Consider the following 67016-nt stretch of genomic DNA (forward strand, 5'->3'; position numbering starts at 1 on the left):
TATGCCTGTGCATAAGTATCTCGCGAGGTATCCGCCTATAAGGTGCATCCTCGAGCCAAACACGAAACAGCTAACGAAGGATCGCGATGTATTCAGCTAATGAACTGCAGAACTATTGAAAGATATTTGTCTTGTGATGATGTTTCCTTGGATAAGCATGTGTCAATGGTGAAACGAAATTATGGGAAAGTGAAATGTTGATCAAACTTTGCGTTAGGGAAAATAGTGTTGGAATATGGAGTTCAGATGAAATGATGGTACAGTTTACTACATTGTGCTGTGTTGAAATTATTATAAAGAAATAACTAATAGAAAAGGATGGCCAAATTGCAGTGGAACTTCGATTGTTTCGTGAAAGTGAGGAAAATGGCTCGATACACATTATTGGTCAGGTCTTGGTCCAATTTTGATTTGATTGTGACATTTTGCCCCATGTCACCATGTTACAGCTTCCTCTACTTCTTTTTTTCAGTGCATAAAATTTCAAAATGGGTTTATATGGATTAATATACCTTCGTAAATCTTTAAAAGACCTTGAAATGAATAAAATGGAAGATATTTATTAATGAGTTATTGAAGGAATGGAAACTTTGAAATTTTTGTAATTTCCAACCGTTTCTATCAGTTCGCTGAGATTGTTGTATGAAGTTAAGGACTACTCAAATATTTTTCAAGTCTCGTCATCCTTTAAAATTTTAGGAAGCTCAATGAAATTTATAAATATTTTAGAAACACTGCAAGTGATAAAACTCGCTGCCTACAAGAACTTGTTAACATAATTTCAATAGAGGAAAATAAATTTTAAAGGAGAGACAAATAAATTATAAAATTATTGAAATATTTGAAATTATATAAATACATGTCTGATAAAATTATTTATCACCGCAATAATTTTATCTACTTATTTACTTACCTACTTCAAATGCCTCTAACACTTTGAACCATTTTTTGAAACTTTGTTAATATTTCAAGATACCAAAAAATGCATAGCATTATGTAACCGTTCCATGCAATGATTAAACATTTCATTTATTTTTACGCGTGAGATGTTCAAAAGTAAACACACTCCGATGTATTTTGTTAATTGTTCTCGGGGCCACGGTAACGTCGAAATCAATGGTCCATGAAATGATTGATCTTCAGGAAAAGAAATCGGTACAATAAAAGAACAGTTTAGATAGCGGACGCCCGTGATACATTCTCACCTGTAAAAGCACAGGTCGTTTAGTCATGAAACGGGAATGTCATAGGTTTTCTTAGTGCATTCTCGTAGGTGTCAGGTTAGGATGCATTCCTATAATGTTTGTTTAACTCCGGTGATTTTCTTAGAATCGCTGTAGTTATTTTTTATAAACCTCGATGAAAGTTGAAACTTCGATGAAACAAAGTTCCCTGTTTAACACTAAAGCTACCAAACGGGTCAAAATCATCCGTTCCTAATTTCTTCTTTTTGCGGTTATTAAAAAGATAACAGATATTTCTCTAAGCAATTATTAAAGAAATTGATTTAGCAATATGCAAACTGAATTGCAAACCAACTCAATAGATGCATGCGATTTCTGTAGACGAATTTCAAAAAGTCAATTCAACTACTCGGTAATTTTAGTGTTAATTAAAAAAAGTGTAGTCTATAATCATGATAATGTCATATTGTTGTATAATATAAAAAAACATATGTAATCTCGAAAATAATTGAAAAGAATGTTATTGTTACTAGAAAAAACGAATAGGTAGCCATAAAAATTGTTTTTGTGTAAAGAAAATATGATCATACAGTAATTATTAGTGACTACAGTGTTTTAAACCATTTACATCATATGACAAAACGAAAAATGCACCCATATCATCCTTTCGAGATCACCATTATTTACTACATAACAATATGAATGCTCACGTACGGACATGCACTCTGATAATAATTCTACACAAATATGCGCTAACGATGCAAATGGGTTCAGTAACGTTTTCAATGCTTGATAAAACTTGAAAGGCCGTCATGCGAAAGTTAAATCCATAATGTATTTATCTTTAAAAACCTATTATTTATAATTCTTTTTCAAACGTTTCACTGATTCCATGCATCTCTTTGGTTACGTGCCCTTACGCGTGACTCTAAAGTAAAATTGAAAATAAAAATATAACTCCATTCATATAATTTTATATACAATACCTTTTATATAATAAAAATGCAACTAATTTCCCAACTTGCTGTAATCTTACTCAAAATTCCTTATTTTTATAAAAACAAATAAGTCCTTCAAGTAATTTGTTAATTGTCGGTAAAAACAAATTTGGCTGTCCCCTCTTAAAAGTTAATACTAAAACTACCATATGGGTCAAAATGATCCATCTTTCAGTCTGATCCGAAATTCCAGACTTTTTAAAAAAATTAATTATTAAAAAAGTATTAAAAAAACTGATTTAGCAATACGCAAACTGAATTATAAATCAATTAAAGTCTCTATAGATGCACTCTTTGAGTTTCTACAGAGAAATTTTAAAAAGTCAATTTAACTGCTCGGTAGGTTTAGTGTTAACCGACCCCCGACCTAAAGTTTCCATTTCGCGTTACCTTATTCCATCGGTCGATTACGTGGTCGCAAAAGGCTAGGCACCGTCCTGCGCTGAAAGGAGATCATCGCTAATCCGTGGAGCAGCCTGCGTCGAATGCGACCACAGGCGTAAGCTTGTTACACGTAGCGCACACGTATCTCATTTCGAATTCGTGAGATCTGTAGGATTATACGTCTCGAGTTTAGACGCATGCATATACATGGGCACGTCTCCTATTCGCATGGAGCGGCACCGCGCCACGGGAAGAGGTCGTTTCCGCTGGGAGGTCAGGTGCAGTGCGAGAAACGCATTCCCTACGATGATTCAGCTCGATCGAATGACACGGTGATAATGTTTCGCGATAATTAGTCAGGGTAGGCCGATAATATCTGACCGCGGGATGCCGTTATCCGTGGACGACTCTTTCCTCGAGGTCGGCGGATTGACGCTCTGTACGACACACGATCGGGTCACACATCGCGCGGTGTTAAGGGTTGGCAAAACACGACGGAAAAATTAATGTCCGATTGTCGGTTTCTTTGTTGTTTGCCACATGAATAAGAACCTGATTGTCAGGGATTAATTAAGAACCAAGCGCCTCGATAGATAGTAATGTTTCGGAGACAATGAGGACTCTGCACGCTGCATAATGGATAGGTGGGATACGGGCAAGTCAAATGTAGACAAATGTAGTTTGGTTTGTTATGTATAAGAAGTTCTATCGAAAGTTAATAGATTCTTACGAAGACAAGTAGACTCCATGCTGGGTTTAGCTGAATCAGGTTTAAAGACTTTAACGCTAAACCTAAGTACAAGCAGATTTTCTGAATGTTTCTATAGAAACTGTAAAATCTATTGCAACTTCGAGTAACTTGCCATATAGTTTTCTCACATCTAAATCAATTTCCTTAGCAATTCCTCAGAGAAGCACCTGTCATCTCAATTATAGTAACAGAATTCCGAATTTTGTGTTCAACTCAAGTTCTAGTGTTAAATCCTCCTTATTTTATTATTATCATTTATGTTTCATATCCTTGTCTATTATTACTTATCTATTGCATTACAATAACAAGAGTGACAAAACAACAAGGATGATACTAAAACTTCAGAATCATCACTGCAGAGCACTAAGTTCGCAAGAAACGATTCTCCCGCTCCCCAGCGGTCCAGCAAAAAAGCCGTAACCACATCTACCACGTTAATAGTCTGGATCCGACGATGATCATCGATACCGTCACACTCGACGAGATCGCGTGGGACCGCGATTCGACGCGTTAATCGCAGAGGAAAATCGCAGTCACAGTGGGTAGTAGGTTACGGGACACTGGCCCTCGTACGGGACACGTTCTAATAAGAGGGTGTGAGGGGGTGTAGGTCTAACATTATCTAATAGGGGCCACGTGGCGGGCACGCAGTCCACCGGAATTGAATTCGGCGAGGCCTCGAACAGGCTCGGTCGCGATTGTTCAAGAAAGAAGGACCGTACCACGTTGCAACGTGGATTTCATCCCTCTCGAGTCAACGTTCACAATGAACTACACCCCGCGTGGCAGTATTCAGCTTTAATCCGATTATTCCTTTCGAATCAACGGGCACCGCGCTTCATTCCGGTCCGCGTGTGCCCACTTTACAACGTCGACCCATGTAATACGGGTACGTGCCACTGGAAAACTCCGTGTAATCGGTTACATCTCGATGAGAACGGAGCTTCTGGTATTTACATTTCGCCGAGCTGTTTGCCGTTCGTTTGCTAAGTGCGCAACTGTTTTCCGGTTGGAGAAAAATCTCCGGTTGTACGTCGATCTTTGAAACTGAACTTATTCGGTTGGTATAATGAGAATTAATCTTAACACGTTCGCTACCAGCGTTTATTTTGATGAAGATCTCCTCAATTGTAATATTTTATTCAATCCACTAGATCTTGTAAACAGAATATTGAAAAAGTGAAAGTTGAATGAGTTATTGAGTTTCTAAATATAACGCCGCAGCTTATAACTTAAAATAATAATATCTATAGAAATAATTTAATTCTCTTTATGTAAAATATAACATTGCGGTCGTTAACCCCAGTTAACCCCTTGCCTTACAATGACGTGTAAGACTCGTGGTGAACATTTCAAATAAAATTTACTCAGTTCCTTTGAAGTTAAATTATATTCTTCTGCCATCAATTATTATATTGTAAGACAGACTTAGGCGTAGAATATGCATAAAATTTGTCTCCTTTTTCGATAAACTATTACTGACGAAATTTTTGCGTCGATCACAGTTGAAAAATAAATCATAGGGCCAGGGGTAAACTGCGTTTGACGAGTATACACGTCATCTTAAAGCTTGAAATGGTACTAATTCTTATAACGATGAATTATTTATTTCTCAGATGAATGTGTAATTCTTCTTTGTTGGCTTTGGTTTTTCATTAAAATATACCCTAGGTAAATTCATTTTGATTTCATTGTGCACCAAACGAGAGATTTTTTAAACTAAATCCCGTAATTAACAGGCTAAAACATTTTTGTTGTTCGATCTAAGCTGTTGAAATACTGAATTGAACTAAATTAAACCGATATAAAATAATCACATTTATATAATATATGATTAATGTAATATTTAACTATGTTGCAATTATTATTAATAACATTTTTCCGGCACCTATAGGCCAATAGTAACGTAACGGTTATGACACTTTTGTTGAATGATCTAAACTATCTAACGTTTGATGTTATTTATCTCCATCGTGTTATTTGATTTTAGAAAACATAAAATACGAAGTTCACATTTTTCACAAGGAACTCTGAATCTCAGATTCCTTCATTTTACATTGAGTTTTTAAAGTCATTTATTACCATGTTCCTTTTTAAACAACTTAGACATTGAAATAGAGATTTTTCGTGAAATATAACACAAGCATATTAAAAACTAATTGAACCTTTCCTTCACTGAGAAAGTAAAGTTCTCAGTAGAAACCAATGACAATATGGATCACGAAAGATTAATGCTCCAATTCTCTCGTAGAACGATCTCCGCAAGCAAAATTAAATCAGTCTAGACGATTAGCGTATCCGGCGAGCCGATTGAGTTGTCCGCAAAGACAGAATTTTCTTTCCCTTCCCTTTCCTCGTGGTTTGTCCCCATAAGTCCAGACGAGTGCACGCTCCGCGAAATAAATATCGGAGCCGAATGTATCGGGATCGGTGCAGCGTTCAAGAAGAAAGAAATCGCGTCCGACCGGGTGCTCGGTGAATTGGTATTTAAAAATATGCATGCCGACAGATGCGGTTTCCATGTCGCACGCTTGCAGCGACTCCCATAAATATGATAAGGCCCTATAAAGAGATATACGAGCCTATAAGCCGGTTTCGCGTACCCACCGAACCGATTCAGCTCCCGCCGACGAATGCGCGACCGACCAGAAAAAGGAGCAGGCGAAAGAGGAAACCAGCGAATCAAAGATTACGCGTTAACGTTCATTAATTAGAAGGTTAATCGGCAGCTCTTGCGATTGTACAATTAACCCTTTGACTCACAGTATTGCACTGGTGCAACATTGATTTATTTGAAAATTTAGTTAAATTCTGTGGCCATTTTATCATCTAGGAATTCATAGTTTCATTGATGATGAAATGGATACCAACGTTTCCGATTGAGAAATGAAAGTATTTCTTTGAAATATTTATTCTCCGACGTTGTCTAATGTTAGTACGTTTCTTTGCATTATTTAAGTAAATTATTGGTAGATAGAAGTATTTTCTGCTATTAAAATTGTCGTCATTTAATTGAAAGTTGAATTAAGTATTTTAAGGTATTGTCGAGTAGTTTCGAGTTTGATAAGTGGATATTTAACTATGTGCAAATAGTTTATAATACGACGTAAAATGAAATTCATTTTCATTCTTTCAGACAATTTCCTCTTTAAAAAAGAGTCTCATAAAGGGGAATATGCAAATTACATAGGTACCAGGGAAATTAAATGTGCTATTTCTGTAAAATATAACTACTATCAATTATTAACTTAATAAATATGAAACCTACATAAAATTTCTACTGCAATTAACATATAATAATGCAGAAAGATGTAACTGATTAAGAATCTAAATAAAAAATAAACAAATTAATTAAATAAGTTCAGCATTTATCTGATCCTCTAAATTTATGAATATAACTTAAAAGGAAAATAAATAAATCAAATAGTACGTACAGGGTACGATGCAACCGAAAGTCTTATTTTTCCGATAAATTTATATAAAATTCAGTAATAACAATCCAAAAATATCTTTTTCTATTTTACGCAAACCACAAAAATTTTGTTATACTTCTATCCTGTTTTTTTGTCGATATCCTAAAAACCGTTTGTCAACTGAAAATCATCTTTTCGCCACATACACGGTGCATCCAAATGACAATGTCACTCGAACGTACCATTGGTAAGTACTTAACCCTTGTTACTTCAACCGGCAGTCTCGCTGCCAAGTACTGAAACATTAAACACAATTACATGATTAAAATATGTACCAATTAATTTCCTATTTTCTGATATTATACCATGGTTATTCAACATTCATATTTTAATTTCCTTTTTAAAATCAACCCAATTGATATATTTGAAGCAACTGGAAATCATTCTATGATATTCTTGGAGTGATAAGGGTTAACTATTTATAGTCGAAAGTTTTTCACCAGATATATTCATCTTTTTCCAACGAGATACAGACGACATTCTTTGAAACCATATGAGAAAACATACATAAGCCAATAAAAAAGCTATTTCGTTTCAATACCTTGCATTATATAAAATGTAATATCACATAAGTTTTTATAATTTTATTATATCAAAATGGTAAGTGAGAGTCAGCTCTCAAGTGTAAAGGGTTAATACCTTCCGCGTTCGGGTGCGTCAGCGTGACAAAACGTTTATATCGAAGAGATTCTCCAACAACGAAAGCCGGCCGGTGAATTTTCACGTATATATCCACCGGCGGAAAAGTAAAATGGCCGTTTCCATACGTGCGGTCGTTGATCGATAAAAGCGTCGCGACGCTGGGCGTGTCCGCTGCTGCAAGCCGCCTCCGCAACGCCCCGCGAATCGCCGCGAAACTACGGGGAAGTTTACCCGCGTCGTCGACAAACGGCGCGGCGCGGCGCAGGGACAAAAAGACGAGAGCTGCAAACTTCCCTCCGTTTCCCCCTGTTCTCCTTCGTTCTGTCTCTTCTTTTCCCTCCGTTTCGTCGGAATAATCGAACCCTCAGCTACCACCACCCCCAGCACTGCCTTTCCTTTTCGTCTACCTCCCTTCCCGACTACGAAACTTGAGAAAAACTTATTAAAGAGGAACGTTATTCCGGTTCACGAAGGAACTGATTTCCTGTATCATCTTTCCCTACTGAAGTTTCTACAATGTTTTCGGGGATTTCAACACCCTTTTTAACACCCCTTAACACCCCAAAAAGTAATTTGTTTGCCTGTTTTAAACAAATTTAAAATGTGACATTTTTGGTCTAGGTTTGTTGGTATTTAGCACTAACACTACCAGACAGGTCGAAACGACCTATTCCTGAGCTCTCCTTTTTGCAATTATTGAAAAGATAACAGATGTTTCTCTGAGAAATTATTGATAGAAAAAATCTGAAATCTCAATAGATACACTCTTGGAGTTTTTATAGAGAAATTTCAAGAAGTCAATTTAACTGCTCCGTAGTTTTAGTGTCAGATAGTAACTCTTAGTATCTGGGAGGTAATTCACAGTTGCTATTTGGGTTGATGTAGTTATTGCTTAAGACAAATATTTATTTGTATAGTTGACTAATGTTTTAAGTAATAATGTCTACATTACCTAAAATTTGACATTGCCGTGAGTTGCCTCCAAAATACAAAGGGTTAATGCTTAGATAACAGGAATCTCCAACAAAAATGACAAATTTTAAGGGCGTTCAGAATAAACAGACAATTTACCTTCTTCCTTTTCCTTATTTAGCTACTACTGATTGAAAAAGTGCACCCTACATGTGGGCAATAAGCTAATTTTTTGGTAGTATTTTGGCGCATGGGAAGATGTCATCCAGCGATGATGCTCCTGGACAAATTACTTAACACTAAAAGTACCAGACGGGTCAAAGTGACTCATTCCTGGTCTCTTCTTTTTGCTATTATTAAAAAGATAACAAATGTTTCTCTCAGAACTTATCAAGGAAATTGATTTACCACCATTCAAACTGAACTGTAGCTAAATCAATTAAAGTCTAAATAAATACACTCTTGGAGCTGCTATAGAGAAATTTCAAAAACTCAATTTAACTGTTCGATAGTTTTAGTGTTAATAGGTAGAATTACTTTTTCAATATTTCAAGAAATTTACTTGTCATTTACTATAGAAGCTATTAGTTAAAATCTTTCAATGAATACCATCAGCTCAAATTTCAGTTCAAATTTGTCTCCATCATTATCTATAGAATTGAAAACGTACTTCTCTCATTGCAAAAGTGAAATTCTCCGAAAGACATTCAGAGGTCCGGCCTTCCAGTGTTAAGCAAGAATTTCCACCTTTGTGATTCTCGCACTGTCCTTCACTCTTTGAATTTCATGCAGCGAAAGTTAAATGGAAACTAGCACGGCTCCCAGTCCCAGGATCGGACGTAACTTCTTTTTGTCCATTCTGTTCGTTGCACGGGCAATGTAGGCGCGGAGACGACGGCAACCAGGACGAAGGAGCATAAATGGATTAGGAGGGTCTTGCCGGATGACTAAGTTTTAGACGGGGCAGCGTCGACGCCAAATCCAATTTGATCTTAACGTTAACTCGATCCCGCGTACGGTTACACGGTGAATTAAGCGTCGTTGACAACAGCGAGGTAAGCGAGGCCTCAAAAATACCCCCTGTGGACATCGTCGATACGTGTCAACAAGTGGCGCGCCGACTACTTTTTAGCCTGATACCTGGACATTCTTATTCTATGTATAGTGTAACTGTGCCTAATACGGTTATCATTGGAAACACTTCGTTAGTAATGGAAACAATTATTAACGCCAATATAAAGTTCACTCGAAAGCCATCAATTTTTAGAAGCTAAAGATCAATTTTTTTTAGAAGCCATTTAAAATTGTTTAGAATATTTATAGAAGTTAATAGATTTAGCAATCAAATTGATATATTTTCCGGAAATTCAACACTAAAACTACCGAGCATTTAAATTGATTTTTTGAAATTCCTTTACAAGAACTCCCAGAGTGCATCTATAGAGACTTTAGTTGATTTACAATTCAGTTTGCGTATTCGTAAATCAATTTCTTTAATAATTTCTCAGAGAAACATCTGTTATCTTTTTTATAATTGCAAAAAGAAGTAATCAGGAATGGGTCATTTTGACCCGTCTGTAGTTTCAGTGTTACATAGCTTTAAAAGCCCTGCTTTGCTCATCAAATGAATAAATAAATAAATAAGTTATGCAGGTTGTTTCAAAAGTTTCTTTCGTTTTATTCGTGTGTAATGCCTGGATTTTACTAAATGTGGTGGATATAGAGTGAACAGAACTTTTAGAACTTAATACAATCATATCTAGGTATCAATTGGAAATCTGACGTTGCAATTGCAATTTTATGTAAATTAATTTTTATCTTAGTATAGACATTATTTTTGTATTAAAATACGTGTCTATTTAATATGGAACACCTTCCATATTGAGTCCATATTCCTGAGTAATATTACATAGTTTATATTATATTTTTATTTTATTATAATGGTTATGACAATAATAATTATAGAGAAAAATGGGTCCAATGTATTGCGTTCACGAATAATGTGGTACTTTGGTGTATCGTTTCTAGTATAAAAAAAAGAAAGGAAGAATTAATAATTAATAACATAAATTTTAAAAAATTGGAAATTTTATTAATTTACGACTTTGAAGTCCTATTGATAAGCCATCATCTAAAAAGACTTAAAAGAAAAATTATTTATTGAACATGAAAAGAAGAGGTGTGACAGTCTATAGAGTGATTCTGAAAAATTCTGTCAAAATTTGCACTGAGAAGCTAACCCCTTTCAACACACAAAAGCGTTTTATATAAAACGTCAACTCTTTGAACAGCTCGCGACTGGTTGATTATTGACATTACGCGGACAGAACGTATCACAGAAACGCAGGCGAGCATTGCTCGCTAAAAACAGACCGCCCATTTGGCCCTATGGTCTTCGCTCATACACATGTTCGAGTCATAATAATCGACCGATAATATTTCGTAACAGAATCAAGACTCGTTGGCCCTTTGAGCGTAGCCGTAACGCGATTCGCAAATCGACCACTGTGTCGATGAGTGAAATTATTGCTTTCGAAATTAGGGGTTTGCAGGCCCTACCTCTCCATCCACTATAACCATCCACGGTATGTAGAATCGACCAATGAGGGACCGCGGTCAGGGGGTGCATAACATTTAGCTACCGTTCCCTGTAGATACTCTCTAGAGCGATAGTATTTATTCACATATCAAAGAAATGTCGAAAATGTAAATTCCGTACGAAGCGAATCGATAAGTCGTGAAATAAGGGGTAACAATTGTGAACAAGTATATTTTAGGACGACATTATTATTAACTCTTTGGAGACTTGGAGAATTTTTTAAACTTTTGTTAACTTTTTGTATAAAAAATTGAATTATACTTTGAAAAAATATTCAATATTAGAATAAAGGAAACCATGTACCAATTTCTCATTATTTGAATAGATAAGGTAAAAGCACCGGTTTTTGAAATAGCTGTAGTATACAAATTTGATAGACATTTTTGAAAGTTCAGTGCTCACATCAAAAGTTGACCATCCTTGAAAACAAGAAAACTAGTAATTAACCATATGTTAGTTAGTAATTGATTAAAGTCAATGAAATAAATCATTACTTTTTAATAACAAATTTAATTCAGGTAAAAAGTGTTTCGGAGTTGGTAGATGCTGTAGCATATCTATCGCGCCTTTATCGAAAAAGTATTACTTTTGAAAACCTTATTTTTCACGTTTCCCTGAAAAATGGTTAACTACTGATACCAGGTCGATTACTGGTGCCTTTACCTTAATTAAATTATTCATTTCCAGCTTTCAATTTTAGATACGGCAGCTCGAAGTCGTCAGTACGACATTCAACCGTAAAGGGTTAATAATATTAATTTGAATTAGAACAAGAATTTAAAAAAGAAATATTTCATGAAAATACAAATGTTACTTTAATATGTGAGAAGGTATTTTAAAAATATTAAACTTCGAATGTTGCTTAATTATTGATTTAATGGTTTATCGTATTTATTGAACAAATGTTTATGCTTCAATTGTAGAATTTAGTATTTATATTAGCTCAGCGATAGAATGGAAATTCATTGTTTATCGAGGTTGGATTTTCGATATAGAAAATATATTCCAAACACGTGCAGGTTGGAGCCATATAGTCGGATTACCGAGGAACTGTTTGGAATTTTAGGATTCGCGATTTCACCGAGATAAAACAGAGGGTGAGATTCTGTGAAGCTGGCTTACAGAATCGTCAACGTCGCCTCGGCTTTATTTATAGGTGCTGTATAAGTGTACAGTGTGATTCAAAGTTTTATTGAACAGTATAACGATATTACTAATTTTGTGCACTTATAGTATTCAGAAATGTGTATAAATTTGATTTAAATCGAACAATATATGAGTTGCTCATCACTTTTTGAATTTTTAAAGATTTTATCCTTAAAACGCTTCATTGGTTTTTGACTTTTCATATTTAAAATAAATTACCTTATTATTGGGTATAATACCACGAAATAACAAAAATTCTATTGCCAATGCAAAATTTGCAGTAATATTAAAAATTATTTCAAAGTTATACTATTTTATACATTTTACATATTCTTTAGATTAAAGCTACACCTGTAATAATGAAGTAAAATACGTTCTGTAATGATTATTTAAGTTTCTATTAAAGAGAAATTTTGAAAATCAATGTATAGCTATTGCATCATTTTCCTCTACTTTTTGTTTTATGGAATTAACCGGTTTGACTAATGAATGGTTCATATGTAAATCAAAAGTAGAATGATTTTATCCAGTTAACCCTATACAACCCAAATTTTCTCTCGAGACTATAAAAAAATGTATGCAATATGAAATTAATAAATACCAACCTCTAAATACAAAATGATGCTTTACAAAAATAATAAACAACTAAATGACAGCACTAAAAATGGCGGATCCCCAAAGCTTCCACAGCAACCTACGTTTGAACATTAACCATACCAAAAACCGGTCAAATGATCGAATTTAAAATTCTGCGTTTTCTTTCGTTCATCCAACTTTACATCAATTCCTATATTGTCTGTTTGACAGTTTTTCAATTTCTATCTTTCCTTTCGTTTCTCTTCCAACTAAACAAAACTTGTCATCCACCTTGTTTACATTTATTTTGTAGCCAATTTGACTGGTAAAAGTGCAGTGCGGTTGGAAAAGTGCAAGTACGGTTAGTATTAAATACTTTCAAGGACCATTGTACTAGTAGGTGGTCTCCTTCAGCTGAGACACCCTGTATTGCAAGTACGTCGGAGGGCAGCGGGCACGGAAGGGCCAGGAAGACTCGAGGGTGGAGCACGGACGTAGAAGAATGAAATGATCGAGTTATGCCTGATTGCCGCTTGTTGTTCCAGCTCGATAAACCGGACCCGAGCGAGCCGAATTTCACCTTGTTCCCCCCAATTTCACGAGTCCATCCGCCCGGCGTCGTAATCATCTCCCTCAAGAAGATTTCTTTCTCCACGGAGATCGAAATCGAAGGGAGCGGCGAGTTCTTTAAATCGCCACCAAGCCGCGTCGAGCGTTGCGGAACGTCTTCGTTACCGCGGAGTCGCGAAATCGCGAAGTCAGCGGCCCAGATGTCTAATCTAATCGGATTTCTAGCGATCCCAGCCACCCGGTACACGCGTAAGCCTTCCTACGACCCTTTGAAGATAATCAACGATACGCCGAGCGATCTCTTTGATGTTTCCTGGATGGTCGCGAGAGTCGGAGTTTGTTCTGTATCAACGGAAATAGTGATACATACTACATATTTGAGACTGATTAAAGTTGTGAGCGGATGAAATAAAGATGTATGTAAGTATATTGGGAAATACCGAAATATTTCAATGATAGAAAGATTATGCTTTGTTTTAGGTGAGATATGATCATTATGAGTGTCTGCAATCGGCAAAGATGGATGTAAATTCATTGTTCATTTTTTATTATTAGTTTAGGTTAATTTAATTTGATTAATGGTTTTGTGTTTATTTAAATATTTTACTTGTATTAATAAATGTACACTCTGACTAAAAAATGGCATGTACGTAAAGAGTACTTAAGAAACTTTACTACAAACTTTAATATCATTTTTTCTTGGCAGCGGCTAAACGTCCGTCTTTTTCTTAACTCCTTACCGTACGATTTAATTTCGCAGGTGCATTTGTTAGAACTATTTATCGTTAATAATGCACTAGTAAGAGAAAACATTCCATGCTCTTTCTATGTCTAGATTTAGTAGAAACCATACAAATTGCTAACAACAACAATAATGTTTCATTTAAATTTAATACAACTCAATAACATTTTGTTAAACCATATTAGAAATCTTCGCCTCAAGTCTATGACAGTATTTATAAAACTGGTTAATATTTTTATTAGCAAATTTTATTAGCGGCTTAAAAGTGAAGAGAGGTAAGGGAAGGCATCTACTCCCGGCGCTCGGCCCGATAGTAATGGCGGAATTAGTTTAGGCACGTCTTTGTTACTGGTCGAGCCACGAGCTGCAAACTCTCAAAGTTTTTCATTTAATCAATTATAAAATCATTTTAAATTTAAACATTTCCCCGCTTCCAAAGTCATCGAAAGCAATGGCAAATATTTTGACAGTTGAAAAATGTGATTTTATTTTCTATTTTATTTGATATAAATAGAGAGTAAATCTATTTTAAGAAGATATTTATTTATTTTCTTGTATCTAATATAGTAATTGGGTGTATTAATATATAAATGTCATCTTACGCCCCCAGTAAAGTGTTTTATTATACCTAAGTGTTTTAAAATAGATGTGTTTATGTGCATTCTTCATTGAAAATTTATTGAACAGTGAAGACATGCGAATATTTCAGAATGTTAGATTGAAAATGCACCCTAGCTTTGCACCTCCCTGTATCTTGCTGCATTATTCGGTCCACTTGTCGGCACCCCTTGGCGTGGCAGCCCCTACACAGTCACCCTTCCGTAATCCCGTTACAGAGCACGACGCTTCTACGCACCTACGCACTCGCGTACCACCTACCTCCTTTGTTCCCGCAGTGTAGAAAAAAACAATGGGCGACTTGGATCACGATTCTGCAACTGTTGAAGAAAAATTCATTGCGATTCTCGTCTTTTCAAGGACTTCAAAGGGAAATCGTCCAAATGCTCCATAAAAATTCTATAAGTCATTTATTTGTAATTACACAGAATGCTGCAAAATTAGTGTCACCATTATAACATACAATTGACATTACAATTATTAGTTTTACCAAAAATTATTTAAGTCCAAGAAACACGTTTTATAAAATTTGAAAAGTTCTGCTTTCATTGTGATACTTACAGTGAAAACATTTAACAACAATTGATTTGGCCTAGTAAAATGGTATACTTATATTGGAATAATTAAAAATTAGAACCACTTATTTTATTAGAATGGATTACATTGAATAACTTCTGTACGACTTAACCAGAATTTTAACATAGAAATCTAATTAATAAGTTTAAATTGTTAACAGTTTAAACTGTTAACAGTTTCAATTGTTAAAGTTCTACTGTTTATACAACCGCTCGAGTTGATTTTTGACATCAATGACATATACCTGTTTGTTTGTTGAAACGGCAGACAAACAAAATCAATTTTTGAGGCGATAGTGTACCTTTTTAGAAACCACTTTTTCAAAAAAAGGAACGCTTGAATGAGCAAATATGTACACAAAATGTTGTCAAACAATTTTCAAGTGTTTGAGCAGAAAAAGAGGATTAAAACTCCTAAATTCATGCAAATCATCGCTGGGACAATAATTACCATGGCAGAAAAATGCCAGCCGATACGGTTGGTCGATCACGAATTTTTCGAGCGAAACTGCTCGAGAAAGAGACGATCGTCGATCAGGAAAACGTGGAAGGAAGAGGTTGCAAATGGAAATGGCCGAGTCTGGCAACCCTCTTTTCAATTTCTTTTAGCCGCTGCGGCTAATTTGCGGCTACGAGCTCGGTTTGACAGGAAGGAAGGAAGTGATCAGGAATGAAGGGAGGTTCGCGAAGATAAAGGGAGAAATAAACTTTTTCTTTCTTTGTGATTTGCATGAAATTCCCCATTCTGTCGGCCGCTCTTTGACGTCTCTTGCTGATCGTTCCTTGATTAATGTTATATTATGTGCCAGTGAAACCCTTTTCTTCATTCGTTCGTTCACAGATAATTCTATTCTTCATCATTCTTGCCTTTAGCATAATGGAATTACATACTAAATAATATGGAGCGCGACAAAGTTCTCTTGTATTATTAATTCTTTAATACAGTTTTTGGAATTTTCAAGTTACATACATATATTTGTTTCAGAATAGTGTATGATGTACGATAATTGATCTAAAAATATATCTACATATTAATTTTTAAATATTCTAAGTAGACGTCTATCTAGAAAATAATTGCAGATTCTATCTCTTTTCTCTTTTACCATTCCCATTTGTAACGTGTTACGCGAAAAGTTATTCGCCAATTTAAAATATAATTATATCACCACCCACAAAAATCTTACAGAATTCAAATAATCTGTTTAATGAAATAGAAACTGAAATACTGAGAGATCTTTTTCATCATCGTACGTTTTGTAGTGCTCAAGGAAACTCAGTGTGTTCATAGTTTTTACTGAAAATTCTTTTTTTCAATCTGGAACAAGAATTTCGTTATGTATAGTACATACCCAACCTATCTGTTGTATCTGACGCGACAGTCACTGGATTAAATAAACCCGAAAAGTTCGAGTTCCCTTTGTCGAAACCCGGAAAACGTAACGTAGCCACGCGACGATCATTACAATTGTAAGCGTAACGCTTAATTCTCCCGTGGGGAGGTTACAGAACCACCCCGGTGGGACAGTAATCCTGTAAAAATGTAAATTTCGCGTCCCCCCGGAGCGTCGCGCGGAATCCTCCCAACGAAAACAGTGTTTGCTACGAAGTCGCCGCCGGTTCGATACCGATTCGTACACACGGGACTATAGTTAGAGCGCATTACAACGTGCATGTAATACACTACCCACGAGTAAATATTCACAGATGCGAGCCGGGAAAATTTGGCTTTGCGCCGGTCGTGCTACGGCTAACAGGATTTATTTGTATCCGCGTGTATGTGCACGGCGTTCCGCGTTTCCCTCTTCCACCTCCGCACACCAGTGAAACATCGGTGTATGTACATACGTAGGTATGTACACGCGCATATGTGGTACACCCGGTATATGGTTAACTGGCCGGGAGCAACAGAGACGAACAAAGTTAGACTAACTAACGGACTACCAGTTCATTAGAGATCACTAAACTTTAGGGTGCACCAAAAAGGGTGAGGATTTCGTTATCGCCGTCCATGTACATTTTATACCAGTCCGTGTCCCGATGTCAATAAAAATTAACTCTACCTGTTCGAAACAGAAAACTGAAAACACCTTTCGCGGAAGGGTGGAAATATTACTTTCTTTGGGGAAATAAATGAATTTTTGCTTTGAAGAAGACATAATAGTTTTGAAGCAATGGCACGGTTGATAGGGGCGCTGGTTACTTGAAATGAGCAGAAATTATAGGAAAATATGATTTTTCTATGAATTGAATTTCAAGGATCGAAACCTTTGATGTTTATTGTTTTGGAATCAAAAGAGTTAATATTGTATGATCTCTAAGACGTATAAGAATGAACACTTGCTTTTTAGGAATAATAAAATAAAGTGTACAATAAATGTGTTTAATATTATCCTTTTTTTATTGCATATGTACTGGACCTAATGTAACGAATATAAAGTTACAGCGAACCGAAATAGCCCGTGACAAAATCAAATGATATTGCTCACAGCTCCATCTGTTACAAGAGAAGGTAACGGTTATCGATGTAAATGTTTACCGATTGACGATAACATAGGATTAAGAAGTCTAATACGATGATAAAACAGTTATTGTTATTAGATAATCGAAGGAAAAATATAAAATAAAATTATCTTGTAATATCGCGAAATATTTAATCGCGATTTTAATGTTACACCTAATGCTCGAAATTTTATTTCAAGATTTAAAGTAACATTACAGTAGATCATTAAATATATTTTAAGATCAGTTGCGACATTATAATATCAAAACTATTTATTTTTGCCAGAAAATGCTATAAAAATGTGTACACTTTGGACATTTTATATACTTTTTCCTATTAAGCGCATATTTTGCATTTTTGCATTTCCATTGCAATGTGTTAAAATTATTTCTTACACAAAGATAAATTTTCAAAAGTTTGAAACATAATTTTCATTGATTCATATTTTTCTCTCCTTCCTTTACAAAACAGTTGGACTGAAATCTCTTCAATGCAGCAATTTGATTTCCGGTGACGTAACGCCAAAAATGTTTAGTTTCTAATATTTACTAAAGAGATGCATAGAATTTTGACGAAATATTTAAAACCTTTCTGTTGCAGATACCTTTTCAGTGCATTTTTCTATGGAAAATGACTCTTTTCATTCAAAACTATTCATCGTATGATATACAGATAATGCATAAGAAAAGTTGCTCTGCTTCTTTCAGAAGAACACGCTTACGCTGTTCACTCAGTTTTTCATTCAGTGAACAGGATCCATTTAATAGTACAGGTGGAAATTTCTGTGTCGCGGTTGATGAGCTCAACGTCCACGGCACCAGGGGCAGCCATATTGGCGATATCCCTTTAACGATCACATCGACGGTCGTAAAATCCGCGATCTCTGATTAGCCGAAAGCACGGAGTATAGGGGTAGAAAAGAGGCAGTCTGAGCGGTGAAGTAAATTTCAAGGTCCTGCCTTAACGACGGGGGCGTGTTTACGGTAAGCAATGTCCCCTAGTTTTTGTTCGCAGTTGGGCCCCGAGTATGGCAGTGCTCTTAATCAAACTTTGATCGTTGTGAGCAGCGCCCTTCACCCTTCCCGTGCCCGCGCAAAAATCCACGGATATTAGCGAGCGAGCTCCGCGATCCTTTATGATTGCCGAGGAGCCCAGCTGAGATTATAAATCAAGCAATCAACCGCCATAAAAGTCCGCCCACGCGATCGCACGATCTTCCCCTTCTTTTCATGATCATTACACGATCTTCTTTTTTTGTTTTCTCCTGTTTAGTGGAGACCAAGAGAACTATGAGGTCCGACAATCCTGTCTTTTTTCTAACTTTAATACTTGAAACCTAGCAGTCTTCGAATTATTGAAAAATGCAGCACCGATACTGCTGGTCCGAATATTTCGGATCAAATCGATCTGACTCATGACTTTTATATTTACAGTCTCGATTAATGATTTTTCACAGATTTTTTCGTGAGCTGACGAAATGCTATAAAGTCCTTAAAACGTCCTCGAATTTCAAGAAGTTCGATTGCCAATCGAAGAAATATTAAAGCGGCCTGAATCCGATCATCAAAGACCAGTAATAGGACAACCGGATTTCAAATTCCTTAATGTACGCTCATCTCGAAAATTGTTGGCCCGCGTTGCGAGTTATCGCCGTCTCCACAGTAGGATGACTTTAACCCCACAGAACATGGTGTCGCGATTCCGATTCGCCATGCCAGAACCGGCGGACCGACTGGCAAAGACGATTGTTGCGCCAACAAAATACGCGGGCCACGGTCGGGACAAAAAAGGAATCAGGACCAGCCCAAGCCTCGAGCATTGTCGCGACTAGGACTGCCTCGTATATATAACCAAGGAGTTTAAGAACACAATGCACTATAAATCAGCGATCATCGCGTCCCTGCGCGCGGACGATTCCACGCGGAACGCGTAGGCGAGTCGCACGCGCGTCCCAAATCTCCCAAATCGCGTATCTTATCGCCGATTTTCCATTCTTTACGAGCAACGATAAGTAAGTCAGAAGACTGTCCGGTGCACAACGAAAATGTGATTAATAGAGTTTCCGTGGAGGACTTTCTTTCAGAATTTCTGTATATTCGGAATTCACTATGCCGATTACAACCTTGATTAGTTGATTTAATTGGGCCAGTCCAGATAAATGAAGACTCGAGGAGAAATATCTTAAAACATGTTTGCAACATTTGGTTGTATATATCTTGAGATGTAAGTTAAGAATTTGAATTATTACGTTTAAGAATAACTAAAAAACTTAATGATCTAGATCGCAAAAGATAGTGACTTGATTAACCGAGGTTCTACTGTGCTATCGTAATCTTTGAACCCCAGAAAAACTAAGGTTTCCTCGCATCGAGAATTTGGAAAAATTATATTTTCTTAACTGAGTTTGTTTTACGGTATTTCATGTATGATAATATTCTTCGTCTCGCTTAATAATATATTCTTTACACTTTCACTTCTATTCACCACTATTGTAAAGTCACTAAAACCTCTAATAATTTCTGAATTAATAAGTAGTAAATATATAATGATTTGACTCGTTTAAATGTGAGCCTTATAGAACATTTGAACAAAACTGAGAATAAAGAATAGCCGACTATGAAATGTACTTGAGAAATTTATTTCAGATATTTCTCGAATTATTAGTTTTATTAAGCTACACGACTTTTAGCAACTAATGATTTTGATACCTTACGTTCAAATTTGTTTATTTTCAAATGGCACATTTAGTTTACAGTTTTAATATATCAAATCGAAGTAGATTAATTTATGTATATTCAAATTATTTTAATCTGAATTACACAATAAATTGAATGTGTAAACGAAAATCTTACGAGTTGTAAAGTGTACGATTTCCTATGACAGCCACTATACGTAAGTATTATGAACGTGCATGTAGTTCACAAATAATCGAAATGTATTCTGATTTGTATTCGCTCGCCGCGCAAACCTAATCATTCTATTTGCTGGTGGGTGAGACGAAATGAAATGAAATCGAGAAATTCGGATTATTCTACTCGCGAACACGTCAGCTTTATTACTTTCATAATAACCATCCACTTCCTCTTTGGACAGTACGATGAATGAATATTTGATTACGTTGTCATAGGTTCACGTGTGGTTCTCCTGCGAAAATAAGCTTACGTTTTTTTCAGTTTAAAACGAAATTCTAGCTTTTCCAGTTTGAAAATACTTTACACGAGTTCCCATTACAACAGAAAGTAAATGAAGACTCAAAAAACTTTTTGGTTACAAACAGATTAAATACTTTAACAATAGTTTTTTTATTGTATTTGTGGAATTGCATATTTCTTAATGAGTTCGTATTGTATGCTCCTATTTTTCAATAAAGAGTGTAATGTAAATATTCTGCATTGCATAATTGTGTATAAGTTTTGAAGAATTGTCTGCATCAATTCAAGAAACCTTCTTTATGGGTTCGTGATATCTACTTTCACTTTAAGAAATTATGTTTTGAAAAAAAAAGTTTGTAACTTATCGTGCTAGTTTTAATAAATACGTAAAGAAAGTACTGCAATATGTGGAAAAATTACGTTCGACATTTTATAATACCTAAGAACAATACATTTATTATTACATACAAACAAATGTTTTATCATTTTAGTGTCACTCCCTGTAATTATATTAACTTTTATTCTCTAATTAGACTGTGATTTTGCATGTAACCTTATTTTTCCCAAGGAAAATGTTTACGAGAAGGATTTTTAACAACTTGATAGTTAAAATATAGGATTTTGAGAAAAAACTTTTCACCAATACACCGTCACTTCCTACTATACCATTGTAGCATAGGACCATTGACGAGAGACATTACCAACAAGACTTATCTCTCGTCGATGATTTAGTGTGTCCTATCTCTTGTCGATGAATCTACATTATTTCTTGTCGATAGTTGTAATTTTATTCTACATCAGTCAACAACGTAGGGAATGAGATTACAATGGTGAAACACTTTTTCATAAAATTCCGTGTGTTATCTCTCAAATTGGCAAAAGTTTTTCTCGAAATATTTCATTTATACAAAATGAAAATCTATGCATGAAATATTAATCCACACAGAGTATAAAGTTTTTCAAAATTACAGGGAGTGACACTAAAATGGTAAAACACTTTATTGTAAAACCTTGTATCTTAACCATCGAATTGTTAAAAATCCTTCTCGTAAATATCGTTTCTAACTAAAAAGAAGCTGTATGCCAAATTACAGTCCAACTGAATTTAATAAGTTTTCGAAAGTTTCGTTCAACTATATTTAATTCAAATAATTAATTTTATTCACTTGATTAATCAGTTACAGTAGACATTAATTGATTCCTACCCAATACTGTTATAGGCTAACATGATTTGGATCAAACTGCTTTACCAACCTAGAAATTCAAGACTGATTGTAGCGTCCTCTTCTCATGGAGGACGGTCAGTTCAGGAAGGCCCTCCGTGCACGAGACGTCGCGTCGTCACGACAAAATACGCTTAATGTACGCTCGATGTACGCTCCGTGTAGATACGCTCAGCGACAAAGGCCCTCTGTACCGAGTCTTCGTTTCATAAACGCATATTCGCTTACGTACACTGTCTTTCAACAAATAATTGCGGACAATTAAACCAATAGATGACTGCCACGAATCGATAATTTCATGATTTCGTTGCTACCTTCATTCGTTATTACGCTCACCGTACGACAGCGTCAGTAGCGAGGCGTCATTGCAGCTAGCAGGAAAATGGCAGGCGTCACGACTTTCGTTCGGACAATTGAAAAATACCCATGTTTGTATGACAACACTAGTTCAGAGTATGCCAGAAAAGACATAACTGAGAACGCTTGGAGTGATGTGGCGAACAAAATGAATTGGTCAGGTGAATACCATAAAAATTCAAATTTAAAAAATTTCGTTTTACTTAATTATTTACACAATATTTTTATTACCACGTGAAAGCAGTATTTGGATTTAAAAAATAATAGGCCAGATAATCGCATAAAGCTTTCATGATTATTATATTTTGTGGGCTCGGCTAAATGTACTTTGCTAAGCTTCTAGAAATTTTGTAATTTCAGTGGCTACCTATGCTAGTATAGGGAATTCCATTATTGCAACGTACCTATGTAATTATAAAATATACGGGTGCATCTTACGATTGAAACTACAATTTCACATCCGTGTCATTTAATTGACGTTAAAGATACTTGAAATCTTTCACATAACATTCTAAAAACGCATTCAATACTCGTTTTCCGACTTACAAGAAAAGGCCGCGAACGGTACGGCTCCGATTTGAATAAATCTAAGTTGAAAGGATGAAACCATCTTGCAAAATTTTGCCCCTTAAGAGTTATCTTGGAAATGATAAAAAAACACTTTTTTAACAAAAATTGAATGGTCTCTAACACTTTGGAAGAAAATACAATTATATAATTTTGAAAAATAATTTAACCCTTAGCACTCCACATAGTTTTGTGATATGTCAGCAACTCCTACCAATTTTGATAGTAGTCCTACTGAAAATTAACAATGTTATAACATTTCTTAGACTTTTAATTCTCTTCTCAGTACAAAATTTGTATATTTGGAAGATCTTAAGGTAGTTTTCTTAAAATTCATTAAAATATTTAATATTAGAACTGATGCAATATTGGAGCCTACAGAGTTCAAAGGGTTAAAAAATTACGTCCGTCATGTTCATTTTAATAAATACAAAAGCTATGTACATAACAAAAAATATTATATTTTCTGTTATAAAAGCAACAAAATATATACATTTATAGTTATTTTATTAATTAACACAAGTAAGCGTGTGTGTTCAATTTTTGTTAAATAAATATTTTTTTATCTCCTACTATTTCCGAGAGAGCCCTTAAGGGGTCAAACATTTTGAGGGTGGTTTCACCCCTTAAGGCTCCCATGTACGTTGAAATATGCAGCAGTAGCGATGGGTTTGAGCCTTTTTCACTTGTTGTTTGAATACATGTATCATGAAACCTTAAAAGACTCAAACCCATCACTTATAGCGATACCTGCATCGCTGCAAGTTTCAGCCTGCATCAGAGCCTTTAAGCTTGAATTACTACAGCTAGAAAAAACACGTCTGCAATATGTTTAGCTATACAAAGTTACATTTAAATTGGAGCCAGATCATTTGCGATCTTTCCATACTAGTCTGTAATTATACAAGGTGTTCAAAAATTACGTTGCAATATATACATAGTGGATTTTGAGTTATGTTCACTAAGGTTTTATTTAGCATAGTGTACTATTCCCTATATAAATATAGTAATACAATTTTTTAACATCCTGTATATTTTGTTTATGTTTATGTTTCCTTACGAATAAGGTTGCGTTGCAATGGAAATGCATTATTCGCGAGAAAGTAATAGGGATTCACATTTCCACTTTCATCGTAAGGTAATTGTGCTTGATTAGACAGATTGGTACTGTTTCTTTGTATTCATCGTCCTAAAGCGGTTATACATTTCGTATAGTGGAGCATTTCGCTTCACTATCATTATTTTCACCCGAGAAACCACTTTCGATTGATATAAAATGGCCATCTACATGTCAGTACCCTAATATATAATATATAATATATAATACACAATATACAATATATAAAATATAATATAATAAAATATGTACAATTTATAATATAATAAAATAATAAAATTGTATCCCTTATAATTAAAATGACTACATAGATCCAAAAAGCCACGATGGCTTTTCAGTCGTCTTCAATCAATATGGCCATATAACTTTTTTCAAACTATCCCACATTATTTGCGTGGTTTTTGCCACAGTTAATGCTATGGTCTCCCTATGAACGAGATACAGAGGAATAAAAAAATATTCGTAACTTCTAGCATAGATCATATTTGATAAATGCTACAAAAATGTTTTAATAAACATGGGTGAAAAATTAATATTTTTAAAGTAATAAACAATTTATCTTTTCACCTCTATGCTTGTATCGTAACACAGAATTACTACAATTATATTATTAAAATCAACCGAAAGAGAAATGTTAAGGCAATCCATTATTTCCATATAGTGTGATAGCTCCCGAAACGAGAAAATTAATTGTTTTAACCGAAACAAAAATTTATTTATAACTTTGGAAATATTAATTCTTCTATTCATTTCTCGATGTATCTCAACAGTTATGAATACTATTTCCTATCATCCTGTATAATCATTTATGATTGCATACTATTAACATCCGTTATTTCCTACAGTTGCTGATTGCAAAGAGAAGTGGAAGAACATCAGGAATGGATTTGTTCGCAGTTTAAAACCAGCCCAAAGTGGATCAACCACAAGAAAAAGAAAACGATACTATCTGCACGACATTATGCAGTTTGTGTTACCGTACGTGAAACCGGTGGCTCACATTCAAGATTTTGACAATTTCCCACCCCCTCAAACTATTCTTGCCCCGACTATTCCTTCTCCAAGTATTTCTCCTACAGACATGTATCAAGAAACGAAACAGGAACAAGCGGAAACGGAAGACATAATACAGAACTTATTGTCTCAGACGCAAGACACAACTTTACAGAATTCGCGAAAATGCCAAACAAAGCGAAAAACATTACCAGCTGACATCGATAAATCTTTTATAAATTATGTACAGAAGAACCATCCATTTAATGACTCCCTTAGAGATGATCCTCGAAGAATGTTTTTATTAAGCTTATTACCAGATATTGCTAAATTTTCGGATATAGAGATGCGAGAGTTTAAAATGAAAGTTTTAATGTTAATAAATGAAATTTCAACACGGTCTGAACATGAACATTTAACGCCCACGTCGACGAAATATCTTAATAATTTTTCATCTTCTCCATCAAGCCATATTCCACCTACTTCTCCACTTACTAATTGTACTTCGATTTCTGATTTGAATTCTACTACGTAATACTAATTATTCAATCCACAAATAATTTGTTTAATTTGGTGTTCTGCTTATTCCATTTACTATTATAATACGTTATTATTACATCATATTGTTATATTTTATTATCCTCATGAACTATTTACATGTACAATCTATTCGAATCTAAAGTAAGATAATATTAATAAATTATTCTAATTACATTTATTTACCTTAATGTTATTAAAATCCTTTCTTCAGTATTTAACATTTTCGCATATTCATGTTGTTTTTGTATGCATGATCCAATTAGTATATTTATTAAATTTTTACATGCACTTTTACATATTCTATAACATGACTGAGACTGGTTATCAGCTGTAGCTAATTCTCTTACAACAGATGTCCTACAATTAATATTTCTTTCAATATATGGATGTAACCAAAATCTTCTTTGAAATCTTTTGTATTGAATATAATAATACGTGATTATTAGATCCTCCTCGTAATTCGACATTCTTATAACTGATAACATTTTCGACAGTAATGTGCTATTTATCAATACAATTACACAGTAATTAATCAATACCGTAAACAAAACACGACAGACCGTTCGTGACAGACAGATGAGTCTCAGTTATTCACAAACTCAATAATTCGAATTCTTAGATTATTATATCTCAGAAAGAATAGAAAACTCTTGAACATTTTAAAAAACAAGTAAAATGTGCAGTCTTTACGCAATTCACCTCGTCATTTGTAGTAAAACTTGTTATTATAGTTATTGTAGTCAATAACTTTAGAACACTAACTAAAGTAATTCTTAATAACTGATTTACAATACGATTTGAGTATATCATTACCGACAGTTTTCGAAGTGGCAATTCATTACCATTCAATCGTTTACCATCGTTGAATTCTTCATGATCATTTGACGTCGTAACAAATTTTATTTGTCAACTATTCTGTTGTTGCCTATAAATTACTGTTTTATCAATAACCAATTTTGATTTAGATCATTTTCTAGCATTATTTGTATGAAAACATTAATTTTCGAAAGACTTAACGTCAAGATTTGACAAAAAGTTGATTTTCTATAATAACAATGAATCTTGTTCCTTATTATTAGAAAAAAAATATTATTATAAACTAAAATAAAACAATTCAATTCAAACGTCATTATAAAATTTTGTCATGACTCAGCCAAGACATTATTATAAATAGGAAAATTTATAAAAAAAGGAACAGAATATTTAAAAAACATTAAAAAAGTCAAAAATCAGATGAAAACTATTACGTTACTCAAAGTGTAATTGTAATAATGTAATAATGACTAACAATAATCTCTGTGTAGATTGAATTATTCGTTAATTAAATAATAACCAACTTCCATTGATTCGAGGAAGCTGTATCAAATCAGTGGCCGTCGAACCAGCGATTGAACGGGTATCAAAATCGTTCGGAAACATTCTGACAATGATCGTCGTATGATTACTCGCCGTAGATAGCGATGCTAATGACGACGTGTCGATTTGTCGTGCGTTCGAAGGACAGACGAGGATTCACCTGAACAGACTAGGGTTTCCTTTGGAATCGGCGATCGAACCAACTTGTGGTGGTTCTAATGAAAGGCAGGATGCACCCGGGACCGGACGTGATGTTCGCCGCATACAGAAACAGTTCCAGAAACGAAGGAAACACCGTCGCTGGACTACAATGATCGTACCCCTCCATCAAGATTATCGTGACCTAAGTATGGTATGGCGAGAAAACGTCATCGACAAAGTTTTTTACTACCTGACAAACGTTTCTTTAAGGCATTTCTTCCTGCGAAGCTAACTTTCCCCTTCTCGCTTTTAACACTAAAACTACCAGACGAGTCAAAATGACCCATTGCTGATTTCTTCATTTTGCAATAATTAAAAAGATAACAAATGTTTCTGTGAGAAATTATTAAAGAAACTGCTTTAACATTTAGCAATGCGCAAACAGAATTATAAATCAATTAAAGTCTCAATAGATATACTCTTGAAGTTTCTAAAGAGGCATTTCAAAAAGTCATTTTAATTAATCGGTAATTCTGATGTTAATCTTATCTATGTACAGTGCAAATTACGTTCTCATGAAAAATTTGATGCCACAGGCTGCTAAACGATATTATGTTCAGTAAAATGCGTTAATAGACTATGGACATAATTGGTAAATTATTTAGTAGAACTTTTCTTAACACATTTGTGACTATTGACCTCAATTGTCTTTTCAAATTCTATCCGTGGTTGTCGCTAATATCAATTATATCTTTTCAAATGTAACTTTCAAAATATTTGATTCATCTGCTCTTTTCCATTTGCGACTTCTTCAATTAAAAGTTGTTTAGTTTAAACAACAGATCGTTATAAGATTAATATTTCAAAAGTTTACTAATTTTTATACCTGTTTTAACTTCAGAAATTTGCAATTAGTTTAAGATCTTGTTCATTTTTACCGATAATGACTATTAGTAAAGCGAAAAACTTGCGAATGTGTTAAGTTATCGAGTAAGAAAATGATGAAAGTTTCGTCAACAGAACTTTCTGTTAGACAAGAACTATTACAATCAGACCACTGAACTGTCACTTTGGACAAGGATTCTCATTGGAACTAAAGATTCAGTAAAACGAAACGATCAATACCTGTCAATGGGACTTTCTGTTGCAAACGCAGGTGGGTAGAAAATGAAGTAAATGCACGTCGAGAGTTCATAGACCTATTCAGACTGTTACTCGAGTTACTACATTTTGATTCACGCGTATAGTGTCTCAATGAATCTTGTCGTTCTGTTATATTTCAGTTAGCTTCTGATAACTAAGAAACATTTTAAGATAGGAAAACTATAAATTCGGAAAATTACCAATTTTACACTTTACCTTGTACAATACAACCCCATATTTCATAGACAATTTGAAATAACCAAAAACCTTGACAAGTTATTTTATTTAAAAAATAATTGACTCAATATTCTCCAATAAAAATGAAAACGAAGATGCAATACCACAGCACAAGCTTTCCTTATCATATTGAAGCTTCATATACAAATTAAAATTTTTTATCATTTTCAATTTCCATAACTATTTAAAAAATACATAGACTCTTAAAAAAACAAAACTTTCTAATGTTTCTTTTCATTTCTACCAATTACGATATCCAATCATTCCATACCACATCATTGTAATGTGTTCGTAATTTAAAAAAAATATATATCTCTACAAAATGAAAACAATCACAAACAGCTAGAAAAATCCACAACGGTTGTTTTTACACGATCGCTACGAAGTTTAGCCGCGAAATTCCGCGTTTCATAAATATAAAGAACTCGTGTTACGTCAATTTAAAAATCGATTATCATTGACAGAAGATCGTTTTCCCGTGACGTGGGTGCGTTAATGGGATACGTGTCGCTAACCGAGAAACAATAGTACCGGCGTCCGTCCTCGTCGGTCCCAGCGCCGCCAGGAATCGGTTCCTCTTTTCATAGCTATCCTTCGACAGAGAGAAGACTCTTCCTCTCTGTTAGTGTGCGCTTCACCCTCACCGATGACAGTTTGTCCGAGCTCTCCGACAACTTTTACTTGCAGTGGTAAATTTGCATCGGTTCCCAACGCTTCCAAGTGAAATGCACTGAACGAATGTTTCCTAACGTATACGCCATACTCTTAATTCAATTAAACCTTTTTTCTACCGTGATCGACAGTGTTAAAATATTTCCTTGAAACACAAATGGGTGTGTGGGTTCACGTGAGTGATTTAGAAACTTCGACGGTTTTCTTCCCCGTTTTCCCTGGATGGACTTTCAGTCTTAGACTGTGAATCCCTTTAGTGCTAATTGTTTCGTGAAGATCATTTGTCGGGAAAACCAGTGTGACACTGAAGATATTGTGAAAAATGAATGCCGAGGAGGTCAAAGTTGGCTGCTTCCAAACGGTGATCGTGCTACTTTTGGCTGTTAACTATGTCATTGTCGCTATGAGCCACGCGTTACCGGTTTTTCATAATTACACGCCGAAGTTCTATTGTCAGGTGAGCTTCCTAAGCCCAAATTGTTACTATTTGATAAGAAACACTATTTTCATCTTTTCATTAAAAATGTGTATAATAATCTTAGATTATTTCATGTTATGAACAAAATGAAACGCGATTATTTTTATTTTCTTTTCTTTTCGAGTTAATGTTGTGAATATTGATATACTTAAAACACTATTTTCACATTTTATATGTATGTACTTTATTTATATGCATGTTCTTTATATCCTTTGGATGTTTACACACTTAATTAATAATTTTTCCAATATAGTATTAGTTTATTTATTTTATTACGTTCCTTGCAACGATGTATTCAATGGAAGTTATCGAATTAGTCACCATTTTTAAGAAGTGTAATTGCTATATATTTTTTATTTTTGTAAAATATCTTTGTCAGCTAGATTAGATAAAAAATTGGAGACCGATTTTGCTATTTCAGGTAAGAAATGGAACGAAACGAGCATATGGGTGCCAAGAATTGGCCAACGTGACTCTAGCAGGCAATGAGACTTCCGGTTTCGAAGATTTTTCCGATTCGGATCTATGTTTCGGCGATTATCAATTCGCTACTGAGTTTGGAGAAAACAGCGTGGTAACAGAGTGGGGTTTAATTTGTGAAAAGCGATATTTGACATTTCTTGGGCCCACGGTTTATTATGTGGGAGTTTTGATGGGTGCCTGGATCGCAGGTCTTTTGGGTGATCGTATCGGCAGACTACCCGTTCAAGCCATTTGTCTTTACACTCAGGGGACCATGGCTGTTGCACTATATGTTGTACAGGTACAAAAATCTTCACAATTTTTTAAATTAAGAACACCATGAATATACAAACTAATGTTAACCCATTGTCGGCGAGAACTTCTCAAATCTTTAAAAACTCTGTCCATAAAAAATTGAATTATGTATTGCAATCTTAAATATTAGAAACATACCACGTATCTCTCTTCATTATTTGAAGAATTATATTATTTACTTGAAACTTCCAATTTTAGATATGAAATCTCGAAATCGTCATTACGACGACATTCAACCGCAAAGGGTTAAAATAAATGAAAAAATTAAATAGTCAAACTACCACTTATTATATTAATGAGTTAATTTATTGGTGTCTCATTAATTTATTAACATATTTATAGAAATATTTGCAATAGGCATTTCTTCTTGTTACTTTTGCTGTCTGTATTTTTAACACGAAGATTAAGATTACGTTTGTATGAATAAATTTAGGGATTATAAAATTTGAAAGAAAGATGTACCTAATGAATAACAATGGCTCGTTTTCCTGCATAAAATTGAATGTCTATTTCAGAATTATCCCACGTTCTTGGCCCTTCGCGGACTGCAAGGAGTTTTTGTTCAGGGTCTACAAAATTCTACGTATATTCTTTCTTTGGAATTGTTTCCTGCGAAAGCTCGGACATTCGTTGCATTAATTATGCAAATTGCGTGGGCCATCGGCCTACTGCTTCTGGCTGCACTTAGTTATGTCATAACGGATTGGAGAATTTTACAGCTAGCCGTCTCGGTTCCCACTGCAATTACCGTACTTTATATTTGGTAATTAAACTTTTGTTAACAAATCGATCGTATAATAACATTTTCAATTCTTGCAGATATACATATACATATATATATATATATATATTTATTAAGGAATATTATCGAATTTTAATATTAATTTATATAAATAAAATAGAGTGAAATCTTATTAATTTTATTTGTCTTCTATATTAAAGTGCAAATAATAGAAACAATTAAAACTTGGATATTTTTTTGAATGAAATGCAGATACTGTAAAACTGAAAGTAATAATTCATTGCATTTTTAGGATCGTACCGGAATCACCAAGATGGCTGATCGCAAAGGGCAAGATCACAGAAGCGGATATGGCATTGGAACGTATCGCGAAGTACAATGTTTGCTGCATGAAATTACGAAGAAGAAGAGATACAACGGAAGAAATCGTTCCTGAAAACACGACACCGATCAAACCTGAAAGGAAGTCACGTATATCATCGTCCGACTTGAAAAAATTGAAATCGGATACCGAATTGAAAGAGGAAGCTACCACTTTGCTAACTAATAACGCAGAAAATATTGAACAAAACGTTCGAAGTAAGGAAAACATAGTAAAAAATTCAAAACAAAATAAAAATACGTATTTTTAATTTGACATGTTCACAAATGACTCAAAAATAATGTTCAATCTTAAATTTACGCTTTCCAACGAAAGTTGAAAGGAATTTTTCTACATGTTTGACATAAGCAACAAACTTGTATTAAATTTAATTTTGATCTGAACTGAATTTTTTAAATTTTCAAATAACTTGAATTTAATTCGTAGATTTTTAAAGGTAAAAGGTTTATCATTTGTTTTTATTGTAAATCCTACATTTTCCATTCTTTGAATATTTCAAAATAAATTATGATGTACATTTGAAAATGAATATTTGAATTTCATTTTACGCATATTTTTCAGAAACGAGTTTGAGAGCAATTTCAGATAATCTTGAAATCAAGCTTCCCAAAACGAAATCAATGTCAAACTCTCTTCCCTGTGAGAATGGTGAAACAGAGAAAAACGTTCCCACCAGCTCAAAAACCCATCGAAAATTAAAATCTATATCCCAACCAGCCGATAGTCAACGACTTTCCGCGAAAAGTGCATACGACATCGTCGAGCTAAGAACTCCTGCAAAAAAAGACATGTTAACTAGAGATGAGGAGCTGGCTGGGAATAAAGTTGAAGAAAAATTCAATAGCGTGCAACCGGAACGAGAATTGAAGAATCTGTTCAAGTCTATGCTGTTGAGAAAGTATAGTGCAGTATTGTTTTGCCAATGGTAAGAACAAAAATTTATCTGTTCCATACGAAGCAGGTATGAATGGAAAGTAGAGTTATTTATAACTAAAAGTGATGAAAATTGGATTTTCAAATTAATGAAAGAAAATATTAATTCATAGAAAATATATATTCATAAAATTGAAGTTTATAAGATCTAATTAAATTTTTATAAAAAATAATGTTGACCTTTCATTAATTGAGTTACTCAGAAGCCAATGCAGTTAAGTCTAGAAAACAAAAATTGAGAAAATTAATGTTTTAGCCTTTGAAATTATTATTAACATATTCAAAAGCTATAAAAAAGGACTTCCTGGCCTTTTTGGCATAGAAAAAACTAAGAAACGAGTAAATCTTTTAATAACTAAAAAAAATATTGTTTATTCCATTAAAATTTACAAAAATCAGAAAATATAAAAAATTATGAACAATAGTAATATTATCCTTTTTTATATAGTAGTACCTAATATTATTTTCTATTTTTTAAAGGTTGACATCTTCCGTGGCATGTTGCGTATTTATGACATTGGTACCCAATTTTCCCGTCAATCGTCACGTGACATTTGCACTTGGCGGTGCATTAGAAATTGCAACTTACGTATTCGTCTATTTTATATTATCCAGATACGGTAGACGAGTACCTATGACTGCATATCAGTCTCTTAATGGCATCATTTGTATCTTAATGGCAGCTGTAATCATTTTGACGAAACCTATGATTGGAATGGGTACGTTGGCAACATAACAAATACCATTTTGCAGAATCCTATCAGAAAATATCTACTATGCTCATATATTTTAATTGTCATTTTATCATTAACATTCAATTACAACAGAAACAGTAATTAATTTTTTGAGACGTAACACGATAAATTTTTATTTTAATCGTGCAGAAAAAAATTTAGTTATTTTCAAAGTTATTATGATTTTTCTTTTTTTATCATTTACATTTAATTATAACAGAAACAGTTATTAATCTTTTGAGAAGTAACATTGTAAAGTATAATTTTAATCGTGTAGAAACAAATTTAATTGTTTTTGAAATATGATATTTTTTTATTTTTTAGACCTCACGAAGACCATTATACTGTCACTCGGCAGAGTAACAGCAATAAGTACTGTCTGCATAACATATTTATATACAATCGAGATCTACCCGACCGTTGTGCGGGGAACCTTTTTAGGATTGTGCACAGTTTTCGCCAAAATTGGCAGCTTGTGTACACCACACATATTATTATCGGTAAGAATTGTATATCTATAATTACAAAATTCATTTCAAGTAAAACTCATCATTAAATTAACAAAAAATTGAGACATGACTTGATTTTTGCTGTTTCATTTTTATATTCTACTTTCAGTGATTCTTTGCCTTACGCACTAACTACTAAGTACATAAATTTTATACGAACACACTTCATATAATATACTGTAATTGCTAATTAATGCTAACAATGTTATGATAATTTTTCTATTTTTTATTTAAATCTGATTTAATTTCATAAGAAATGAAACTGTATATTTAAATATATTTAACTAATAAAGATTCGATTATTTTGTTTGTTCTAGGGCGAATACATTCCAGTCACCATTCCTTTAATTGTCATAGGAATGCTTTGCTTAGTATCTGGAGGTCTTGCTCTAATTCTACCGGAAACTCTGGGCACAATTTTACCTGATACTATTGACGATTCAGAATTGTTGATGGTTAGAAAGAGAGAGAAGGAAAATAATGCAAATTTAAGCAATGAAAGTACACCGAAGAAGGAAGATTTATCAGAAAGAGAAATACTTCGAACGAAACTTTTTTCGGAGGATTGGGTAGATGCTGGAAATGGTATATTGGTTAATTTTGCAGATAGTAAAAACACTGAGTCTTAGAATGAAATATAAACGGGTTAAATGAAAGTATCAAACTTCTATTTTTGTGAAGACTTATTCCCAATAACTGAACGTCATGAACAATGAATAATTGATATTGTTGATAATATCTTGAAATATTGGGAAATAAGATCGATAATATTTATAATACAAATTCCTTTTTTATAACATTTTAATATAGTCATAACTGAATCGCAGTAATATTTTGGGTTTCTTTATATATAGTATCTTAGTATTAGAACGTGATCTTTATTGATTATTTTTAATTATTAATAGGTATGTAACATACATTTTTTTATCATTTTGGCGTATCAATATTTATTGTTTATTATGTTTGCAGTATTAAAAGTTAGTTAGATAATTTTCATAATATGATTAGTAGTCACTGCCTTATCAAATAAAAAATATGTTTGATTTTAAATTTGGGAAGCACATATGTATTTGTATTCGAAACCCAAAAATAATATTAAATCGTATTTCGCTCAGTTTTTCGTACATTCAGATCATAAATACATTATCATTTATATTGTCTAGCAAATAGATTTGTAGTATCCGTGTAATTAATTTTAAATAAAACATAATGATTAAGAAGTACTTAAGTAACTTTTCATGGAAAATTGATGATGTTTACAAAATCAATAATTGTACATACAATAAAAACCAAAGAAATCGCAATAATATTTAAATATGAGGACCAAGAATTGTAAAAAATATTCTTATATATAAATTATTAACCATTATCATGTAAATATACTTTTTATTTCATCAACCACATTAAAAAAAAATGATAAACATTTCTTTCATATATACAGTGTGTCCATGCTTAAAGGTAATAAACGAATATTTCTTAAAATATTAAAAATACGAAAAAAATGTTTGACAGAAGCTTCATTGTGTGAGGGTGCATACTTTTTGGCGAAGACGAATTCTTCTTTATGTTATTAATTTAAAAAATACAATAATTAAATTTCGTTGTTTAATTCACTCTTAAAGACTGAAATCAAAAGAAGTAGGTTTAGCTAATTGATAATCTATTATTCACAGTGATTTGACTTAGGAATCCGTTAAATTATAACGTATTATATTCAATGATTTTATATATATTGTATTTTTCTTAACAAATGTTGAAATCTCTTTAACATTATACAAAAAAAAATTGTTGTCCTCGCACAATGTCTCCCTTCATAGCAAACAACTTTAATAACAATGACCTTTATATTTTCAATGATCTATGAGATATTCAAGCGTATCCATTTAAATAAAACACCCTGTATAAATAAACAAGAAAAGGGTTAAAAAAAAATACCATTGGGAATATTATATTTATACACATTATTTGAAAGTTAAATTTTATAACAAAATAAAGATGGTAAACTTACTATGGCCAATAAAATCTGTATCTTCTACCCATGTCTTCAATAGTGTTCCACTGTTTCCATTGTCTTGAAGCATAAACAGTGATAAACATTTATGAACAGCTATTCAGGTTTCAGCATCACTCGTCCAAAATCAGATTCTACAATTGGAGTGTCTTTATATCAATTTGTTTCTACTGATGCATAAGGAATACACTTTTGTTTAAACTTGGTATATATTAATACTTTTATTTGTACAATACTATGATTATTTGTTTGTATTATTTTTTCTGTAATTATAAAAATATATTTTATAAACTGTTCGACGAGGTAATGGATAGTATTAGAGTTTATTACTGTTAAATTTTTGTAAATTAAATACAAAAAATAGATAGAAGGAAAAGAGGGAGAAGCGTAATTACACATATGTAATGAACATAGAAAAGTACTTTATTAGCAGTTTATCACAGCCAAAAAACATAACTAACAAAACAATTATGGTAAGGATCTATAGAAATACTCCTATGCAGCAACATTTTGTCTGACGTAACTTTTATGGACCCACTTAACTGTGTATTTTCTTTGGTCATATATTATTCAAGGAACTTTAGGTTGTACAATACCATTGTTCTGAGGATTCACATGTTGCGTTTGCTCTGCTGCAGCCTGCAACAATCTTGTCCTACGTCTGGTATAATGTTGCCATAACAATATTTGTTGATCGTCTATAAATTTGGTACATTGAGAGTTTACTACTTCTCTTCTGAAGTGTTCGTATTGCAATAAGTCTAAGAAGTACAAGCACATAGGGTATTTCAAGTACTTGGCATACTCGGGTTCTTTCCAATATAACAGGTATTTAAGGTAATTTATAAATGTTGAATCCTTAAAGTATCCACGTTGTGCTAGAACTATAATAACAATTGTTAATATATTTGACTTAGGTTATAAACTAACTACAGGCTACTAAAAGACATACAATTTAAGTAGTTTGGATTGGCGAGGCATTGAACAAATTCAAGTTCAACCTGAAATCGTAAGCGCTGCTGATCGTCTGTTTCTGGGCCACCTAGAAAATGATTTGTTTTTGGCTATAAGATACCATGACTTAAAAATATATGTTTCATGTCCTATCTGATATTATGTAATGTTTAAATCAGTTTTTAACAAGCTATTATTGATGTTAATTTTTTAATAAACTTTTATTATTACTTATTATAAAAGATGCAGTACTAATATCAATAAAAAATTCATTATAAATTAATCCTTCAGATCTGGCATTGAATTCCAAATTTCTTTTAATTCTTTCAAATTATAATTTCTCCGTTATAGATATTATTACAATTTGTGGAACAAATTTATCTGTTTACATTTTAAAGCATTTAATATACATACAGATATAAATATAATTACATTGTCGAATAAATCTACATTTATGTGAACATGACAATGTATAAAAACTACTATAAAATAAAATAAAATGTTAAAGTATATCATAAACAACACAAATTTAATGTACTTGTACATTATTCTGACATATATAAAAACATAATAAGTAGATAAGTAACACATAACAAATCTAATGTACATGGAAACAATCTCTGGAACATAAATGCATTGAATGAAATATTCAACTAAATAAAAAAAATGTAAATATAATTTTTATAAACGCTTTATTGTTTATCTATACATTAAAGAATAATATAATACAATGTAGAAAAATTATATCAAGAATATAAAATAAGAATTATATTTTCTAATATATGTTAAATAATTATATTAATACATGTTAGACATATTAATATATAATGCTTAAAACATAAAGAAAATTTTTTAAATTATATAAAAAATACCGTTCATTCCAATGAAAGATGGTTTTCTGCCTTTCATGAGACCCGGGGGATCATCCAAACGGTTCATAGTACATTAACTCTAAGAGGTGAATTATTTTTTATGTTGCCTCGATAATTTAATCACCTCCTTTAAAAGAAAATAAAGATTTACTCTAATTTACAATATTTATGAAATTTTTGTTACACACTCTTATAGTAGCACAATTTTTTCATACATATTGAAACGTAAATATACAAACTGGACACACAATGGCGTTAGTGAAGCCATCTTGTTATTGGGGGACACATGAAATTTTGGTTCCTTAACGCAGAGGTGTCTAACTTACTCCCCTCACGCTAGTAACTCGGAAACAACGTTCCCCCACTACCTCTACTTAAGGAGCTGCCCGAGACCGTTTATGGAGCGGTTCTATATAGTATTCAATGCAATTAGGTAAAAGTAGGCATGGACAGAGTAACTTTTTGTGAGGGGAGTGTCACTAGCGGGTTAGTGATCAATCGAGTAGGCACCAATTTAAACATCCTTGCCTTAACGCAATTTTTCTAACGGTCTAATGTTCTTTGATTCTCAACAGTGACTATAATTACTCGAAATTAAGAATTTAATTCTTTAACTTTAGAAATGAAAGATGTACTAATATATAATTATTTCGATATTCGAGAAAAGAATAAGAGAAATTGATATTTAATGGAAAAGGAGACTTTAAATAAAATTTCAATAAGAATGAATCTATTTTAAATATTTAATAAATTTTGAAAACCCCCAGGTGACCCCACTGTTAAAGCAATTGTCTTTAATGCCAACAAAAGGTATTACGAAGTAGTTCGATTGAGATACAATTTTAATCGGTTGTGAAATTCAAATTGAAAATCAAAAACTAGACTGAACCTACTAATACTATTAATGTACCACTACGTTTTCAGTTACATTATCTCAATATTCAATTATAAAGGTTGCATTATATTTCTATATGAAACTACAAGATAAAGTTACTCTGCTCGTAATTGGATAAAAAATTGAAGCATTGTTGCTAGTACTTAACTAAGTGCAAAAAAATCCTATCCTATCTAACAAATAAACCAAAAAGTACTATTACTCTCGGGTATACTCCACAAGCATATTCGAAGGCCACTGCACTCACAAAATCAAAAACTATTTAAATGGTATCACCAATCATCGGTATTGTTACGGACCTTTCGTCCTATAACATGATGGGAGACCGTAGTGAAAAAAAACATTCGACTCATCGATCGCTGTTCGCAATCGGTACATAGCTCAGATTAATGCTGGGGACCCCACTGATCAGTTCTGGTCAGCATGGATCTGCATTGATCTCAATTGGTCAGTAGTGAGCAAGGGTGGAGATAATAGCAAATCACTGCTGGTCAGGAAAATCCAGGAAGAACTAAGGAGGTCCAGAAAAATCCAGGCGACCTCAGAAACGGCTACTAGTACGCGACGAAGGACCTCGGTTCTCTCACTTCTAGAGTTCGCGATAAACTGAGCTCTGTGCTGTCGAGACTGCTCCACTTCTAGGTAAAGGTCGCCGTTGTCGACCCTGCCATAAAAAATTATACCTTGTTTAATCATTTGGACTCGATGATATTGTAGGAAACTTGTGTTCGCGACGATAAGGTAGCTCCATCTCCCGTGAATTACTCAAACTTTGCTGTCTAACAGTTGGATTATTTTACCATGGATAATGCCACAGTTGCGCCGCGTGAACTCCCAAACCGGTAACATTTGTCTACCAGTTTGAGCATTTCGTCACGGATGTCACTACCAGTCAAAAGGGGAGATTTGCAGAAACAATTCTTACCGCAATATGCATGATATAGTATGCACAGAAAGGCAAGAATTATTTATTGTATTGGAAGGATTATATATTATACTGAAATGAAAAAAGAAATTTTCCAAAATTAATGTTGTTTTTCTTCAGATAACGACTGTAGGTCAATATGAAAGGCAGAGCTAACTGACATTTTCTAGGTAAAAAAAATTCTTTTATCATTAACAACATAAATTCGGAAAGATCAAAAATCGATGGGAACTATTTTTCTGATGATATCAAGTCCAAACACGCTATAAATTGCATAATGAAGTCAATAGAACATTAAAAAAGTTTGAACACACTAATAAAGCTTTTCCAAGATTCAGTAAGAATGTATAGTTCATGCGTATATGAAAGATACTATATTTAATATTTTCAGAAGGGTAGTTTAACAGAAAGAAAAGATATTAATTTTATAATATGTGTTTATATTACGTATGCAAAATAATTTGCTATCTTTATTTTGTTTTGTTTTCATTTCAGTTTTCATGTAATTTACATTAATGGGTATGGTTTGAACATGTATGCATAGACACATGTAACATGTGTGTGTATTTGAGTATAGGTGGCTTAGAAATTTTTAACGTACATGTACATCTTATTATGTTTAATACATTAATTATATGGTTATGATAGAAAAAGACGTTAAAGTTTAGTAAGTTCTCTAGATCAAGTGTGTCTAAATCGTGTATCTAGTGACACTTCTAACACGAAAAGTTACTCTCTCCACACCTACTTTTACTTGTTTGTATTGAACACAAGATAAAACTGTTCACATAAAATATCTTTAGTATGCAATAGTACTCGTGAATGGTTCTTTTTATTTTGGCTTAAATCCTTGTATAATTTGTATCTACATATTCTTATCATTAATAGTATAACATGTTGATTGAGTTAAAAATTTCCTAGAACGTATAATTACTCAGGTGTATGCCAATTATCATCTCCAGCGGCAGCAGGTTGAGAAACATCTCTGAAAATATATAACAAATTAATAATAAAGTGTACATAAGTGCACATTGATTAGATTAAGATTCACTAACGCAGTTGTACAGCAATGATTCAAATGATTCACCGAAAATTTCAAAAATATTTAGCAGGTACGAATGCTGCCTGTAGAGATTAACTTTTATATAGTTAAGTACATTACAAAAATAGATACTACAACTACAACAGAAGAAAGTATCACTGTCATAAAGTTGCCTGGTTTTAGATATAAAATACTTGAACTTACGATCGGTTAGGTAAATCGTCATTCTTCATCGAGAAAGGTGGGAGTTGTCTATGAACTAATGACAGGATATGAGCTGCTGGTGTACTGGCCATCATAACAATAGCACATAAAAACGTTGCAAACCACTGTCCACACTGAAATACAAATTGAATTCTATGTATAAGTAACAACATTTTTACAAAATATTTCTACTTACAAATTTTATTTTACGATATCAGTATGTACATACCATATTGCCCAAAAAATGGCTGCACAGTAAAAGCCTAATTCCTTCGAGAATCTCCCAAAGTGGTCGACATTTCGATACACCATTCTGTGTCTCGGATAATACATGTGACCTCCATTGATCCAAATAATTGTTTAATCGCTCAATATATATCTTCGTCTTCTGTGTAGAAAGTAGGATAATATTATAAATATTACATTTATCAAGATCTCATTACACTATATTACGAAAGTAACACAGAAGTATTTTAGGTGAAGTATAGTTTGAAGCAAGTGTAAAATCTTCGTTATATTTTTTGCAATAATAGTAAGATATTTCAAAATATTATAGTGTTTACATAAGATAGTGGAAGTCTGTGAAAATGTAATTATTCATTATTTAACGAGAATTGACTATGTTAAAGAAATAACATTATATAGAAACACCCCCATGACATACATGTGTATTTATATTGTAGGGATGGTGTACATTGTTAGACCGTTGAAAAATTCTAGAAACATATGACATAATATTAAAATTAATGTTTTAGAAAAATTAATAACTTTAGAATATTCTAAACGTAGCTAAAGTATGTAATGTATCTAACGTATGGAAACGAGGCAATGTTCTAGAAAGTGCAGGAATGAACGATTCTGAATGTATAAATAGACAGCCTGAATTGATTTTGAATCATTATATACTGAGTCGTAAAATTGAGAGACTGTAATTTTAGTCACCATAAATTTCTTAACATTTTGATAACATTTAACTAGTATTAACAAAGTATTAACTTGAAATTTTCTATAACGCAGAAATGAATTCCATTTTTTTAGGCCCCTTAGGACTATCTGGTTCATATCACCGATGAAGAGTAAAATATGCAAGACGACTAATATAAATTTTTGCCATATAATTCGAGAATTACATAATCACCCTATCATTTTCGATCACTTGTAGCGTTGCCAACAGTGTGTAAATAAATACAAATATTTGCGGTGGCAGGGCAAAGTTAGCAACCACTTAGAGCAGGAATGTTTAACTACTCCTTTCATCAAATTAGTGAATCTTTATTAACGTTCCTCTTACTAATGAGGAAATCTTTTTAACCCGCACATGTCAATTTCGATGAACTTATGTGAGACATAGCACTCGAAAGAATATTTAACGTGCATTTTTTCTTGCTGTCCAAAGTCCATATTGAAGGAGTGAAAACGCCCCTCAAAATTGAGGCTTGAAAATAGATTTTTTTAAAGATCTCTGAAACTAAGGAGTGTAGAAAGGAAATGTTTGTTTAACTTGTTTTTCTCGAAATGAGGAATTTAAAAGATTTTAAAAGATATTTGTTTACGTAATATTAGGTATTCCAAAAAGTTTTTGCTGTTGTTTGTTAATCGAAATTTCCGGTATCGTTATAATAACTATCCGATGACTGTGAATGGCAATTATTCACGCATACAAGGTACAGTTGACGTGTTTCATAAAAATAGTATGTAAACATTGTGTACATGAAATAGCTATAGTATAGCCTGTAATGTATAAGTAATGTTGTTTAAAAATAATTTATTTACTTTTTTAGCTTAAATTTAATACAATTACTGAATAAATGATTCATACCAATTCAGCCATTTTATCTCCTTGATTTTCAATATACATTTGAGTAGTCTTAACATGATAAATTGTTTGCTCGACTTGTCGTTGAAGTTGAGAAACTTGTAATTCCAGACCAGCAAGTTTATATACTAATTCATCCCGTATTACCATTAGTGGTTTTAACCTTGTTAAACTTAAATCTTGTATCGTCATTGCAATGGTTTCTAAACTTCTAGCTGTTAACTTATCATGCATTTGTCGAGCTACTTTTTCTACCTGGTCTGCTAGAGCTTCCAAATCCTTATTCAGAATTGGTCCTTGAATCTAAAAGCAAATAATACATAGGAATATTAAAAACTGAAAATGAATAGTTATTGTAAGTGGGAAGCTACACTTCTACATAAATGGTATTTTATTAATTGATGCATACATATTAATACTTTATGGTAATTGTAATGACTAAACCTTTTCAGAATAAAATACCAATTATGTTTTTAAGTCTCCGTACACTAGTTAAATAGGATGTATTACCAAATTACACGCTTAAAATAGCAAATAAGAATATTGACAACGAGTGTACTGTAAAATCCCATGATAAATAAATATTTACATATTAGGTATCGAAAAAAGTTCGTGAGGATTTTTAAGTCAAAATTTAAACACAGAAACCGTTATTTGCAAAATTATTTTATTTTGTTTGATACCAACGATATAAACATAACTTGTTGTTGATACCAATTTCATTCTTTAAACTAGTGAAATACTAATTAAAATCGGACACCAATTCATAGCTAACACGAACACCGCACGAACTTCGACTGGTACCTAATAGGAGAATCGTTAGCATGGTTTTCTAGTAGATCCCTGTTTTAGATGTAAGGATAGTAAGTACTATTAGCTTTTCACGTTAGCTCCAAAGGGACTCTTCCATTTATGATGCTCGAGACGTACGTAAAGGACGGAAGAGAGACTGAACGCGATGAAGTGAGACGTAACTTCAGAAAGCAAAATCCTCTATAGTTCTGTCTCACTCCGTTGCATTCGGTCTTGCTTCCGTTCTTTGTTATTACCACGTGCCAATAATGATCAGGCGTCGAAAGCCAGGGCGATCCGAGCTTCGTGAGTGGAAGAGTCCCCTTGCCTCTGTGCATTTTTAGCTTGGTGGTCGATGGAGTTAACGTGAAAGGCGTATAGTAGGATAGTTAGTACTGTGGAAGTCCCCTGTTAGCCAATCTGACCTTTAGTTCAAAAATGAAGAGAGGCAAGGAGACTTTTTCACTGACAACGCACGGCTTTTGGACGCATGGTCATTACTGGTGCTAAGTCCTGAGTGTTATAAGTGGAAGAGTCCCTTTGACCTTCTTCACTTTTGAACCGTACATCGGCTTGACTAACGTGAGACCTCCACAGTATATACTGTACGTTACTCATGTTAGCCAAGCCGACCAGTGGATCAAAAGTGAAAAGGGGCAAGGGGACTTCCACTTACGACGCTCAGGCCTCGGTCAGTAACAAAGACGTGCCGAAACTAATTCCGCCATTACTATCGGGCCGAGGGCTGCGAGTGGTCGTCTCCCCTTGCCCCTCTTCAATTTTAAGCCACTGACGACTTGGCTCATGTGAGTAACTCACTGTAGGAAGGTCTGACTGTGAGTAAAAGTGGGAAAACTGAACAGTTCATAGTCCTTTAGTGGCGCGTGTAAGAGGTCACAGATATAACAACATTTGAATGATTATCCAGAGTAGGATGTCATTTGGCGTTTGCCCATTTCTGTATTCCAGATAAACTACAATGCATGAAAAATTATATTCTATAACTATGTTTACATGTTATTTACAAATTTATGTGTTTATTAGATTATGTCTGATCATAACTTAACACATTATTGACCGGTTAAATATTCAAAGTTCTATAAAAGATATGTCCAAAGTTTCATTTTAATTCATTATGTATAAACAAAGTCTATTGAAGTTTATTTAGATTGTTTCACTTCCGTATTTAATTACAGAAAAATAACCGGTGATATGAGATAGTTTCTATGTAAAATTGCCGGTTAATAATGTGTTCAGAGATGTGAGGATAACGTTACCATAATTCTATGTTCAGTTAAATTTAATCCGTAAGCATATAGTAGATTCTGTAGTTGCTGTTGAAGGTTTGGTGTGGATACTTTTAAAGACTTCAATTCGACTCTAAGCTTTATCAAGATTTTATTGAATCTGGACCAAGTCCAATAGGCTGTTAATTGTTCTAATTTCATTGAGTTTCCCAGTCCGATGCTAGGATAAACCGCTTCATTCTCTCGACATTTCCTGTAATTATATGTTATTAATGAAAGTAGTTTACACTATGAAATATTTCATAAATAAGTTGATAATTGCATAGGTTGATGCACTAAATAATTATCACAAAAAAGTGAATATAGTTTTGATTAAGTAAAATAATAATTATTATTATATATTTAATAATAATAATTAATATATACATATTAATAGTTATATAATTAAATAAAGAATGACTTTAAAAAAATTATTTTTGGCAATATTTAAAATAAATATATTAATCGTTAAATAGTATTATGAAAGAAATTATGTTTGATACGCTTCCAGGATCCTCTATGCTTGAAATGTAAAGTTTGACGTTCGTCTATTAAAAAATAACGTGCCGATTACGCTTGACGAAACTTTCTTATCAACTAACTCTGTTGCTAACTATTTTTCGAACCGAATTTTGTTCAATATATGAGATATAAGAAAGATAGTAGAGTAATCATTATGAACAATCTTGACTTTTTAATTTCCACTTTATTAAGAAAATTGTTTCGACTGCAATTTACTTGACGGTTAAAGTATTATAGTATCTATTTTGTACTTGGTATTCTTAAATTTCGTCCCGAGTTGTCTTACTTGTTTACCAAGAAATGTGATGAAAAATAAAATTTATTTTTAGATCATGGAATGATCATATTCTACACAATAATTTCCAGAGAGAAATAAGTATTACCATGTTACTTCGTCAACTGATCCGTCAGTTTTCCGATGAAACAGTTAATACTTTTTACTCTTAATTGTTGTATCACACATTATACATAATCAGACTCTTAAAATCAGAATATTAAGAAATTGAAAAATTAATTTTTGTAATGTCTGAATGAATTCTTTCTTCTTCAGTAACATAAATATGAATAAAATTAAAGATATTAAAGATTTCAAGATTTGGGGTTCGTTTGAATTCTTTTATAAACCATGCGATGCCCACATTTATTTTTGCCTTTGAAATTATCGAATAAAATAATTCTTAATTTCCAGCTTACAGATATCAAGGAAGGTTTTCATGCTTAAACCCTGACATCTGCAAGCTATAGGATAATGTTTTCATAACTGCAAACAGTACGCTGCTGCAATATAAACGATTACAAAGTTATGTACCATCGTAGTTCTTATCATTCGTAACACGTACCAATTAGTTATACTTACGTAAAAAGATCCCTTAGTGGTACACTTAGCCTCCTTCCCACGAACGTTTTCGTTTCTAATATGGCTTCCAGGACACGATAATTAGGATCATAAAGCGGGCGACATAATAACATCTCAGCGTGACTTGACACTACTAAAGTTGCAGCAAAAACTACCCAAATTGCAATCGAGAGGAAGCAACTGATACAAACAGCACTGAAAAATAAAAATCACAGGATCAATGACATTTTTTCTAAGCATAAATAAGTAATCAATTTTGTAAGTAATTTACTATTAGACGAGAAATGCTGGAGTATTTTTAAGAATGTACAGCAAATTGTGCTATGAAATGTTGTAATGTTTTATAGTATACAGAATTATAGTACCCACTAAATGGGTTTTCAAATTGCATTTACTTTTTGTGAAATGTACTTTGAAAAATTACCTGAAATTCGAACGTACAAAATGGTTATTGTTATCTTCGCCAATAATTTCGCAAAAACGTGAGAATAAGTAGATTTAAAATTAAAATGAAATTCTCTTATCGCGCTATTTTTAACCAATATGTCAAACAAAAGTTACAGGGTATGAAATACTACATATCACGGTGAGAGGTATTTGACTGTCACGTGACCTTGAAACGTCCTGCAAAAGTCACGTCACAATTGTTAAATAGAACCTTACAGTTTTTATTCCATATTTTTGAAGTCCACATTCAAAGGTTTCCAAATCATAGAAATCAAATCTTTCGCTTAATCCGTTATCAAGGTATCAGCATCCGAAGTTGTTGGTTAATATAAGTTAACGATAAATTAAAAAGAATTCACACAGAAAACCTAAAATCTACAGAAAAAATGTAAATAACCTCTTAACCTTTTGAGGTTAACATAAATTTATACCAAACATGATAAGACTTTATATTATAAACATACAGGAGATGTTTCAATTTAAACAAAATTTTAGTTATTTGACAGAGAACATTTTGTATGAATTGGTTTTAAAATCACATCTGAAAGAGAAATATTTCAGTTAATTAGTAAATGTTTATACTATACGTACCTTAATAAAGTAGGCCGCACTTTATCGTGAGCAGATTTGTACTGGCAACACGTGGCTCCAAACAATAATAACCAGATTAGCAGAATGGATAAAACAGTACCTGCAACAAATGAACACAAATTACATTGATCATATCACTTTCTTAATTATCACATTTCTTCTTTATAAGTTAATAACATTAAATTAAAAATAACGTACAATTAAAGATGGAATCTATTAAATCACGTACGTATTTTAATAAAACAAACTCAAAGTTGTTTACAACTTGTTGATCCACATTTTTAAAGACTTCATTTAACTTCTCTCCTATTTATGATTAACTCGCGTTCTCGGTTGATTATATCAGACTACATAAACAATAAGAACAACGAATCTCATAGAAGTACATTCGAAAGTATTTAAAAAAATTCATGAATAACAATTTGAATATTCCAACACATTTCTGCTCATGGCATCGTTAAAAGCATCCGCCGTCAGAAGGTTAACCTTTTGCATTTGCCTTTCAGTCATTATTTAATTTGACCCAACAAAATTATAAAATTCAAAATTCAATATTAAATCTTTATATAATGTATCAACATATGAAACATCGAAATAAAACAGTTCTGTCCCTTAATTTATACAAGACATGTCTTTGTCTGCAAAGGGTTAATATCACATATCTCAACTGCAAAATGTATACTCTTCATACGCGATATCTTCTACCTTTTTCTTTTTTCTTCTTTATTCCTTTCAACGCATAAATATCGATCCATTGCTTATAGTCTCATTCACACCATACATTGTCCCATTCAAAATCATTAGCATACAATAAAAGTTACTTTCACACAATTCAGTTCCATACGCACTAGCATTCAACATTACAGAATGAAAACAATTTGTTTGAAAAGTGTTCCAGTTTCAAGTGACATAAGTTCATGAAAAAGAGTTGTACAATAGTGAGTTGTACACTAGATTCATTTTAAGGCGCGAAGTCTTTACTATTACCACAATTATGTTCGCTGACGTGAATTCGCGTCTTTTAAAATTTTACTCCTGGCTGCCGTTGACATGAATTCACGTCTTTTACAATATTTCCTTTCAAAATATTCTATTCCTCTGCTTTGTTCCATTTGCGAGTTCTTTAACGAAAAGTTTTTCATTTCAATCAACAGATCGTTACAAGACTAATGTTTCAAAACAAATTTTCTTATTTCTGTCCCTGTTCTGACGTCAAAAATTGTTGGCAATTAGCTCTGGATTTTCTTCATTTTCACTAGCAATGAATGTTAAAAAAACGAAAAATTAGCGAAAAAATAAAAATCACTAATTCTGAGTGCGTGTGTGATTATAAAACATTACGTACCAAGACCTACAAACCACCTGATTTGATCAAATGTAGTAACATAAGGTGTGACAGAATCCATTATGCGTCTTGTGGAATCCAATTTTTTAGTGAAATCAGAATTGCTTACTTCCATGCTTCGTGATTCCTCAAAAACTTTTGCACGCATCCTGTTGATTTCTCGTCGTATTTCTGTAAACATTTGAATCTATTACAGAAATCTATTTATTAGACTACATTTTAACTAAGAATGAACACTTAACACGTTCAGTGCTACGTGCACCACATATGGCGCATGGTAATTTTTGCAAGAAAATATTTTTATGAAACATTGGGCCACGGATAGCAGTACACGTTACAAAACAGTAGAAACATAAAGAAATTATATTAAAATATATAAAAGTTATCAAAAACGAAATACAACTTATGTAGTACGCGATTAATTAAATGGAAAGGGTAACAGAATAAATGTAAATATTATAAGCGAAAGTTGGGAAGGATCAGGATGGATTTTTTCCACAAACAAAAGTACACTACGTGATAATTATTTAGCGTATTATCAAAAATACTGGGCTGGTCTTCGACGGAACGTGACCGACAATCGATTTCGGAATGCGTGGTGATCGAAGATCGCCTCCCTTTTTCAGCGCTATTGAAGTGACACCGCAAGTGACCTTTTGGTCCTCGATAAAAGAGCGTGCTGCGCTGATTTTTAGCTTCCGACAAATAATTTCTCCATGGACGTATTTTTGTTACAGTATACATTGTCTTAACTTTTGGCTCCATTCCTGTGGCCGGTGACTAGTCATCAGTCGTATATGGGTGTCGTTTTGTGGCGGGTGACTATAGTCACCAATTGTAACGAAAGTGTTAAACAGTTACATGGTACACATAAAGAAGCTCAACATCTCGAGCGTTCACATAAAGTGAGTTACAACGGCTGATTAAAAGCAAAACGCATACGGCGTTCTCCTACAGCATGGAAAATGCACGCCTTCCAGAAGCATCGTTGAGCGTCTATTGTTCGTTATTTCAGCGCGCGAAAAGAGTCCGAACTACTACACTTAATATATTATTTAAAAAATCAATATACTTTATAAACAAAATATAACTGAAATTCATGCGGTATGGAACGTGTTAAATATCTTTCTCATTTTTAAGAAGGGGGTTGGCATCGTAGAGACGTTTTAAACACAGGTAAACTTGTAACGAAGTATGTAATCTCTCAAATATATTATTTTGCGTTCTTTATTCCTGTAATAATGGAGAACGGTCAAACTATGCACCATGTTTCGTCTATACTATCTTACAAACTATTTACAATAACTTTGGGTACGTTTAATCAATATGTATCGTTTGAAAGTGTATCCTAGAGACCAGGTGTTATGTTTTGAGCTAAACCTGAGAGGGCACAGGTCTTAATCCGTGTATTGCATCGACTATTCCTCCCCTGAGAGCACCCGCTTGGCGGTGTTGCGTCGCACTATGGGGCATTTGCCTTTCAAACGCGGTAAAACACAATTTACAAATGTATAAGGCTGTATCAGCTATTTCGTGTGTATAAGGCCTGTTTAGTATAATTTGGTGCCGTTTTTCGCATGGTTAGAAAGAACAAATCCTACTATTTAACCTTCTAGCTACGTTGAGACTAGCCTCCAAGTTATACCTCTGTACGGCAAGGTTTGACACAGTCTGCATACCATAAATGTAGCACTACGATTTGAGAGTGATAGAATTTTCAGTTATACAATTACGTTAGATTAGACTATGCAATAATGCTCGCTTAAATTCTACAATTTCGGGTCCAGCAGTGGTATTTAACCAAGCAGAAAGAACAGGAGGAAGCTATTTCCTTCCAGGAATTGATTCGAACAGTCTGGCAAAGGCAGAGAATCAATATAGTGAACGGAAACGGAATAGACAGTCCGTCGAAAATAGAGGGTCGAGACGCGGGACTTCAAAGCGACACCGCACGTGTCAAATATAAACATGCAACGAAGAAAATTTCAATTGCAGTAATTTTAACCTTACCTTCTTAAATGTAGTGCCAGTGTATTTCTGAGATTGTTGTGATTAAAATGAATCCAATCACGATGAAAATCGGGCTACTTTTACGGACTTCATGTAATTAACGAAATTAAAGCTCCATTTCTCCTAAATCGATAATACTAAAGGGATTTACGTCGCGTTTGGGTTTACTTTAATGAGAAGAATATCGACATTCCATCGGTATTACGATTGAGAAGGTAAGGTTAAAATTATTGTAATTGAAATTTTTTTCATTGCATTTTTATATGTATCACGTGCAGCATCGCTCTGAAATCCCACAACTCGGCTCTTGATAACTGACGGACTGTGTCTATACCGTTTCTGCTCGTTGTATTCATTTTCTATCCCTGTCTACTGGGATTACGTTATACTGAGCTCGAGACAGTGAGTGAGTAGGGGAAGAAGAGAAGGAATGGTGAAGTGGAATTTAACCGAACAGATTTTGTGGAAATTAAACGAGCATCACTGTAATATGCACAGCTATCGATGACACAGAAATAATTGAGCCGCTATAGTAGCGTACCGTTCAAGAAGATGATATTCATGCAAGCCACTATAGTGGCATATAGTAGCTAAAAGATTAATATAAAACAAAAATTGAATGTTATTGTTCGTAATTATAGTATTTCTGACAACATATCGTGGTTCGGTTTGTAAATGACTATAATTAATTTGTAAATAACTAGAATAATACTGTCTCTTATAATTTCTAGAAATATTATTTTTATGTAGCAGTAAAATATGTCTACTTACGATTACGGATCTCTAAAGTTCTCCTTCCGATGTATTGTGGAATATGGAGAAATTCTCCGCGGGTTTGACGAACAGTTTCCGTTAAATTTTCTTGCTTAACACTTTGTAAACGTAATAAACGATGATCTCTCAGAAACTGAAAAATATACAAATGAAATTCTTAAATTACATAAATTCAATTTTCTATCTCTTCAGACAATTTTTAGAAATGCTATTAGTAATTTTCGTAATTATATTAGTAATTATAACGTCTACTTATTATAACAATTTTTTCTACATTTATTTGCAGTACCACAATTGTGCCATTTAAAGGTACCATTTCCAAGTACTCTGGAATAAATGATTAGTGGGTCACATTAAGCTGTAATTGAATTAAATAATGTTAATCTCAAAGTGAAAGGCAAAGAGCATTTTAGACCGCAAAGGGTTAATGTAGAATAAAAGTTGAGTGCTACAATTCATAATTGTAATAGCTACAGCAATTTTAATGTAACATTACTCGCGGCGTGTCACGTAATCTTTATATAGTAAAATAAACCCCAATATGGAACCCCAATTTTACAGTTCCAGATATTTCACCTATTATTTTAGTAGTAGATTCCAAAACACAAGCATATTTTGTTTTAGAAGAATATTTGACTTTCATTACCATTTCGTTACTTTTCCATTTGAATGAAAGAAACGTCAGAGCAATTTTATTTTAGTTGACAATTAAAAAGTATGATTAATATTAACAACATTAATGTAACTGGAAACTATTCATCATCGATAAATCGTTTACCTGATCGATACGTAGAATTAATTGTAATTCAGAAGAGTCAATGATATTACAGATCAAACGGTCTTGTTCTGTACATGCTTTCAGCAGACTTTCTAAATTTCGATTTATATCGTAGATTTCTCGATTCAACCGTTTTACAAGATTACTGGCTTTATCCCCATTCGTTAACAATGATTGTACTTTATTTGACACTTCTTGACTCCCTGAAATTAAAGTACATTTCGTTAAACGAATATTTGATTCGAATTTTACGTGTTTGATTCCTTTATTAGAAGATTTTTAAATTTGTTACCACGGCAATTCCAACTCATTAGATGGTACTATATACGTTTAGAAAATATATTCCTGGAATTGACGGTTTCAGGTAGTAAAATATTCAGTTATGATATATGAGCTGCTCATTGGCCAAATCGAATAACTTCACTTTTCCAATTTTTTAAAATTTCATTAAAGTAGTTCATTTTTCTCTTAACGAAATAATAAAAAGTCTTTTACGTGAAATTTAATATCTTTCGTGGCAATGTGTTGCGAACAATATTTTTTTTAACACGGAAGTTTAACTTGAAAACTCAGGATCAGTTCAAGATCACCAAGTCGATGAGGTGACCATGATTTTGAGTAATTATCGAATACTTATATCTACAATGTACATATAATAAAGCGTATTCAACTTGGTCAATTAACGATTTAAAGAAACGAGATCAGAAAATATGGACATTCAGATTGATAACATTTTTTCAAATTACAAAGACAGATCAAAGTATAACTAAATATCATTAACTTACTTACCATTTATTAAATCTAAAAGTGCATCCAGCGTGACCTCCAAGCCAGTTTCAGCAAACAATTCGATTTGAATTGGTTTGGCTAATAGCTCTTCTATATCTGCATATCAAGCAATATTTAGAATTAACAATAACTAGTAAAATATCTTATGAAATCTAGTGATTTTTAATGTGTCTGCAGATACACAGCCAGAAATAATAAACAGAAAGTTTTAATCTCCATTATTTTAAAATTTATTTTTTATATTCAATATATTACACACAAGAGTGTCACTTCATTTAATTCCTTAACATATCTTATGAACCCTTATTAATAATTTAATAGTTACGTAAGAAGGTAATTATATACAATTTAGTGAGTCCAATCTATTTTTATCTCGAAAACTATTGAGCTTCCGACCCATGTTTACTGAGGTTTTTTTACTCAGTTTAGTGAGTTGTATACGCCCCATCATCTATGCGCTATATTTCGGAAACACCCTGTATATATAGCTAAATTTGTTTTCTGTAGTAACTTTTGTGGTAAATTATTTGTGTACTGGTTTGGTAAAGATATTAATTTGTTAACTCTGGAATTTAGTTTCGGAACTCTCGTTTTGCGCGCAATAAAATCAAAAAGTGAAGCGTATACTCGTGAAATGCAAGTTGAATGTACCTACAGTATATTTTAATGAGAAATCAAAACAAAGCAAAGAAGAATTACATGCTTAACTGAAAAAGTAAAGAATTCATCTGAGATAGAATTAATATCACTTCAAGCTTTAAAACGACGCGTGTACTCGTCAAACGCAGTTAACTGATTAAACTTCTATTATCGAATTTGGAGCTCGTTTATGAGTGAAATCTCTTGTTTTATATGTGTTAAGTATACATGTTAAAAATCAGAAAATAGGCATCAGTGTATTATAAGTTATGCTTAACCTAGGGTTTTTTCATATTTTTCAATTCTATATTGTGAAAATGCTCATTCATATGTATCAAGTAAATTTCTCTTACCATCAAGGTCCTTAAGTACAGCTTCACTAGCAATGTCTAGGCTTCTTGAAATACGTTTTCGTAATTGGACTGTATTGCTGCCATGATAGTCTTGAAGATCTTGTAATGCAGCGTCAACTGTTGTGGGAAACTTTTTCACACTCGCAGATACTTCTTCGTTACATATTATGATTGTTATCATGCCAATTCTGAAAATAAATCGTATCACATTATGAAAATACATATATTTGAACCATTTATATTTTTGTAATATCTTTGGTTAACTTCAACGAAAACAAAAATTTAATTTATTATTATTGTATGAATCACCCTGTATAACGATTACTCACGATATTATAAAAAGGAAAGCTATAAAGCAGGACGGCTGCGTAATTTTTTGTAGCTGATTAAATGTTACACAGGATGATTCGTACATCAACAAAAATTTGATCTTTAAAATGAAAGATCAATTTTGTATAATATACATGTATATATATTTAATTTTATAATGTTTAGGTAACTGTTTTAGGGATGTGGGCGTTAAAAAGTTAATGAGTTTATATGTCATAAAGTAATCAAAGTTTTAATAGTAAACATAGTGAAAGTATTTCAGGCAGTTTTGAACTAGTAACAAGTTGATATAATGAATATATTGTAATTCGCACCCGAGGACGCAAACAGAAACAGCGAGAAGGAAGGAAAGTGCTCCTGTATGTTTAGTCGGTTTGTAGTCTTCTCTGATTGGGCGACATGCAAGCCAAAGTTCAGTTGCAGGTAATATGCAGCAGAAGATAAAACACAGACCAATTACTGCTATGAGTACTGCTTCTAAGTGCACAAACTGCAACAATGGAAAACATGGGAACTTATGCAAACCATAAAGGTAATATGCAAAATAATGTTTTACACCGTGATGCTTTAACATTTCGACTGTCATATCGTCGGAATCCGAGTGATATGATTTTTTGTATAGAAAATTAACTTTCTCGGTGATATATTGAACGAATCGAATGTTGTTGATTTTATGCAAGAAGATTAACTGAATAATGGCTATGAAATCTCTTGGCTTCTCGGATTCTATTCTATTGAGAAAATGATTTCGATTGTATGAAATTTTAATGAATACTGTTTCAATGGTCAGCTTTATAACCATTTTTAACGTACTCAATTAAATAAACCCGCATAGAAATGGTAATAACGTCAAAAGATATGCATGGAAAAAGCTGATTAAACGTATCCTTGCAACGTCCAAACGAGGGTTAATTAACGAGCATAAATCATTAGAAATGAATCCGAATGAACATACGCGTATGCGAATAATTATATGAATATATTTAAATTATTCAATATTCATAAAAGTTGTATGGAAATTCAGAGCTTTAGTATAAATTAAAATTAGAACTACTGTGCCCGTCAAAATAACGAGTTTGAATTTTCTTATTTTGTAATTATTGATATTTTCAACGTATTGAATACCAGAAACGACTTTGAAAACAAATAATGTTACTTAAATACTATAACAAAGGTTTGCAGAAATTGAGAAACATATGTTGTTGCAATCCTTATCAGGATTACGTATCAATCCTAATAAATGCTCGATATTTCCAGTATTAACTATCATTTTGATGTAGTGCGTAAACATGCAAAAGTACATACAAGCGTATTTATTCGTTCACGTTAATTTATTTTCATTAACCGAGTATAGATTTAATTGCTGTGCAATAATATGATGTTTAACTTACTTGAGTCATCAGTTTCGACACATCGATACCGTTTTCCATTGTATCCGTTACTAGTTCTAAAAAATTTGAATAGATATGATTAAAATATAACTTGTAACAACAATTGCAAAAGAAAACGTATTTAAAGCAATATTGTTTTAGAATTAATTCATTATTACTTCACGTTACGAAATGTGTTTCATAATGGAAATTGTTGACATTTTTTTACGAAATATATGGTCAGATTATTGACTAAGAAAAATACTAAATTTTACTCAACATTCAAAATATAAATATAATGTCAGGTTTGAAAAAAAGTCAGCTAGTAAGCTGTAATTGTAATAGGCAGCCAAGTTCTAGAAATTTGAAAATACATTGCCATAGTGTTTGTAAATAATTGAAAATATCACAGAAAGAAAGGATGTGCTTACAGCTAAGGTGTAAACTGAAAGGGTTTGATTTCATGTGCATAAATGAATAAAAAATCTAAAATAACGTTTGATATGAATTTTTGATTACATATAAAAGTGATCAAGGTCAAACGAAAGGCAGTATTCAGGTCACTGAATTAGTTTTTATACAAAGAAAAGTACTGTTGTAATAATATAGAGTGCAATTTATAAAATTTAGGATGTTTTTTACATGTTCTCTACTGTGATCTTCAAAACGAACTCATTTTGCATATGGCAGTTTTATTAATTTCCTCACGTTCTAATAATAAATTAAAAATATAATATAAAGGCATCAGTAACTGACCTAGTATTAGTAGTTGACCATTTTTCAGGAAAACGTAAAAAATAAGGTTTTTGAAAGCAATCATCTTTCGATGAATTCATGATTTTATGCCTCCAATTTTCAACGTAGAATTAACTTCTTTTTATTTGTATTACTTGTAATTTGTCGTAGTCGGTGCAAATAAATGATACTAAAGTAATTACCTTTAGTGTTTTTGGTTTGACTATCAGTGGTCAACTGTTAACTAACATATGGTCAATTACTAGTTTCCTTGTTGTAAAAGATGATCAACTTCTAATGCAAATATTGAATTTTCAGAAATGTCTACAAAATTTGGATAATATAACTATTTCAAAAAGGTTACATAATGTAAGAAGTTTAAACAGTATTGTCACGCATAGAATTTCTCTATTTAATAAAGAAGCAAACGTTTACTATTATTCACGCAAGAAATTTTTCCGGACAACTATTGGTGCTTTTACTTTAAATTGTATCAACTGAACGTTTATGTCTGAGAAGAATGTATACATTACCAGGCGGTAGATCATAAGGATGTACGATAGACAGGAATCTTCGTAGAAAATCAAAGATGAATATTCCCTTGTCTAGATTCAGACTCGTTATTTTATATTGGTTATTTAAATTAGTGTTCGGAAATTTTAGCTCTACATTTTGATCTTCCCAGTTACTAGTAATTATAAATGTTTTCAAGTGAGATGTATTTACATCGTTGTTTGATTCATTGACTGACACGTCGGCCATAATTTCAATCTCACTGTCTTGTTCTTCAGTGGTTGTATGTAAAGTAATAAAATCAGCTGTAGAACAATTGCTATTGCTGAAAGATGAATTTCCTTCCAAACTTTCTTCACTATAAGCTCGAGCCTTCGATGTTACGACGAGCAAAAGGATCCCTGGAATATTTAAGAATAAACCATTTGCACCAATTTAGACACCGTTGTTCTAGAGATCATCCTCTGAACAACGAGGGGTAGGAGTGTGTGAAAATAAATACAGTACCCTTTTTACAAATTAAGTGTACAAAATTAGATTTCAGAAAGTGTTCATCATTGTTTTCTAATACTTTTTCCCTTGAATGTGTTAAGTACTGTCTTACCGATGCTTATTACGCAAGTTGCGTACTGCTAGTACAACGTGATGTATTTCTGACCTTACCTAATACAGCACTAACGTACTTGAATATTGCTGAATAATCATAATCCGGCTTGTAGGAAACAAACACTGTGAGGTTTCTTTTCAGCGTTACTGTTATTGTTACTTTCACAAATTCTAAGGATATATATTCCCTGGTCGCACAAATTAATATTGCGCATTGAAAGTACCGCGTAAATAGCGTTATAATTTACTGTGTAATCAGAAACTGTTTTTTATTGGAGAAATTAATTTCAAGGATGACTATACATACATATACTATGTGTTATCATTGTTCGTTTTAGTTTTTGACCTAGAAATAACCGTTTGGTTGTGAACATACACATTATATGTTTTACAAACACAGTTGTGTACAATGTTGTGTTTACAATGCAGTTGTTTTTAATGCAATACTTTTAAAAATTATAATACATTTGTTAAAATTTGTATTCATAAACAATGTACCGCGTAAATGGAGGAATGTGTGTATTTTGGATATGTTCAAAACAAACGATCTATTAGTTTGTGTACGTTTCATTTAAATGATTATTTCACGCATGTATCATCATCCGAAGAAAGCGAAACTGACAGCTAATAATAGACTAACACATAATTGATAGTAAGAGTATATCATTTATTAAACTTTAATATAGTAGATAATCAAGGTTTATCCTTTAATGATTTTTTAATAATTTTTAACAAATTGATAAACAGCTATCGAGCAACAACCGTTATAAACAACATTTGATATGAGCTTTTAAGTGAGTAACATACAAATAAATTATCAAATGAAATGAAACAAATTAAAGCAAACGAAACAGTGAAATATATTTTTTTCATTTTGGTACTTGTGCGAATTATGTTCATACAGTTTGAAAATCATTAGTTTGTTTGTTTCAGACAAGCCAAACGGCTTAAATCATGGCAATTAATGACCTACTTTTTTGTGTATACCTAACTTCAAAGTGCTCTATAGCAACTACTTTTAAGTATTTTGATACAAAAAAAATGTAACTATTTTTGAGGGATGAATAAATATTATAGTAAAAAGCTTATGTTAACAACTTTTACCGAATGTTTCCAAAATTAAATAATTTTTCGATCAAGACTAATTGAGTCGCTCAGAAGCCAATGCAGTTAAGTCCAGAAAACAAAAATTGAAAACACTAATGTTTTGGCTATTGAAATTATTGTACAAGATGTTCAGAAGCTATAAAAAGGACTTTCTGATTTAGAAAAAAACAAAGTAACGAGTAAATCCTTTAATAACTAAAAAGAATATTATTTATTCTATTAAAATTTACAAACATCAAAAAATATAAAAAAGTTGACTTAAACGAATTGGCTTCTGTGCGACTCAATTAATAATTATAAATGGCGTTAGACATATTCATAACAGAGAATTTCAAAAACGTTTAAGAATTTTTCATACTCTAATTGTTTCTCAAACATTTTATATTTTTTGATGATGTACCTACTTATATTATTGATTGTTGATTGAAAGGAAATGTAGCTGACATTTCTCTGGTATCACAATAATCCTATATTGTAATTTGCAGTGTGTGTGTATATACATATGTGTATATACGAGGGTGACAGGTAATACATTAGTTAATTCCACACAAACCCGATTACTTTCTATTGCCGATATCAGGGATATTGAATGCAACGAATATTAAATAAATAAATAAACGAATACATAAAAATTATAATGGGCATAAGTGAGTAATTAGCTGGTTTTAAATTCGTTTATCAAAAAAAGATCTTTTATTTCTAATATTTTCATGATAAAATGGTGTACTTATAATATGTATCTTTCTAAAAATTAATTTTTCAGAATGTAAAATTGCAATGATTCTGTTTACAGTTTCAGATTTTTTTAGTTCGTTTCAGATGAATAAGAAAAATAGTTATATTCAAAACATACTGTACCATTTAATATTCTGGTTCCGTACAAATATACTTCATATTTATTTTATAACATTGCTGCTAATGGCCTTTGAAATATTAGTAGTAGACGAAATTTTCAGTACAATTTTACGTACTTATGATGGAATATTAAATTATTGCGATAGTAGTTGTAACAGATTCAATCTAACATACAGAAATTTCGTAGCTAAATATTAACGTACGTGTGATACGTTTTTTCTTTAATTTTCAAACATCCAATTCACAAGGTGAGATTAATTTTAATTTAAGCAAAATATAGATTTGTTATAATTATGATATGATTTCCAATACTGATCTACAAATTTTCAATTGAAAAAGTATTATTGCAATAGATCAAATCTTATTGATCAAAATGGAAAACCTCAATTCAGCCTGACCTATGTTTAATTGTGCCGTTATTCCAAAATAGCTTTCAGTACACAAATGCATATGAAAGTAAGATCCAAAGGCTCATATTTCATAAATAAATTCGAAATCAGCAAAACGCTAACTTGAACACCTACTAACGTCACGTGCACTGTACCATATTTCAATTCGAACAAAACACGCACTAATCACACACCATGTAGTAGGTATAACAATGCAAGTACGACTGTTCTACTTCCTCATAGGGTATCTTCATTCCAACACTGGCAGCGAACTTTCCGATTAAAATTTTTATGGATTATTTGAAATAGCAGTTTTAGTTTTATAAGATCGTTTTAATAGTAATTTGGAAAAGAAGTCTTTTTAATTCTGTTGTTTGCATTTGTACAATTTGAGAAAAACCAATTTTAGTATCCAGGTTCTTCTTATAAAACACAGTATTTTTGGAAAAATTCAATCCATGAATGTGGAAGTAGTAGTTTCACTTTTTAAAATGAGGTCAGATTGGCTGTTGTACCATTTTTTTCAGAAAGTTATAGCAGTTCGAATATTGATTATTTTTAGTGGTCATTTAATTTTATTTTGTCGATGAGACTAAAATATAAATGAAAACATATGCCGGTGAAATAACGTCCGTGTAAACACTATCGACGAAGCTTCTGTTAGTTGTGTTAGATGGACTCTCAGAGTTATATTAATTCAGAGAGAATGAAAACACATTAAAAAATTCTTACCTTTAAGAAAGGTTTTTTTTTCACCACAAAATTTCACTTTTCCTGTATTGGTCATGTCAGAAGAAACGAGTAACAGAAACAGTGAGGCAACCCTGTTGAATCGCGGTTATGCGTGAACTGAAGAGCGAAAGACACGTAGAGGCTTCATCGAAACCTTGCAAGTTCAAATGTTATTGAACCCAAGTAAAACTGAGCCCAAAGTACTTATAATAGTCCATGATATAAAACATGATATACTTATTAAGTAATTAGATAGTCTTAACCCTCCACCGGCAATATAGACCATTTATGGTCCTGTCGAAAATTTCATTAAGTTCCCCAAAACGGAGAGATTAGACCGTGTTGGTCTACCACCTAAAAAGTCTTGTACTTATAGAGATTATACGCCCCAAATGCTGTTTATCAAATTTTAATACTAAAACTACCGAGCAGCTACATTGACTTTTTGAAATTTCTTTATAGAAACTCTAAAAGTGTATTTACTGAGACTTTAATTGATTAACAATTCAATTTGCGTAATGCTAAATCAATTTCTTTAATAATTTCTCAGGGAAACATCTATTATTTTCTTAATCATTGCAGAGGGAAGAAATCAAGAATAGATCATTTGACTCGTCTGATAGTTTTAGTGTTAAGAAAATAAAATCATTTTTGCTTCCTTGACACTAAAACTACCAGACCGGTCAAAATGATCCATTCCTGATTAGTCCTTTTTGCAATTATTCAAAAGAGAAATTCTTAGAGCAATTGCTGCAGCAATGCGCAAACTGAATTGAAAATCAATTAAAGCCTGAATAGATGCACTCTTGGACTTTCTCTAAAGGAATTTTAAGAAGTCAATTTAACACTAAACGTTCCGCGACAGGTCAAATAACCGGTTTTTAAATTTCACTGTAAATTCTGTGTTTTTTTACGTTTATTTAATTTTATATCAATTCCTATATTGTGTGATTAATTAGTTTTTAAGTTATTATGTTTTCTTTTCTTTCTATTTCCACTAAGAAAATTTATCTTCTAATTTTTTCACCCTCATTTTGTAACCACTTATTTGACTGGTTGTAATGGGAATAAGTATGTACAATGTGCCGGTACCTTTAGTGTTACTTTCCATTTTATACTTATGTAAAATGTAAGAATGATCTTCACTGATTTTAATAGAATTGAAGTCCTTTTCTTGACCAATTTTATATATGTGTAAAAAACTTTAGAAAGTAATTAGAAGTTTGGTGTTCTGTCAACATAGGCAACCTAACCGCAACGGTTACACTGCATGTATATTCGAATAAATCGATGCTTCGACGAATTTAATATGTCGAAGCAATTAAATATGTACTATATGTATACGCCCCAGTGTAACCTCAGCCTTAAACGACCTTAAAACTTGTTACCAGGGACATCATTTTGAACAACTCTTGCCTATACAAATAACCGGGCTTGTTATTAGTTCCAGAGATGTAAGCAGGGATACATATATTCGATATTACACATCGTACTTCGTGAATAGCTCGTCTAAGGTTCGGATTAGTTGACAAGTAGGCGTGTCGCACAGTGACACATTTCGTCGAAATCCTAATCGAATATGAAAAAATATTCTTCTTAATTTTTAATATTTCGGTAATTCCTCATTTATGAATTTATGCAATGATGGGTTACGAATTACGAATTACGAATTACGAATTGAATTTCGTAATGCAGAAATCAATATTTAAATTTATTCTTACTGTGTACTTAAATGTACATTTTTTAGGTAAATATATATTCAAGAAAATTTATTAATATTGAACTGAAACAAATATAAATTTCGTGAATTTATGCAATTACTCTACCTTTGACAGTCTTCGAGATACTTGCCGAAACAAATTTGAAAACCTCAACTTTAAGGGCGGTTTTTTCCCTTTTAACACTTACTATTGCCAGTAAGAAAATATATGTCAAATACTTGCGTAAAGATTATGTTATACGAGGATGAATTAAATCTAATAACGAGATTCGGTAAATCGTTGTTACACACATGAATTCTTTGAATGTTCACTCTATTTATCAAATAATATGATTATCTGTTACTGGCAAATTTAAGGAGAAGGCAGTAAATAGAAGATAACGGAAATAAAAAAAGAAACAAAACTCTCCAGAACTGAAATAGGATTACTCGTAACTAAAGCCGGAATTCGGTACAAGCAACAATGAGAACACCGTCGCCAATCTTTCCCTGATCTTGCTTACAATTTCTAGCATATACCGATAAAAATAGAGGGTTTCGAAACGTACTGCATCGAAATTGCGGAAAACTTTCTATGGCTTTATGTGTGATACAACATACCAACGAATGCACGTATGCATAGGATGTTTAAAAAATATACGTCACGACTACTACACCTACAGTGATTCTACATTTTTCATTTGAAATAGAGTACTTCTGTTTAAGTAAAGTAATTTATAATATAATACTGTTCATTATCTTATCGAAATATTTAAAACAATTTTGTCTAATATTATAGGAAGTATAGAAAATATAATTCAACGATAAACGAATTGTCGATTGCTGCTCATACAATTGAATAACTGTATATTTTGTTGGTAAACGAAGAACACCAATCCACAGAATTGAATCGTTTCTCGTAATAAAATAACGAAACTTAACAAGTTTTGCTAACGACAATATTCCACAGTTTATGCTTATTTTTAATAATTTTTTAACATAAGATTAACCCTTTGCATTCGATTTATTTTCAATCTTGTTGGGTATAAACTTGTATTTATTTTTAGGGAAATGAATGAAAGTAATTTACAGCCGTAAAATTCAATGTTTTAATGTTTATAATCTTTTAAAGTGTGGTACTATTTAAAGCACCATAAATGAAGTATAACAAATTTGCATTGTCGTCTCTAGCATGACATATGAGTACAAACGGTTAATAGTGTATATTTATATATAAGTTTATATAATATTAATGTAATAGTTTATATATAACAGATAGATTGTTTCAATAAACTATAAACTAATTAAATTGTTTCTTAATTGATCATTAGTCGAATATTAATCAGGAACCGTGGATATTCTCGATGAATTTTTTTCTTGAGAAAAGATCATTCCTCTAAACAGTGGATATAATATGATAGCACTGAAAGCAAAGCGTGACCGGACTGCAAGCGGCTGGACAATGTAGATCTTTGGGGACGTGACTGAAACGGGAGCAGACTGATAGTGTGAATATATCCTATGTAAAATTCAGTTACATAAAAAGAGCTGACAGCAAAAACGTGCACACGGGAATAATTGCACAATGTAAAATACACACAGTCCATAATCCGCGCATATATGAAATCTACAATTGTAAAACAAAACCGTGAGCGGAAGAGTGGCTCTGCCGCCCTCTACACCCCTGCCCCGTGTAAAAATTAATCTCTTTTGAATGCACAATAGCAACACTTTCTCTAGCACAGTGGTCCCATGAGATCGGAGCTTTAAAATGACTTGAAAACAATTATAATTCATAAAACAACTGACGTCAATTAAAAATGTTTAATAGCGTAAATAACTAAATAACAGTGTAACGTAAGAATTGTGGTAGCAAATGATTAATAATTGTTCCTTTTTATCTTCGCGACAAAGGAATAAGTGACACGTAAAACGCTGATGTTTTTCGTAGCAGCGAAAGTGTTAACACATTGTTGACCGGTCACGAGATAACTCGTGTTTACGCTTGCATTAGCTACTTCAATGTTTGAAACACAGGGAATATGAAATATTTCAAGAGCAAAATATTGAAAGTTATATAAAAGATATGTCCAAAGTTTTATTTCAATTCATTATGTAGAAATGAAGTGTATTGAAATTTAATTCGATTGTTTCACTTTCATATTTAATTACCGAATAATAATCAGCGAGATGGAAAAATTGCCAGTCAACAATGTGTTCAGAAGAATTATGAAATAATATATAATTTGTTTAACAATAAGTAAGTATTTTTCTGCGATAATTCAATAAATATTTTACATTTCTTATATGTACGGATTATGCGCTGTGCGTATTTTACATTACGCGTTTCAATTACATTTTTCTGAACGCATTCTTTGTGTGTGCTTTTTTTCTTGTCCGCTTTTTCCTGGTTATCGTAAAATTCATAGCATTTTATGTACTCCAAATAAAGCTCCCAACAGTTTCTGAAAGTAATACTGTTCAAAATTTAGTTTAAAAATCCCTTGAAGTAGAAGGCGAATGTCTCGGTAGAGGCACTTAAAGGGGAAGACTACCTAGAGACGTATAAAAATATGTAAAGTTTTACGAATTCTTTTATTGACAACTATTAACCCGTTAACTGTGGAATTTAATTTCAAAAGTCTTAGGTAATGCTCGCAATGAAATTAGATAATGAAGTGTATACTAGTCAAACTCAGGCCAAATGCACCTATAATATATTCTAACGAAAAGTTAAAGCAAAACGAAGAAGAATTACATGTTCATCTGAAAAAATAAATAACTTATCGCTGCAAGAATTAGTATCATTTTGATTTTAGGATGACACGTATACTTGTCAAACGCAGTTAGTCGGTTCAAGAAAAATGTTACCTAACCAAATTAAACTTCATTGTCTTTTAGTTTATTTTTTTGAGATATTTGTTAATAGATTATCGCGTAAATTAAGTGTATAGTGAATGAAAATTTCTGATTTTCTCTGGATACACAAACGTGATCTTTAAGTTTACATATGGGAACGTTATATCATCGATGGCCTTTCGAAGTTATTGTCGTCAATAGTAAAAATGCGAACGATGAGTGGAAAGAAAACAGCTTAAGCCCGCACGAGCGAGCCCGAGAGACCGCTGTCTGAGACAACTCAGACGCCACGATCAGTGGTCAGGTATCATACCTTATATTTACTATGGTATAATAAACAGCAGTGGTTTGGACAAAGAGCTGGCAAGGTCGTGGTAAAAAGCCTAGGCCAACGTGATTGTCCGTGCCTCGGCTATGGCGATGATCACGGAGTACAGGGTGGAAAGAAATGATTGTATTTTCTTGTAGTAGCGTGATTCTACACCTTCGGTTTGATGGAGATTGAGGTAAAGAAGCTGCCGCAGAATTACTTCTGATCTTGACAAAAAGGGTCAAAATTTGTTATTGCCCAATCGTATTCTACTTGTCGCGGAGACAAGTAGTCTCAATGGAACCATGGGTAAAAATAAATAGTTTTCTTGTAATTTGCTGTTGAATTGTGTATGGTAGTGAGGGAACACGGATTCCATGTTGTCTACGGTTGGAGGGCTAATGATATATAGTAATCATTAATCATTGAGTAATGAAAATTATCTGTCAGAGAATTGGCAATTGATTTAATTGATTACCAGACATAATCGTTATAGTATTGATTATAAGCAGTAATAATTGATTAAGGAAATTAATTATTAAATATCAGTAATCCGGCTTTAACCCCTTCCAGTAAAATGACGAGTATAGCTCGTCATTGAATTTTCATGCTTTACTGTACAATGATGAGCTACACTCGTCATGTGAGTAAAATCACTGGTGAATATTATAATAGTTAATTTGATTTAAAATTTCTAGTTTATTGAATCTGGTAATATTGCATCTCCTTTTGTTATTTGTGTAAATATCACAGATCGTTATTACATATTATTTACCGTTAAAACTACTAGGTAGAAGTAAATAAAACGAAACATGTTTTTTTCAGATAAAAATTAAATGGTTATTTTATATACAATTTTTCATGATTGAATCTTACCAGAAGAGGTTAAGGGGAATAGGATCGACGTTATATATCGATCAGGTCGCTGCCCAGCTGAGAATGACTATGTCACTCACCGCGGCGGTGGACCTTATTTCCACTTGTAGAATATACTCTCGCAGTTTGGCCAGAAAATCCCAGGACACACTGTATAATAACATAGTGTTCTTTCGGAAAGGAAATGAAATGAGTTATCTGACACTAAATCATTTAATAAAACAAGTTTTTCGCGATGTTTTTCATACATCCATATAAATATAAACTCGTTTATATAAATTTATCATTCTGATATGCGAAATTCATCACTGTACACATTTCGCCAACATACGTTTCGCATTTTTCACTCTGAAAACCATGTTTATTCTGTTAGCATGCGAAATACTATAAATACGAATAGAAATAGTAATATACATAGTTGCAAAAAAGTGGTGTCATATCTTTTTAGGAGAACTACAGCATAACACAGTTTCACTCCGAATAATTATATATCTTGTTTTATAAGAAAATTACATTTTTAAAAGGAAACGAAGATTCGGAGAATTAAGAATTCGAGATTGAAAATCAAAGATAGAGGAAATGAATGAAATAAATTTGTCGACATTTACAGTATGTTTTTACTTTCATAATTATTCCCCTTCGCCGATAATTATGATTTAATTTCATTACGAATGTTTTACATAGTTGTCTTTAACAGTTTTCGTATTCGTTTTGAGCAGGAGAAACAAATTCCTTCGTACAGTACCAATACTTACGATTTCAAACAGTATCTTATTAGTTTTCTCACGGAGTGTAGACCGAAAAAAGCTTACCACAATAACAAAATTTAACAGATTGAACAAAAAAAGTTCTAAATTTCGTGTTCCCAAGACTATAGTTCACACCAATACTCAATTTCAATAAGACCCTCTATAAAGCGGTTTAAAAAATAGTCGAAAAATAACTATGAAAGTGAGATTTCCCATAAGAAACTAGTACAAACAGAAGTCCATCTTAATACAAGTTGGACCA

At 32.7% G+C, this 67016-nt stretch overlaps 4 protein-coding genes and 1 long non-coding RNA gene across 12 annotated transcripts; 3 read left to right on the forward strand and 2 right to left on the reverse strand.

Annotated features, from left to right (window-relative positions):
- The first annotated feature begins 22140 nt into the window (after positions 1 to 22140).
- On the forward strand, positions 22141 to 25739 carry LOC116428548 (uncharacterized). Its single transcript, XM_031980309.2, has 2 exons — positions 22141 to 22563; positions 24932 to 25739. Exons 1-2 carry the CDS (start codon positions 22428 to 22430, stop codon positions 25612 to 25614), a joined length of 819 nt encoding a protein of 272 aa, XP_031836169.1. The 5' UTR covers positions 22141 to 22427; the 3' UTR covers positions 25615 to 25739.
- Positions 25740 to 28896: 3157 nt separating this feature from the next.
- On the forward strand, positions 28897 to 34646 carry LOC116428559 (organic anion transporter 3). The gene is made up of 8 exons (XM_031980332.2): positions 28897 to 29625; positions 30068 to 30409; positions 30939 to 31186; positions 31458 to 31744; positions 32109 to 32472; positions 32961 to 33199; positions 33539 to 33714; positions 34041 to 34646. The coding sequence occupies exons 1-8, from the start codon at positions 29491 to 29493 to the stop codon at positions 34350 to 34352; spliced, it is 2103 nt and encodes a 700-aa protein (XP_031836192.1). The 5' UTR covers positions 28897 to 29490; the 3' UTR covers positions 34353 to 34646.
- A 34-nt stretch (positions 34647 to 34680) lies between these two features.
- Positions 34681 to 38897, reverse strand: MED31 (mediator complex subunit 31). Of its 8 annotated transcripts, none has more exons than XM_031980337.2 (5): positions 38755 to 38897; positions 36687 to 36776; positions 36331 to 36618; positions 35732 to 35868; positions 34687 to 35620 (listed from the first exon to the last, which is right to left on the reverse strand). In XM_031980337.2, exons 1-4 carry the CDS (start codon positions 38831 to 38833, stop codon positions 35831 to 35833), a joined length of 495 nt encoding a protein of 164 aa, XP_031836197.1. In that variant the 5' UTR covers positions 38834 to 38897; the 3' UTR covers positions 34687 to 35620; positions 35732 to 35830. The 8 variants fall into 8 exon arrangements, with proteins under 8 accessions (XP_031836198.1, XP_031836197.1, XP_031836199.1 ...); XM_031980339.2 differs by lacking the exon at positions 38755 to 38897 and adding an exon at positions 37561 to 38708 and having other exon boundaries at positions 34904 to 35620; XM_031980336.2 differs by lacking the exon at positions 34687 to 35620 and adding an exon at positions 37561 to 37687 and having other exon boundaries at positions 35849 to 35997; positions 38755 to 38896.
- Positions 38898 to 38960: 63 nt separating this feature from the next.
- LOC143174500 (uncharacterized) lies at positions 38961 to 42569 on the forward strand. Its single transcript, XR_012998523.1, has 4 exons — positions 38961 to 39097; positions 39173 to 39412; positions 39501 to 39550; positions 41665 to 42569. It is a non-coding gene; the product is annotated as an uncharacterized LOC143174500 (long non-coding RNA).
- On the reverse strand, positions 39792 to 60376 carry prom (prominin). The gene is made up of 16 exons (XM_031980331.2): positions 60262 to 60376; positions 56593 to 56973; positions 55346 to 55401; positions 54269 to 54444; positions 53625 to 53812; positions 52633 to 52728; positions 51844 to 52046; positions 51063 to 51198; positions 48282 to 48452; positions 46937 to 47036; positions 45899 to 46093; positions 44512 to 44734; positions 42446 to 42745; positions 40856 to 41014; positions 40627 to 40760; positions 39792 to 40365 (listed from the first exon to the last, which is right to left on the reverse strand). The coding sequence occupies exons 1-16, from the start codon at positions 60314 to 60316 to the stop codon at positions 40311 to 40313; spliced, it is 2628 nt and encodes an 875-aa protein (XP_031836191.2). The 5' UTR covers positions 60317 to 60376; the 3' UTR covers positions 39792 to 40310.
- Positions 60377 to 67016: the final 6640 nt, after the last annotated feature.

This window comes from Nomia melanderi, chromosome 1 (genome assembly GCF_051020985.1).
Source record: "Nomia melanderi isolate GNS246 chromosome 1, iyNomMela1, whole genome shotgun sequence".
Lineage (NCBI taxonomy): Eukaryota > Metazoa > Arthropoda > Insecta > Hymenoptera > Halictidae > Nomia > Nomia melanderi.

Bases quoted from the DNA above. Each gene is read 5' to 3' on its own strand.
- LOC116428548 (XM_031980309.2), top strand. From the start codon at position 22,428: ATGGCAGGCGTCACGACTTTCGTTCGGACAATTGAAAAATACCCATGT. The intron at 22,564-24,931 runs GTGAATACCATA...TATTTCCTACAG, and splicing joins GAACAAAATGAATTGGTCAG to TTGCTGATTGCAAAGAGAAG.
- LOC116428559 (XM_031980332.2), top strand. From the start codon at position 29,491: ATGAATGCCGAGGAGGTCAAAGTTGGCTGCTTCCAAACGGTGATCGTG. The intron at 31,745-32,108 runs GTAAGGAAAACA...CATATTTTTCAG, and splicing joins TATTGAACAAAACGTTCGAA to AAACGAGTTTGAGAGCAATT. The intron at 32,473-32,960 runs GTAAGAACAAAA...TATTTTTTAAAG, and splicing joins GCAGTATTGTTTTGCCAATG to GTTGACATCTTCCGTGGCAT.
- prom (XM_031980331.2), bottom strand. From the start codon at position 60,316: ATGACCAATACAGGAAAAGTGAAATTTTGTGGTGAAAAAAAAACCTTT. The intron at 54,445-55,345 runs GTAAGTTAAACA...CCATTGTTGCAG, and splicing joins TGTCGAAACTGATGACTCAA to TTTGTGCACTTAGAAGCAGT. The intron at 52,729-53,624 runs GTAAGAGAAATT...CTTGATATGCAG, and splicing joins TGTACTTAAGGACCTTGATG to ATATAGAAGAGCTATTAGCC.
- MED31 (XM_031980333.2), bottom strand. From the start codon at position 38,833: ATGTACCGATTGCGAACAGCGATCGATGAGTCGAATGTTTTTTTTCAC. The intron at 36,619-36,686 runs GTATGTCTTTTA...TTGTTATTATAG, and splicing joins CAATCCAAACTACTTAAATT to TTCTAGCACAACGTGGATAC. The intron at 35,998-36,330 runs GTATTGTACAAC...TTATAATTACAG, and splicing joins TGTGAATCCTCAGAACAATG to AAAAAATAATACAAACAAAT.